Source organism: Nyctereutes procyonoides, unplaced genomic scaffold (genome assembly GCF_905146905.1).
Source record: "Nyctereutes procyonoides isolate TBG_1078 unplaced genomic scaffold, NYPRO_anot_genome, whole genome shotgun sequence".
In the NCBI taxonomy this organism is placed as follows: domain Eukaryota; kingdom Metazoa; phylum Chordata; class Mammalia; order Carnivora; family Canidae; genus Nyctereutes; species Nyctereutes procyonoides.
The window spans coordinates 37516-108715 of record NW_026574992.1 but is presented as its reverse complement, the minus strand read 5'-3'; the positions used below and the strand labels follow the sequence as shown (position 1 = coordinate 108715).

At 54.8% G+C, this 71200-nt stretch overlaps 1 protein-coding gene and 1 pseudogene across 4 annotated transcripts in view; both read left to right on the top strand.

The window, feature by feature from the left end:
* The window catches only part of LOC129512833 (guanine nucleotide-binding protein G(s) subunit alpha-like), a 15387-nt gene extending 4865 nt beyond the window's left edge, over window positions 1-10522 (top strand). For 2 of the 4 annotated variants that reach the window (XM_055330420.1, XM_055330569.1), the window contains 10 exons: window positions 2948-3005; window positions 3092-3211; window positions 5161-5258; window positions 8411-8465; window positions 8597-8670; window positions 8785-8843; window positions 8952-9072; window positions 9248-9378; window positions 9708-9775; window positions 10012-10522. In XM_055330420.1, coding sequence (XP_055186395.1) covers window positions 2948-3005; window positions 3092-3211; window positions 5161-5258; window positions 8411-8465; window positions 8597-8670; window positions 8785-8843; window positions 8952-9072; window positions 9248-9378; window positions 9708-9775; window positions 10012-10158 — 931 coding nt within the window. In that variant the 3' untranslated portion in view covers window positions 10159-10522. The remainder of the gene's footprint in view (window positions 1-2947; window positions 3006-3091; window positions 3212-5160; window positions 5259-8410; window positions 8466-8596; window positions 8671-8784; window positions 8844-8951; window positions 9073-9247; window positions 9379-9707; window positions 9776-10011) is intronic. The other 2 variants (XM_055330494.1, XM_055330651.1) reach the window with 1 other exon arrangement.
* Window positions 10523-19079: 8557 nt separating this feature from the next.
* On the top strand, window positions 19080-39039 carry LOC129512742 (phosphorylated adapter RNA export protein-like; annotated as a pseudogene).
* Window positions 39040-71200: the final 32161 nt, after the last annotated feature.

Genomic DNA, 71200 nt, shown 5'->3' with positions numbered 1-71200 from the left:
TCTGTTCTGCAAGTAAATATAAGAATTAACATACGTGATAAATAAAAATTCTCTGCATGTCTCAGCAATCCCTGTATCCTGCGTCTGTCTGCTGTCTTCTTTTGTCTGTCCTTTCCCACAAAAGCACAATGATAAGGTATTATAGGACGGAAAAGAGACTCTTAGGACGACCTAGCCTCCCCCCTACCCCTTAGGCAGCTGACGAGGGGGAGGGGACGGGCTCTTAAAATTCAAACCCTGACAACAGGCTTTATATACATATGGGGGGAGGGGGGAGCAATGTGCTAAAAGCACTTCAGCCTCAGTCCTGATATTTTAGTCCATCCAGACTTGGTCATGGATACATAATTTGGCTTTGTAAGTAGTTTTAGAGACCTCTGAGGGATTTTTCTCTGATTTTCACAATCAACGTTAAATTCATTAAGTGATAGTAAAAATGATGATAAACCTGCCAGCCCCAGTATAATATCTCCATCTACATAGTAATTGCTTCAATGGAAGAATTTTATGTTTTAGTATTACACACCCGAATTAGATTTTAGATTTCTATTTTAGCTGTTTTATACTTGATATACTCCCACACCTATTCACATACGTAGATGAATACTGAACACGTTCTCAAAATATCCGTATTTAAGACTGGAAGTTTTCCAATTATCATACTACTACTTAGACCAAAATATCAAACTGAATGAAAGAACCTAGTTTCTGGAAGTACTTTCCTCTTGCTGTATGTACATTTGGGTATTTAATACCCGGACATCTCTAATTTTAACTACTCTGGGACGTTGAAAGCGAAGGTTAATGGCTCTCATTACCATGCAAATGGAGCCTGTTTTTAATGAATGGGAATGGATCTGTCCCGTGGGATTTTAGGTAAATTTGAGTCCATAAGTGAACTTTAGGGGCAAACACACATCCTTTAGAAATTTCTCATGTCTAAATAACTGATTTTGACCCTAGTAGCACTGGGTCTGCACAGGGTTCCTAATTTCAGAAATGAGCTTCAGTGGTGCATGTGGAGAGCAGAAAAGCCCCACAGGAGGGTCAGGACAGCGTAGGGAGGTTGCATTAAGAGGAGGGGGCCAGAGCCCAGCCTCCCATCGAGGCATGAATGCCCACACTCCCGGTTTGCAGGACTGTTTGCAGGATGCCTCTCGCTGCCATGTCTGCTCCTCAAGCTCTCCTGACTTCAGCATTTTTAAGTGGGTGTGATGGGGGGGGCGTGTTCCTGGGACCATATTTTACCCCCACCCCACAACATACCCTCCCCCCACTGATGAGAACACTCCTAAACCAGCCTCTTCGATATCAAAAGCAGTTTCTCAGAGGCCAGTTTAAGGGAGAAAGAGGGCTGACTCTGGAGAAGGGGTGAAATGAAATCCGAAATCTGGGCTCACCCCTCAGATCAATATGCAGATCGTTATTTTGATAGGATTGAAACAGGAAATGTTAGCTATTCCTTAGAAGGCCCAAGGCCAGGATGGGGGGGCAGGGCTGTTGGCAGGTGAGCACACGACCCCCTGCACCTCCCCTCTACCCTCCACCCCTTGCACCCTGCTCTACTACTAATCACCCTGCAGCCTGCAGGAGCTGTTAACCAACCCCCCCCTTGTGTTTCCTCTTCTCCTGGGTGGTCACAAGCCTGATTCTCCCCCCTTTCCAGGACTCCTGGTGAATCCACCAAGTGAAAGCTTCACAGATACGAATCTTGAGCTTCTTTTTAAAAGTCCTACACAGCAAGAAAAAGAGGAGGCCCTGTCCCTTCTGCTTCTGTGACTCACTTTTCCTCAGCCTTAGTTCCCTCTGAGGGGTGGCACCCTCCTGCCACGTGACGGTAATATCAAGTCCCGCTGTGCGGCTCTAATGCACTGTAGGTGTGTCCTGCATTCGGGTTCCCTTCCCCCCCACCCAAAACCACAAGGTTGAGGCAATAGGTGTGATAAGATTTATACCCCAAGGCAGAGGTCCTTTTTATTCCTTGAAGACACAGACTCTTGAATCTGCTTGGGTCCTGTCTCAAATGACAGCGCTGAAGACACCTGCTGCACTTTGACACATTCCATCAGGGTCCCTTCCTGACACCCCCCGCCCCCCCCCCCCCCCCCCCGAGCCAAAGGGTGTGGCCTTTACTTACAGCCCCAGTGACTCTGAATAAAGATCATCCCACATGTCCTATATGACTTAAGTTCAAATCGCAATTAAAAAGGCTGCTAAACCTTTAACTTCTCCTAACAGGTACCCCTCCTCTTGCCACCCCCCACCCCCAGCACACAAGTCCCAGGTCATGAAGACTTCTGGGGACAGAATCTTACATTATCCCTATTCATATCAAAGGATCAACCTATATTAATGTCACTGAAAAACATCATTGCTGCTGGCTGGTGACTGACATGGTGACTTAAAAATGTCCCCAAATTCTTAAAATTCATAGTATCCTCATCTGCATTCACTGGTTCCCTGTACTAATCCAGTGATGGAGTAAGCCCCAAGTGGAACCATGAAACCTTTTCTCCTCCCCAATATGTGATTGACCTATCAGCCTCCCCCAGCCCCAATATATATACCACACACACACACACACACAGGGGTGTTGTAAAGGGCCAATAGGAACCTTGTAGGAGTGTTGCTGTGCAGTGGGAGCTTCACAAAATGGAGCCCATCTGAAACGGTCAATGAGCCAGGCCGGACTTCTGGTACAGTAGACTTGATCATTATCTTGATGCCAGTTTGCTAATCTGCCCCAATCGGGCATGTCCTCAGGACACACCTTTGGGAGTGATAATTTGAAACCATCCTTTATTCAGGAACCTCCAATCTGGACAGATTGGAAGCCATGGCTCTTACAAGAACAGAATACTATGCTTTTAGTTGGAATATCTTGTCTAAAGAGGCCCTGCTCATCAATGTGATGCAATATGATCTCTTTCTCTTTTCAATCCCACCGTAGTGAGAAGGCAACCAAAGTTCAGGACATCAAAAACAACCTGAAAGAGGCGATCGAAGTACGTGTCTGGGTCCTTTCTCTTTTCTCTTCGCCTCCCTTTCAGACATTGCTGTCCCCCTGACCTCTTTGCTAAATTGTTTTCAGACCATCGTGGCCGCCATGAGCAACCTGGTGCCCCCCGTGGAGCTGGCCAACCCTGAGAACCAGTTCAGAGTGGACTACATTCTGAGCGTGATGAACGTGCCTGACTTTGACTTCCCTCCTGTAAGCTCAGCTCCTGGATTGTCCCTTTAACCCCCTCCCCGGCACGCTGGGCGGCACGGGTGGTGAGCTCTGTTGGCGAGTCACCTGTATGTGGCACAGGAACATGGGTGACACACAACCCCCAGGCACACCTGTGCCAAAGCCACACACTTCGGGCAAAACTCGTTTCAGCAATCCTGATTCTTAGGAAAAAGTGAATTCCCTTAGGATCCTTAATGTTCAAACAAACAAAACAAAACCCTAATAATCAGATCATTAGAGCTTTTGCTCAAAATAGGTGAGCAGAATTCCATCACCCCTTGTAAATCTTGCCTCGCCCATCCCCACAAGTAAACACACTTTAATCTTCAACCTGATTAGATCGTAAATTTTCATGCGGGAAAGTGTCAGGAGTTGTGTCACAGCCTTAATCATGCCCTTGTACACGACTTGTGACAAGCAAAGCTGTATGTTAAACATGGCACACAAATGCGAATTGTCCAGTTAGAGGAAAGTATCCCAAGATACCAAAGAATGCAGAAGCGAAGTGCCAGCCCTGAGTTTTCTCATTTTAAACAATTTGCTAGTTGACCTTTATTAAGGTTTTTTTGTCTTGTTTTTCCCAAAAATCAGTCCTTGGCATTGGGCAAATGAAACCCTTTCTCATTTTTTTCCCTTTTTTTGCAAAAAAAAGGAAAAGAAAGGACTTTCACCTAAATTATAACTTGGAGATTTTCTTCTGTGCACCCTGGTTGGTGTGCAGGACGCTGTTTACAAAAATCCTCTGTTTCATAAAGGACTATTTTTAGGTAACACAAAACTGCCCAGGCCCAAGCATATACCTTTTGACCCCCCCCACCCTTGTTTGTAGGGGAGGAGTAGTTTATGAGAGGAAAACGGGGAAACAAGATGGAAAGATGCGCAAGTTTATAAGGCCCAGAAGGAAAGGACTTGTCTACAGTTAAAACAATGACTTATTGTTGCCTTTTGTCAGGCTTTCCTGGGAATTTGTGTTTGTGTATTTTAAATGGGCTTGGCTGCAAACTACTACTAGCAGGGAAGCAGTATTAATAAGTAGGGCTAGGTGCTTTTTTTTAAAACAGCATTTGCTTGGAAAAAAAAATTCAAGCAGTCAGCACAATATATATAATGCCTATTTCTAATAGAAGAAGAAATGGCAGCCTGTTGAAAATGCACCAGAACAGTAACCTTTTATTAGTTGTGCTGATAGCTAGACTGTGTCTCTTCCTACTTTTAATCCTTCTCTTGCTGAATTCACATCGAAGAAAAAAACCTCTTTCCTTGTTAAGGGAAGATCGCCCCCAAATCATTAAAAACGTTTCTATGTTCAAATGAAATGGGCATCGTAACCCCCACTGCAGTTCAGAACAACCCAGAGGTCATTTGCTCCCTTTTTTTCTCCCTATCACCACCCTCCCTGAGGGATGGGCACCAAGAAGGCCAGCTTTGCCAGCAATTCCTAACCATCATATTTTTGGGGTAAAATTCAAATTTTCCTGGAAGGGAAATTTCATCCCAGCACATCTTACAAATGAAATATCTTGTTTTCACAACACTGAATCATTCCTTGGCATATTCTCCTACTTCAGATTAATGTATATCTTTCCCGTAAAGGCAATTGTGTGAGGAAACAAAATGATTCAGTAGTTTACTCTGCCCTGTGTTCCCCCTCTCGCCCCCCCAAAAAATAACATAGGAGGAACACTACCCAGGACCAGTTAATTCACAATAAGAGGACAGCAGGAATTAATTACTTTGGCTTTTAATTACGTTTAACAAATTGAATGAAAGTTCTTGTGAGCAGAGAGTCATTAATTTGGCTCGCCACCGGGAACCCCACCCCATGCTGGTCACAGGGCGCCTGGTGGTGCCTGAGTCGGAGGGTTGGAGGGGTCGTGCTCCTGCCCAGGCACATGCTCATCCCTGGCCTTTCTTGTGTTTGCTCTCAGGAGTTCTATGAGCATGCCAAGGCTCTGTGGGAGGATGAAGGAGTGCGTGCCTGCTATGAGCGCTCCAACGAGTACCAGCTGATTGACTGCGCCCAGTAGTGAGTAACCCCTCTTCCACAGCCACACGCGGGATACGCACACGTGGAGAAAGTGCTCAAACTCTCAATTCCCGCTTGTGAAGTTACTGGCAGAGGGCTTCTGTTCATAGACGCCAGCCAGTCAGCTCCACCTGCACGTAGAAAGTTCTAGTCTGATTCATTTGTTTCAGAAAGCCCTTAATTGCACTTTTCAGTGCAGTGACATTATTTTATATAAACAATTAATGCCTGTGAGAGCAAAATGATAATTACTTGCAGTAAAGTGATGTTCGTAATTAATTAGCTTGAAGTAATTCATTGGATTGACCTCCAAGCTTTTGGAAGGAAGACTGGGCAGCTCTCGGGCTTTGAATAATGTAAAAATACTATATTTTATTGCTATAATTTAAAAACCTAACAAATGATGACGACAGAACCATTCCCTGCCCCCTCCTTGGTGGCTGATGATGGCCTTGCTATTTCTGCGATCAGGTAAGGGACTGCAGGACGTGTCCAGCGTTACTGGGTGCTGTTCATGTGGACTGAGGTTTTGTGTTGAATTCCATTGCCTACCCATATTATTCATTCATTCATTTGTTCATTCACACGGGGCTTTAATTCAAGGATGCTTCCCCCTGTGGGGTCCTTGCCCTGTCCCCTCCTGAGCTCTCTTCCAATGGACAGCACCGTACCTACCTGGAATGTTGCCTTTTAAATAGCCTACAGCCTCCCCGATCCTGTACCCGACACAGTAAATACATGACGGTCAGAGCCATAAAGGGGTTTTTGAAGGTAGCGCAAACACGCTACGTGGTCTCGGTGAAAATATTCTGAAGTTGGGGTGTCTTATGACTTGGTGCGGGGAGGGAGGTGACAAATGGTGATGTAGGTAGCTGAAACTCAGAAACGACTTTGCTATAGAAAATAAGGAGTCAGGAGCAAGGTTCCCAGTTGGCTCAGCAACAGCAACAAGTGCATTACTTAGGAGCCCCAAACCTGAGGGATTTATTGTGACTCTATCACCAGTTGAATAAATAGGAGGTAGGAACAGGTAACAGCAAACAAACAGCAAGTCCCCTAGAATCCTGTTATCTACAAATCACAGAAGCTTCTCGTAGGGTCTGTGAAACCTATCAATTCCTCCCTCCCTGGCCCCGCCTTCCCATAGTAAGTGCCCAGTGGATTGTTTCCAGTTGTCACAGACAGAGCTGTGTCGCAGTGGACTAGACATGCCAATCTGTGTGTTTTCTCAAGGAACACAAAAACAGTCCATCTTGGCCAGTCCCTGTGACCCCAACCCCCTACCACTTCTTTAACAAAGTCCCTGATTTTCTCAAAAGTTTGAACTAAAAGCTGGAAGTGCTAATTATAGTAACTCAAAACAAATGGAAATCCTGGAATTGTTTGCGTTTTGTATTTTGGATCCAAGTCAGAAGCACAGGTACAAGATTAGGAGGGTTTAACCCTCGAGGCTTTGAGTGCCCTGGAAGGGGGCAGGGGAGGGTGTAACAAGTTCATTGACCGGAATTTTAGCCAGGTTTCTGGGATTTTTTAAATTATTATTATTATTTTTATTTCCCACCATTTAAAAGTTTTCTCTTAAAGCACCATTTTATCTGAAAATGGCAACGTTTGCACAGTTTATGGAAAGTTTTAAGGAAACTTGGAGGGGAAAAAAAAAACCCAGCTTCAAACTTTTAAAATGTCTTCCCTGGCGGGATGATTGGAACAGCCCCGCATTCACGCTGACCAGCGTGTGTCTGGTTTAACTGCCTTTACGTTAAAGTTGCCATCCTGGTCTCTTGCCCATTTCTTAAGCTGCCTATTTTTATTTGTTGAGCTGGGGTTTGGCTGGCGGGGCTCCAGATGTCTCTCTCACAAGATTTGGTGCTGATGATCTATTTATAGAACTGTGGTTCTGTTGCCATGGCAACATGCTGGAGGCCAGGGCGGCTGGGGAGCTATTTCTGGACCGGTGCTGTAATGTGGGACTGATTGGGCAAGTTAGTGTATCCTCTAAGCCAGACTAACTCTAAACTGGTAAAAAAGAAGGGGAGAAAAAACTTGCAGAATGTCGTTCAGTAGACTTCTTCTCCCTTTGTGATTTTTTTTTTCAGTTTTCAAACAGTTCCATACTCCCTCCCTCCTCCCCTCGGCGTGCCCCCAAAACTCCCCCCTAGTTTTAACATGAACTTTGCATATTAGTTAAATGACCCCCCCCAATCTTTCCAAAGTTATTTTTCCTAATGGTGTGTCTAGTCCAGCAACACCAGCAGGGTCCTCTTTGCTCTGGGAAGGTTATGGCCGGGGCCCCCTCTTCCACATAACTTCCCCTCCAGTGGAAGATCCACTCTCAAGCCCCAAGCCCCTCTTTTGTGCAGGATCTGAGCCAGAGAAGGATCCATAACCTTGGAGGGCTGTGGGATTTTTTTTTAATAACTAAAAGTCTCCTCTCTGGAGTGTTCTATTTCATGGACCAAATTGAACGGAAGGGAACTTTGTGTTCGTTTCCTGTTCGGTGTGGTTAGGCCAGAAAGGGCCTCTTGTGTCAACCTCTTTTGTTCTCTTTTAATAAGTGAGATTCTTAAAAAGTAGGAGGAAGGGATACCCATTCTGAGTAATTCAAACAATCTCATTTTCATGAGTCCCTTGAGGGGAAAATCCTTGCTGCTTTTAAGTGTGCCATTTTACTTTAAAAAAAAATGGTATGGAGCATAAGTATACAGTTTTCAGATTACTTGTCATTTTAGTCCAAGCCAAACAACCCGAGAAATTTTAAATCTTTAGCCAATCATTTTCAAATGGCACAAGATCAGATAGGCCTGGCTTGGGGGCCTCCGCTGGTTGCACAGAACCAGAACCCCACCTTTTGTCCTGTGCTGTACCTGTAGGCCAGGGGTTCCAAGAGTCCATCCTACTTCCTGGTTCCTAGATCTCCTCATCAGCCGAATGCATTTATCTTTAATGCTGCTTGAGCTAACCTTTCTGAGGCATAAGCTTTGAGTCATAAACATACCCAACGCAGGCAAAACTCCCATTGACTTAACGCCACGTAACGATGACACCATCATTTCCATTGAGCTCAGCTTTGTAGCGAGGCAGGAATTGGGGGCCAATCACCATGAGCTTATGAGCTCCTTGAAAACCGCGGTGTGTCTCTCCTTGCCTCCCAGCTTCCTGGACAAGATTGATGTCATCAAGCAGGCTGACTACGTGCCCAGTGATCAGGTATGCAGAAGTTCTTGGTCGGGGGACTCGGAGCCCTCATTCCAAGCTAGTCAAGATTTTGCTTTCCAATTGGCAATTACTAATATTGCAGTTGGTTTTGGGGAGATCTGTTAACCTGGGTTTTGTTTTAGGATCTGCTTCGCTGCCGCGTCCTGATTTCTGGAATCTTTGAGACCAAGTTCCAGGTGGACAAAGTCAACTTCCAGTAAGTGAATGACTCCCATTTTGAAACAGAATTGTTCCCTTACGTTCCCACCAGCAGAGTGGTGGAGTGGTGTTAGCCCTTTGCAGCGACCCGGTGTCCTCTTGTCTTCCGCAGCATGTTTGACGTGGGTGGCCAGCGCGATGAACGCCGCAAATGGATCCAATGCTTCAATGGTATGGAAGCCATGGATTTCTCGGCTCTATAAGCACGTTTTGCTCTTTTGATCATTAAAGGTCATTTTCACCTCTAACGTGCATTGCTTTTGCTTTCTTGTGCTGAAGATGTAACTGCCATCATCTTCATGGTGGCCAGCAGCAGCTACAACATGGTCATTCGGGAGGACAACCAGACCAACCGCCTGCAGGAGGCTCTGAACCTTTTCAAGAGCATCTGGAACAACAGGTTTCTGGAGCATCTTCCCCGGCTTCTCCCACCCTCCCACCCAGGGGTCCTGTTACTGTGATCTCAAGGCCCTGTATTTGCACTATTATAAAAAGATTCATGTAAGAATGTCAAACCCCTCGCAGAAAGAATGATTTCTTTTCCTGGACATTAAACCTGCATCCCTCTTTGTTAGATGGCTGCGCACCATCTCTGTGATTCTGTTCCTCAACAAGCAAGACCTGCTCGCTGAGAAAGTCCTTGCTGGAAAATCGAAGATTGAGGACTACTTTCCAGAATTTGCTCGCTACACTACTCCTGAGGATGGTACGTATGGCCTTCTGCCATTGCACTGGGACATGTCTAAGTTCATCGGTCCTATACATTCATGAAAGTGCTAAAAGTTTCCATTTCTGGAGGTTTTTCATGTAGGTAGAGTTGAAGAATCACCTAAATGAACCACCTCTAAGAATGGAAGTCTCCCTTCACTTGCACCACCAAAGTATAAGGGGGTCTGTGGGGAAGCAAGAAAAATTTATTTCTGCTAATTTGCATATGGAAAAATCCCAGGAGATAAGGGGCTACAAGGATGCCATCATTCAAGCTCTGCTCCTAACCTTTTAATTACCTTACCAAAATATTTCTGTTCTTCACAGCTACTCCCGAGCCCGGAGAGGACCCACGCGTGACCCGGGCCAAGTACTTCATCCGCGACGAATTTCTGGTGAGTAGAGCCCATCTTTAGATCTCTCTTTACTGGTTCTTTTTCTCAGAAGTGCAAATTTACTTGAACATTTGGGGATTAAACTCTTGAATTCTTCCATTTTATGTCACTGATAGCCACTGAGAATTTTAGCTTTAACATAACATCAGTAGCTGGTCAGCTAGTCCTCAGCAGATCCCCAGTTGATGATCGTAGAGTGGTGGCACTGACTCCATGTTCTTGTGTTTGTGCCACAGAGAATCAGCACTGCTAGTGGAGATGGGCACCACTACTGCTACCCCCACTTCACTTGCGCTGTGGACACCGAGAACATTCGCCGTGTGTTCAACGACTGCCATGACATCATTCAGTGCATGCACCTTCGTCAGTATGAGCTGCTCTAAGAAGGGAACACCCAAATTTAATTAAAGCCTTAAGCACAATTAATTAAGAGTGAAACGTAATTGTACACGCAGTTGATCACCCACCATAGGGCATGATTAACAACGCAACCTTTCCTTTTCTCCCCAAGTGATTTTGCGAAACCCCCTTTTCTTCCCTTCCGCTTGCTTAAATATTCCAAATTTAGAAGGCTTAAGGTGGCCTACAGAGAAAAAGAAAAGGAAAAAGGCCACAAAAGTTCCCTCTCTCTTTCAGTAATTAAAATAACAGCAGCAAACAGAGATAATGAAATAAAAGAAATAAATGAAATAAAAGAAATAAAAGAAATAAATGAAATAAATATTGTCTTGTGCAGCATTAAAAAAATCAAAATAAAAATTAAATGTGAGCAAAAGATGTGAGTCCTGTGAATTATTTGCAGTTTTGAGCAAATACCTGTTAACGGTTTTGATGGCTGTAGGAGATGGGAAGCCCCACGTGGAAAAGTCCCCAAGGTTTATAAAATGGGGTAAAATCTTGACACTCTGTTTTTTTGTTGACCTGATTTGGGTATCTGAAAACAATTTGCAGATAACTCATAAAGGTCCACCCCTGTCCTTTGCCCATGCCCCATAGAAAACCATTGGCCCATGTCTAAGAATTCTGCATTGATGGTTGCCACCCTACCCATTCCACCAGCTTCCCTGATATATAGCATCACAGTGTGCCTAGAGTCTCCCCAAAATAGGTTTTCAGTTTGGGGCTCTGTCCAACTTGAGGGTAAGGGCTCACGTATACGGGGGAAATTCAGGAATGCAGTTTCAAAAGGGGAAGTGGGCTTACTCAAATTGTGCATAATGTAGACCTTTATCAAATCCTCACATTGTACACTTCTAATAAGTATCTCAGAATTTTGTCAATTACCCTCAAACCTGGCAGAAAAAAATGAACAAGCTATCAGAAAGAAATGGTTTTTAAACCAATGGATAAATATTTGGGGACAGACTTAAACTGGATCCCTACCTCACTCCATACACAAAGGAATTTTAGGTTGATCAATCACATGTTTAATTTTTTTAATGTACCTTAAAATGGGTATATTTACAATCAGAATATTGGTTTATAGGAGGCCCCTTCTATATGACCTAATAGCCACAAGCCATGGGGGTGGGGTGGGCTATAGGAAGTTAAGATTATATAAAACAAAATATGAATGGGTGGAGACTGGGTAAAAATCTGTAACAGGGTTGATTTTCCCTAATAAGCCATCATAAAAATGCAAAGTTCATAAACCTAGTTTACTTTAAAAAATTACAAATAAAGGGAAAAATGGGGAGTCTTATAATGAAATATACACTATAAACTCGGGTGGTGGGGATCGTCAGCATTCACAGGCCCCACATGAAACTCAGTAAAGCTGTAATGAACTGTGGGTGGCTTGGACCTGAGGTCCACTTGGGCTCCCTAATCTTCATCCCCAGGGTCACACCTTAAGCTTGTGGTCACCCCTGGTGTGGCTTCCTGGGGAAGTGGGAGAGTGAGACCAGCTCCTCTTCAGCATCAACCACTGCACCCTCTGAAAGTGGCCAAATGAAACTTTAAGTTGATTCTGTAATTCAGCCCAAAAATCCACTTCTGGTTCTATTTTCCAGATAAAATTAATCCTAGCCAAATTAATCCTCTAGCATAGCTCACCAGAGGTGAGCAAAATAAGCCCCAAGGAGGGCAGAAAAAGTAGCAAATACTCACCTCCATGAACCCATTGAAAGCTTCCTACACGATATTCAGTCTCAGTCCACACAAAAATTGTGTGCATACTCTGTAGATTTTGTTGCAAAACAACCCTCAAAAGTACCCTCAAATTAACATACAATCCCCCAAATTAACATCAATCCACTTAAGTGCTTATTATGCAAATAAAGCCACAAGACCAGCCCACCAATCCCCATAATCCTCCAAAGTACTCCAAATAAACAGCTAACTAAAATCTGGGTATCAGCTATCAAGGTCAGCCCACCAAGATGGCCAGCTCTTCTAAGATGGCTGCCTGTATGCTTCCCTACATATTCTGGAACCTTCTCTGAAGAATCCACAGGAAATGACCACAGCACTAGCCACAGATCCATCAAAATTAAGAAACAAATTCTCAGGCCATAAAGCAATTACACCCAGAAAATGATACCCCAGAACCCCACCCCCTGGCCACCCCCTGGAACTGGCAGACTTCACAATAACCTCTAGAAGGAGGGTCACATAAGTCACAATTATCCAGCCCCTACTATGTGCCGACCACTGCCCAATGAGACAGTTTTGGCCATCACCACCATTTTACAAATGAGTCAACCAAGGCCTAGAGAGGTCAAAATCATTTGCTACAAAAGACATGGCTGGTTAACCAGGAATCTGGGCTTCAAACTCTGGTAGCCAAAGCCCACTGCTTGAGTACCATACCATACTGTCCTTCTGGAAGGTACCAAAAAAAAGAGAAAATGGCCTCCTGTCGTTGGGTCCAGGATGCCAGTTGTCAGGAGAGGAAATCCTGCAGGACTCTTCTGGGTTCTAAAGCCAGTGGTGATGATGGGGTGGGTGGGGTCAGTGGCTGAGCTGGGAGGGGGTCCTCTTCCCTCTGACAGTGGCATTGGCCATACTCATGCCTCCCCACCAGTTCAGACGTTTGCCATGGGGCCACCCCTAGTCACTCAAATGTGTTTGAGGGTTCCTTCTGTTCCTATGGATTTATTCCTTCTACTTAAAACATTTCCATTTCTATTTTCCATCGGACCTGGTCCCAAACATTCCTTTTATAGGCCTACTTTAAAAATCTAAATTCGGGATCCCTGGGTGGCGCAGCGGTTTGGCGCCTGCCTTTGGCCCAGGGCGCGATCCTGGAGACCCGGGATCGAATCCCACGTTGGGCTCCTGGTGCATGGAGCCTGCTTCTCCCTCTGCCTATGTCTCTGCCTCTCTCTCTCTCTCTGTGACTATCATTAATAAATTTAAAAAAATTAAAAAAAAATCTTTAAAAAAAAATAAAAAAAAAATAAAAATCTAAATTCTAGGACCTTCAGAAGACCAAAAAATTATGAGGAATTTCATCTAAATCTTTGATTACAAGTATCCATTAGTTTTTAAAATTTCAGCTGAATTTTACATCTCTATATGAATGCAAAACAACATTTTTCTAAAGGTAACAATTTGTGGGCAGCGGGGTGGCTCAGCGATTTAGCACCACCTTCGGCCCAGGGTGTGATCCTGGAGTCCTGGGATCGAGTCCCCTGTCAGGCTCCCTGCGTGGAGCCTGCTTCTCCCTCTGCCTGTGTCTCTGCCTCTCTCTGTGTGTCTCTCATGAATAAATAAATAAAACCTTTAAAAAATTTTAAAAAATAAAGGTAACAATTTGTGCCACCCTTTCTAAAGGTGTATAGACCATATAAAACTATTTAGTGACCTTTTAGAGAATAAATAAATATAATAAACCAGCAAGCTCTCCAATAAGGCCAGTATATGGGGAGTATCTAGAATTGAGCAGAATCTTTATCCACTGTCATTTTTACTTAAATGTGGGCAAAATCATATCCAAAAAAATGACCACCTCTGCAAAACCCTTCTACGTCAAATGGCCTTCTATTATAATTGTTCCTCGGATATTACTGGTCATCTTTATGCAATACAAGCATACAGAGTACAGAATCCCTGCCAGCCATTGAGAGTTTTGCTCTCATGGGGTTTACATTCTATCAGGGGAGACACACATTTACCAAATAAATAATCAAAAGAATTACAGATGGCAACAAGGTCTCTGAGCTAATAAAAAGAACGGGGCAATAAGGAATGGGAGGTATTTGGGGAGGGATTCCACTTTAGATAGAACAGCCAGAGAGGGCCTCTCGGGGGAGGTGATTTTCTCATGGGAATGCAAAAGTTGAGAAGGCACTTGCCATCCATAGGAGTAGCTCACATCAATGGGTTTTATTAATCCTGATTATTCAAAGATTATAAATAATATTTATGGAGTACTTTAACATGTGATAGGTGCTGTCCGAGGCCCTTTTTGTGAATTATCTCATTTAATCTCTTTGAAACCCTTTGAGGATGTGTCCTGTCATCTATACAAGATGTACGCAATCTGTACCCCATTGTACAAAATTTCAAAAAGTGGTATCTGAGACATGGTGAATAATTTATGCAAATTATGCTTTTTAACAATGCCTATGCTAAAAAGGCCATTGCAGTAAGCACTTGATTGGAGTAATTGCTACCCAGGTTCCTATTTTAGAGTTAAGGGATTTGGCGTCTCTGTGATAATTTTGGTATGTTTAAACACGCATATACTATGAGCATCTAAAGTTTGCTGGTTTTGTCTAATTTATTCTATCAGTCAGGAACGCGTTACAGCCTTTGACTTGGAGTGCCACAGAGAAAGAGAGGCCTGTAACTCACTTCACAGGAGTCCTGAAGAATTCTGAAAGTGGTTCCTCCTGTTACTTAAGCAGCTCATCAATGGCAGGGCCGGTGCCGCCACAATTCTCCTGGCGTCTCTCTCCTGGTTGCAAGACATGGTATCACATCTTAGCCCAAGGCAGAGAGGAGAGGGAGAGAAAGCCTAGTCAACTCTCTCTTTTATCAGGAATGCAAATGCTTTGTAGCTGCCCTTCCATTTTCTCAACCACGTGAAATACACATAGATACCTAGAGAGCAAGATAGTTAGATGCCTAGATAACTAGCTAGACAGACAGAAAAATGTATGCTTAATAACACTATCACAAAGAGAGGAGGATTTGCAATTTTCTGTTGCACAGACCTTGATGGAGCATCTAGAAAGATCTATCTAGTGCTTGTAGTTTTTAAGGATTAGGGAAGATAATAGGAAAAAACTCTCAAATCATAAGAGAGCAATTTGGATAATTCTATGTATATCAGTTTGAAAGCCTAGATGAAATAGATAGTTGTCCAGAAAAATGCTGTTTATCAAAACTGACTCCAGTGGAGACAAAAACAATCTAAGCAAATCAGTTACTGTAGGAAAACAAACAAACCACAGAGCCTAGTGAGCACCATGATAAGATGGCTCCGGGCTGATGTTGGAGTGGGAAGCTGGCAAGTGGAAGGAGACATGAGGGAGGCTTATGGGATATCTGTTTCTTGACCTAAATGCTGATTAAACAAAGTTATTTAATAAAATTCATTTAGTTATATAGCCATGATTCATGAAGATTTCAGCCTGTACACTATACTTCAAAAACATTTTTTTAAATGAGAGGAAGGCAGAAAGCACTAGACTTGGGTAATTTCACAGAGAATTCTACTAAATCTTTAAAGATCAAATAATTCCAATACTACTTAAATTATTCCAGAGTATAACCAAAGGAAAATTTCAAAATTATTTTTGTAAAGAAATTATAATATTGATTTTCTAAAAAATGTTTTAAAGATTTTATTTATTTATTTGACAGAGAGAGAGAGAGTGAGCATGCACAAGCAGGGGGAGTGGCAGGCTGAGCAGAGAGCCCAACACAGGACTCGATCTCAGGACCCTGGGATGATGACCTGAGCCAAAAGCAGATGCTTCACTGACTGAGCCACCCAGGCACCCCTTACAATGATTTTAAAATATGCCAAAGACTGCATCCAAAAATAGAATTACAGACCAATCTCATTTATGATATTAATGTGAAAATCTTAAAATATAAGCAAATAGAATCCAATATTACATTTAAAAAATAATACATCATGCCTAGATGAGATTTATTCTCTGAATTCAAGGTTGGTTCAATCTTAGCAGAATAGTAATATTTGCAAAATTTAATATCTATTTATATTTTTGGAAATCCAATAAAATGGTAATGGGTGCTTTCTTAATGACCATATGTATACTACATATATATATGTATGTGTGTATATATAATATATAAAATACATTGTGTGTATATGAACATATAGTATCAAAATGTGCTTTCCTATGTTTTATATATGTAAATGTATTAAATATTAGAAAAACATTATACACACATTAGCTATAGATATAAATATATTATAACTGATGATTAAGTAACCAATTAATATAGATATATTAAGTATCTCTACGCATTTTTTCACTCCAAACAAACCAATATTTTACTTAATGAGAAACCTCTAAAAGCTTTCCCATTAATGTCAGAAACAAGAAACAAAAAAGACCAGGATGCCATATCACCATACTATTTATCATTGTATTGGAAATATACACCAATTCAATTAGACAAAAGAAAGCAATTAGAGGCCTGAGAATTTGAAAGAAAGAAGTAAAACTTTTACTTTATCTTGTACTGCAAATTATGTAACTATCATAAGTTCCCCCAAAAAATCTACAGAAAAGTAATTACTAAAAAAAAGAATTTAGTAAAGAAGAAGTTTATAAGATCTACATGAGAAATAAATAGCCTTTTAATAATGGATAGAACATCTGGAGAGAGGATGCTTGCGTGGCTCAGCAGTTGAGTGTCTGTCTTTGGCTCAGGGCAGATCCCGGGGTTCTGGGATCAAGGACCACATCCGGCTCCCTGTGAGGAGCCTGCTTCTCCCTCTGACTATGTCTCTACCTCTCTCTCCATCTCTCGTGAATGAATAAATAAAATCTTAAAAAAAAAAGAAAAGAACATCCAGACATAAAAATCAATAAACAGCTGACTTGAACAATTCTATAGACCAAGTAGACCTAACATATATACAGAACTTTCTTCTCAACAGTAATAGGATAAAGCAATGTTAGGTCACAAAACAAGTTTTAACAGAGTTAAGAAGATCAAAATTATTCCAAGTGTCTTTCTCATCCAAAATAAAATAAAACAAAACTAGAAATCAATTAAAATATGTGTAATTGGGCAGCCAGGGTGGCTCAGTGATTTAGCGCTGCCTTCAGTCCAGGGCGTGATCCTGGAGTCCTGGGATCAAGTCCCACACTGGGCTCCCTGCATGGAGCCTGTTTCTCCCTCTGCCTGTGTCTCTGCCTCTCTCTGTGTGTCTCTCATGAATAAATAAATAAAATCTTTAAAATAAATAAAATATGTGGAATTATGTGGAAACTAAAGAAAACATTCTTTTTTATATATTCTTTTTTTTAATTTTTTTTTTAAATTTATGTATGATAGTCACAGAGAGAGAGAGAGAGAGAGAGAGAGAGAGGCAGAGACACAGGCAGAGGGAGAAGCAGGCTCCATGCACTGGGAGCCCGACGTGGGATTCGATCCCAGGTCTCCAGGATCACGCCCTGGGCCAAAGGCAGGCGCCAAACCGCTGCGCCACCCAGGGATCCCTAAAGAAAACATTCTTAAGTGACTATTGGGTCAAAAAGAAAATTGAAAGGAATTTTTAAAGTATCGTGAGAGAGATAATAGTGAAAATACAAATTACCAAAACCTAAGGGATGCAGCAAAAGCAGTACTAATAGGCAAGTTTATAGTGATAAACACCTACATTAAAGAGAGAGAGAAAAGAAAGAGGAAATATCTTAAATAAACAACCTAACTTTACACCTTAAAGAAACTAGAGAATAACAAACTAAACATAAAGCTAGCAAAAGGAAGGAAATAATAACGATTAGGTAGACATATATCAAATAGAAAAACAATAGAAAAAACATTAGTTTTTTTTTTTTTGAAAAGATAAACAAAATCAAGAAATCCTTAGCTAGGGATGCCTGGGTGGCTCAGCGGTTGAGCATCTGCTTTTGGCTCAGGTCATGATCCTGGAGTCCCAGGATTAAGTCCTGCGTCAGGCTCCCTGAATGGGGCCTGCTTCTCCCTCTGCCTTTCTCTCTGTGTCTCTCATGAATTAAAAAAAAGAAAGAAAAAAAGAAAAAAGAAAGAAAGAAAAGAAAGAAAAGAAAAAAAGAAATCCTTAGCTAGACTAAGGAAAAAAGAGAGAAGACTCAGGGGTGCCTGGCTGGCTCAATCACTGGAGCATGTGATTCTTGATCTTGACAGTTTCAAGTCCCATGTTGGGTGTAGAGATTGCTTAAAAATAAAATCTTTTTTAAAAAGGAGAGAGAAGATTCAGTTTGTTTGTTTGTTTGTTTGTTTATATTTTATTTATTTGACAGAGAGAGTGAGTACATCAGGGGGAGCTGCAGAGGGAGAGGGAGAAGCATGCTCTCCACTGAGCAGGGAGCCTGATATAGGACTTGATCCCAGGAGCTGAAGGCAGATGCTTAATCAACTGACCCACCCAGGTGCCCTGACTCAGATTTTTAAAATCAGAAATGAAAGAGGAGACATTACAACAGGTACTTCAGAAATAAAAAGGGTAAGGGAATATTATGAACAATTAAACACCAACAAACTGGATAATCTAGAAGAAATACATACATTCTTAGGAACATACAACCTACCAATACTGAATCAAGAAGAAATAAAAAGCCTAAACAAACCAATAACAAATAAGGTGATTGTATTTGTAATCAAAACCCTCCCAACAAAGAAAAAGCCCAGGACCAGATGGCTTCATGGGTGAATTCTGTCAAACATTCAACGAAGAATTAATACCAATTCTTCTTAAATGTTTCCACAATAGAAAAAGAGGGAACACTTCCAAACCTGTGTTTTGAGGCCAGTGTCACCCTGACACCAAAGCCAGATAAAGACACCACAAGAAAAGAGAACTATAGGCCAATATCCCTGATGAACATAAATGCAAAAATCTTTGATATAATACTAACAAAATTTAATAGCACATTAAAAGGATCATACACCAAGACCCAGTGGGATTTACCCCTAAGATGTAAAGATGGCTCAATATATGTGAATCGATCAGTGTGATACAATACATTAACAAAATGAACGATAAAAAGTACATGATCATCTCAATTGATGCAGAAAAACATTTGACAAAGTTCAATATCCATTCATGATTAAAACTATCAGCAAAATAGGTATAGAAGGAATTTATATCAACTCCATAAAGGCCAGTATGAAGAAAGTCCACAACTGGTACCATAATCAATGGGAAAAAACTGAAAGCATTTCCTCTAAGATCCAGTACAAGGCAAGGATGCTAACTAACTCTTGGCACTTCTGTTCAACATAAAACTGGAAGTTGTAGCCAGAACAATCAGACAAGAAAAAGAAATAAAAGTCATCCAAATGGGAGAAGAGGAAGTAAAATGATCTCTGTTTGCAGATGACCATGATCATATACACAGAAAACTCTGAAAGCTCAACAACAGCTGTTAGAACTAATAAATGAATTCAGTAAAGCTGCGAAATTAAAAACATACAATAATTAGTCACGTTTCTTTTTTTTAATCTTTTTTTAATTTTTATTTATTTATGATAGTCACAGAGAGAGAGAGAGAGAGAGAGAGAGAGGCAGAGACACAGGTGGAGGGAGAAGCAGGCTCCATGCACTGGGAGCCCGACGTGGGATTCGATCCCGGGTCTCCAGGATCGCGCCCTGGGCCAAAGGCAGGCGCTAAACCGCTGCGCCACCCAGGGATCCCAAATTAGTCACGTTTCTATACACAAACACAAATTATCCAAAAAGGAAGTTGAGAAAACAGTCTAGGCCGTGGGAAGACAGTGCGGGAGGCTGGTGACATGGAGGATGCGCAGCTTTCCCACTTGGATTCCGACACCACCGCTGCTCCCAGTGACAGGCTGCTGCAGGTACTGAAAACACTAGGTGGGGGCAGCACGGGGAGGCCCTCCCTGGGTGCAGCAACACCATATGCACCCGTATCACATTAGCAGACTCTAAAAGTGTGGATCCAGGGGCGCTTGGTTGGCTCAGTCCATTAAGTGGCTGCCTTCAGCTCAGGTCATGACCAAAGAGGTCCTAGGATGGAGTCCCAAGTCAGGCTCCCTGCTCAGTGGGGGGGTGGGGGGGTGGGGGGCTGCCCCTCTCCCTGCTCATGCTCTCTTTTTCTCTCTCTCAAATAATTAAACCAAATCTTAAGGAAAAAAGTATGGATTCAAGCAAAGAGAGTTTTTCTGATACAGATGATAATAGCTCTCTTTGGAAATGCAAGCAACAGAAATGTTTTAAGCCTCCTCCCAAGTCAGAGCAGCCAGAAACCACGTGTGCCCGGACCTAAGAAGGTTGACAACATCCGGGGTGCTGGGCTATGGGAAGAGAATCGAGGCGCAGTGGCCACTCGGTATCTTGGGAGTGGAAGGTGCTGTTGACAGAACCAGACGATGGGGGACCTACAATTATTTGCTTGCTAGGAAACTTAAGAGGAAATCTTGAGAACATACAAAGGAATCAGACAAAGACCTAGATGAATAGAAGCATGGTGGCAAAAAAAAAAAAAATGAGATCAAAGGGAGAGAAAAATGGGCGAGGTCACCTCACCCAGAACTGACCCGTTAAAGACAGGCCTGGGGACAGACTAGAAATGACCTGTACCAGCCGGTATCAGATCACGGAGGACGATCCACATGAGAAAGCGGCTGATAAAATTTCTTTCGGGTTGCAGGCACCAAAGAAAGATCTGATAGCACAAGGAGTGAGGATAATTGGGAACAAAAAGGCAAATGAACTGATAGAAATGCCAAAGTTGAACAAAATGCGGCTGGCCTTTTCATGATGGATGCTACTTGAAGAAGAACACCAGGTGGTGTTTTCCCAGATCTCCTGGGAAACATTCCTAGTGTCGGTGAGGAACAAATTAAGGATGTTTTCTACACAGAAAATCAAAAGGAGTATGAACATGAAAAGGCTGCTAGGAAGAGAACACAAGTGTTGGAGAAAAAAGATGAAACAAGCTATTAAAAATCTAATTTTTTTTTAAGATTTTACTTATTCATGAGAGACACAGAGAGAGAGAGAGGCAGAGACACAGGCAGAGGGAGAAGCAGGCTCCATGCAGGGAGCCCAATGCGGGACTCGATCCCCAGGCCCCGGGATCATGCCCTGAGCCGAAGGCAGAAGCTGAACCAATGAGCCACCCAGGTGTCCCAAAAATGTAAATTTTTAAGAAGATAGAGATGCATTATGAGAAACATTTGCAAGTGGCACGAATGAGGCGCTAGCCTCTCTTGATAACCCTCAGAAGGCCACGGAGAGGCAAAGGTGGACAGACGCAGAGGATGCCATTGACATTCATCATCCTCACCATTTGGACACATTTAGTACATTTTGGAAAAAAAAACTTCCTAAATTAAGACTGTAATAAGCAATCTCCTGAGATTGCTTTGTTTCACTTCGCACTGATAAACATAAAAATCTGGAGAGAAAGAATTATTTTCTTGTTTAAAATAAAATTGAATTTGTGGGAAGATGAATGTTATTGATAGAAACATTCCTCATATCTGACAAAATACTTAAAAGCGTATAGCAAAGGATTTAATTTCTCAATCTGTCGCATGTGTTAATTATTACCAGCTGATAATTACTTTTTTCCAGGACACTGTAACATGCCATTCAAAAATTTGTTTTCTTTTTCTGATTTATCTTTGCAGAGAATTATGATTGATTTCAAAACATTCCATTAAAAGATCCTAATAAGGTCCATAAATTGTTAATCTATTACAAATGTATTCAAAGGTAGTTTTTCTGTGTTCTAAGAACTTCTAGGCAATTTTAGGGATCGAGACTGAAATTAAAATAGGTTTACATTCATGGTTCTTCTCACTTATTTGTCCAGAAGTAAATTAACATGAGAAGCTTTTCAAAGAAGTATTGGTTCTTAACTTTAACTTTGTTTTTGACTTCTTTTCAATTAACTTGATCATACACTAAAGACTGAATATGATCCATATCTGTGTAGTTGCCATGGACATTTAAAAAATTCCCAGGGGTTACCTGTCTAAGACTGTTTTACCTTATGTTTAAAAAGCTGGGTATTAAAAAAAATAAAAAATAAAAATAAAAAGCTGGGTATTGGGGGATCCCTGGGTGGCTCAGCGGTTTAGTGCCTGCCTTTGGCCCAGGGCATGATCCTGGAGTCCCGGGATCGAGTCCCACCATCAGGCTCCAGGCACGGAGCCTGCTTCTCCCTCCTCCTGTCTCTGTCTCTGTCTCTGTCTCTGTCTCTCTCTCTCTCTCTCTCTGTCTGTCAATCAATCAATCTTAAAAAAACGCTGGGTATTTAAAATGTTATACTGGGGATCCCTGGGTGGCGCAGCGGTTTGGCGCCTGCCTTTGGCCCGGGGCGCGATCCTGGAGACCCGGGATCGAATCCCACGTCGGGCTCCCGGTGCATGGAGCCTGCTTCTCCTTCTGCCTGTGTCTCTGCCTCTCTCTCTCTCACTGTGTGCCTATCATAAATAAAGAAAAATTAAAAAAAAATAAAATGTTATACTGGCAAAGAAGGAGAAGAAGGAGAGGGAGAAGGAGAAGAAGAACAACAACAACAACAAAGAGGAGGAGGAGGAGGAGAAAAAGAGAAGAGGAAGAAGGAAGGAAGGAAGGAAGGAAGGAAGGAAGGAAGGAAGGAAGGAAGGAAAGAAAGAAAGAAAGAAAGAAAGAAAGAAAGAGAAAGAAAGAGAGAGAGAGAAAGAAAGAAAGAAAGAAAGAAAGAAAGAAAGAAAGAAAGAACAATCCCATTCACAACAGCAACAAAAAGAATAAGATATTTATGTATAAACTTAACCAAAGAGGTGAAAGACTGGTACGCTGAAATTATAAAATGAAGGACATTAAAGAAGACACAGGTAAATGGAAAGACCTCTCATGTTCATGGATTGGAAAATTAATATTGTTACAATGCCCATACTACCCAGAATTATCTATAAATTCAGTGTAACCTCTATTGGAACCCCAAAGGCATTTTTTACAGAAACAGAAAAAAATCCTAAAATTATCACGGAACAAAATTATTATGGAACAAAACAAATAATCAAAGCCATCTTGAGTAACAAGAACAAGGCTAGAGGCATCACATGGAAATATATTTCAAAATAAATTACAAAGTTACAGTATTCAAACCGACATGGCACTGGCATAAGAATGGACAAATAGATCAATAGAACAGAACGGACAGCCCCAAAATAAATCCACCCATCTATAGTCCATTGATTTTTGATGAAAGTACTAATGAGGGTATGGACAGTCTCTTCATTAAAGGGTGCAGGGAAAACTGGGTATCTGCACGCAGAAGAATGAAATTGGACTCTTGTCTCACACCATATACACAAATCGACTCCAAATGGGTTGAAGAGGTAAAAGTAAGACCTGAAACCATAAAATGAATAGAAGAAAATATAGGGGTGGCTCAATCGGTTGAATGTCCAACTCTTGATTTCACCTCAGGTGGTCTTGATCTCAGGGTCTCCAGACACTGGGCGTGGAGACAAAGAGGAGAGGGGAGGGGAGGGGAGGAGAGGAGAGGAGAGGAGAGGAGAGGAGAGGAGAGGAGAGGAGAGGAGAGGAGAGGAGAGGAGAAAACATAGGGGAAAAGCTTCTGCATTGGTTTGGAGAGTGATTTTTTAGATATGACCAAAAGCACAAGCAACAAAAGCAAAAAAATAGATAAAGGGATTATGTCAGACCAAAAGGCTTCTGCACAGCAATAGAAACAATGAACAGAATGAAAAGGCCGCCTACAGAAGGGAGAATATATGTGCAAGCCACATATCTGAGAAGGCGTTAATACCCAATAAATATATATCCAAAAGCCAACAACAAAAAACCAAGGAACCCAATTATGAAATGGACAAAGAACCTAAATAAGTTTTTCTCAAAAGAAGACATACAAATGACCCAAAGGTGTATAAAAGGTGTTTTGGGGATCCCTGGGGGGCTCAGCGGTTTAGTGCCTGCCTTCAGCCCAGGGTATGACCCCGGGGTCCCGGGATCAAGTCCCACATCGGACTCCCTGCATGGAGCCTGCTTCTCCCTCTGCCTGTGTCTCTGCCTCTCTCTCTGTGTGTTTCATGAATAAATAAATAAAATCTTAAAAAAAAGGTGTTTCGATGGCACTAATCACCAGGGAAATGGAATTCCAAATCGCTATGAGGTATCACCTTGCACCTATTGGAATGGCTGTCATCCAAAAGGCAGAAGAGAAGTGTCGGAGCAACAGAAAACCCTGGCACACTGCTGATGGGGATGTGAATTGGTTCTGCCGCTACAGAAAACAATATAGAGGTTCCTCAAAAATGAAAATAGAACGAACTTGGGATCCAGCAGTCCCACTTCTGGGTATGGAGACAGAAGAAATGCGATCAATATCTTGAAGAGATCTTTGCTCTCCCACGTTCACTGTAGCATGATTCACAGTGGTCAAGACCAGGAAACAACCTAAGTCTGTCTATAGATGAACAAAGAAAACGTTTTATATATATAAATATATATATTATATACATATATAGTATATATATACACACACACATACACACACACTAGAATATTATTCAATCTTTAAAAAGAAGGAAATCCTACCACATATGATAATATAGATGAATCTGGACATTATGCTAAGTGAAATAACCCAGAAACAGAAGGAAAAACACTGCCTGACCTCCCCTACATGTGGAATCTAAAATAGACTCATAGAGGCAGAGAGGATGGTGGTTCCCAGGGGCTGGGGTGAAGGGGGAAAGGGGAAATATTGGCCAGAGGTAACGTTTCAGTCATACAAATAAGTTCTGGAGATCGAAAGCACGGCAATGTGACCACAGTTAATACTGGATTGAGTACTTGAAATTTGCTCAAGAGTAGGTGGTAAGTGTTCTGGCCACAAAGAAGGGAATGGTTACCAGGGAGGTGGTGGGTATGTTCATTAATTTGACTAGGTGATAGTTTCACAATGTACACATATATTAAAACATCAGGCTGTACAACTCAAATCTATATTTTTATTTTTATTTTTTTAAAGATTTTATTTATTTATTTATTTATTCATGAGAGAGAACAGAGAGAGAGAGAGAGAGAGAGAGAGAGAGGCAGGCAGAGACACAGGCAGAGGGAGAAGCAGGCTCCATGCAGGGAGCCCGACGTGGGACTCAATCCCGGGACCCCAGGATCACACCCTGGGCCAAAGGCGGTGCTAAACCACTGAGCCACCTGGGCTGCCCCAGATCTATATTTTTAAATCATCAATTATACCCCAATAAAGATGGGGGGATCAGTAATACGTGAAAGGTGAAATAATAAAGCTTTTAGGAGAAAACACAGGAGACCACTGGCTGCATAGGGCACCATGTTGCATTTGGTTTATATGTCTTGTTTGATTTGTGGCTCCCTCTCCAAACCCCCTTACAGTTTCACTGTTGAAGGAACTGGGTTCAGGGGCACCTGGGTGGCTCAGTGGTTGAGCATCGGCCTTTGGATCAGGTAGTGATTCTGGGGTCCTGGGATCAAGTCCCACATCAGGCTCCCGGCAGGGAGCCTGCCTCTTTCTCTGTGTCTCTCATGAATAAATAAATAACATCTTTGAAAAAATAAAAAAATCAAATAAAAAAAGGAACCAGGCTCTTCGTCCTATACAGCTTTCCATATTTTAGATTTTTCTAAAATACTGCATCCCCATAGTACAGACCTATGTGGAATTCTGGTTTGAATAAACCAACTATTTTTTAAAGTTTTATTTATTTGAGAGAGAAAGAGAAAGAGAGAGAAGAGTGGCAGGGGAGAGGGAGAAGTAGACTTTCCGCTGAGCAGGGGTTCTGACGTGGGGCTCCATCCCAGGACCCTGGGATCATGACCTGAGCAGAAGGCAGACCCTTAACCGACTAAACCACCCGGGGACCCCCAAACCAACTATTTTAAAAAATCACAAAATTATCTGGGAAACTGGAACAGTGATGGACATTTGACAATATTTTTGAAAGTTGTGTGAAAAAAAAGTTGTGGGAACTTTTTTACATGCAATGGGAAATTACAGTTATATTGTTTTAAGGAATTCTCATGTTTTAGGTGTACCCACTGAAACAAAATATGATGTCCCCAAATAAACTAGCTGGGCAGAGGGAGGAGGGGAGCTGGAGGGAGGGTGTGCTGGTAAGGGCCTAACAGCAGGCTCCCTGGCCCAGAGGTGGGGGGAGGGGAGCCCCGATGGGGCGTATTTGCCAAATTCCATGAGGTAAACATGCCCATCACAGTTAAGTTCAAACTCCCAGCAGTTCATCATTTGAGAAGAGAGGAAGACGACCAGCTCTTGGCAGACCCGGGCATCCAGCTCCAGGACATCACCGACAGGGGCAGAGGCAAAACAAGACTGGATGGGAGCTGGTATTTGCTGAAATGGAGTGATGAGTCCATGGGGGTTCCTCATCTCTAAATTTTTTTTTCCTGGTCTCTCTAAAGTTTTTGATTAAGGTATGATTGCCATAACATTGTATTAGTGTCAGGTGCGCAACATAATCATTTGATATACATATCAATTCCAAAATGATCACCAGGGGATCCCTGGGTGGCTCAGAGGTTTGGCGCCTGCCTTCGGCCCAGGGTGTGATCCTGGAGACCCGGGATCGAGTCCCACGTCGGGCTCCCTGCATGGAGCCTGCTTCTCCCTCTGCCTATGTCTCTGTTTATCATGAATAAATAAAAAATCTTAAAAAAAAAGATCACCACAATACATTTAGTCAACATCCATCACCTCTCATAGTTACAAACCTGTTTTTTTCCTCGTGGTGACCACTTTTACGACCTACTCTCTTGGTAACTTTCAAAGTTCTTTTTTACTTATTTATTTTTATTTATTTATGATAGTCACAGAGAGAGAGAGAGAGAGAGAGAGGCAGAGACACAGGCAGAGGGAGAAGCAGGCTCCATGCACCGGGAGCCCGACGTGGGATTCGATCCCGGTCTCCAGGATCGCGCCCTGGGCCAAAGGCAGGCGCCAAACCGCTGCGCCACCCAGGGAACCCTCTTGGTAACTTTCAAATATACGATACAGTTCTATGAACTATCCTCACCGAGCTGTACGTTATAGCTCCATCTCATTCTGTATATGCTTGATATTTCTTTATTTTTTCTTTATTTATTTAGCTTGGCATTTCTTTAAAGATTTTATTTATTTGAGAGCGAGAGAGAGCGCGAGCATATGACTGGGGAGAGGGGTAGTGAGAGAGGGAGAAGCAGACTCCTCGCTGAGCATGGAGCCCGAGGTGGGGCTTGAACCCAAGACCCTGGGTGTATGACTTGAGCCAAAGGCAGATGCTTAACGAACTGAGCCACCCAGGTGCCCCTATGCTTGACATTTTAATTACAAATTTTAAAAAGGAAAACCCTAAATTGCAAGATTAAATTTTTTAAGCCTTTTAATGTTACGGTTTATCATTGCAGATAATTATGAATAGAAATCACATGGCCAAAAATAAAAAAATAAAATAAAGAAATCACATGGCCACCTCAGTGGTTCATGATGACAGTAAGAGCCACCATGTTACTGAGTGCCTATGACCTGCTTGACCCTGGTTTAGGAGCTTTCTGAGGAACAATGTGGGGCTTTTATCATCCTTGTTTTTTTTTAATTTATTTATTTTATGATAGTCAGAGAGAGAGAGAGAGAGAGAGAGAGAGAGAGAGAGGCAGAGACACAGGCAGAGGGAGAAGCAGGCTCCATGCACCGGGAGCCCGATGTGGGATTCGATCCTGGGTCTCCAGGATCGCGCCCTGGGTCAAAGGCAGGCGCCAAACCGCTGTGCCACCCAGGGATCCCCTATCATCCTTGTTTTACAGATGAAGAGATTGAGGAGCAGAAAGCCAAACCATTTCCTAGGGTTATGCTCACACAGCCAAAAGTGGCCGAGTTGGGATTCAGATCCAGGTAGTCCGAGTCCAGAGCCTGGTATTTTAAACTCTGACCCAAGACACTTAATTTTACTTTATTTTGGTTTTTATTTATAGTTTATTTAAGTAATCTCTAAGACCCCGAGGCCAAGAATTACATGTTCTGCTGACTGGGCCAGCCAAGCACCCCACTTAATTTTTTGAAAAAAAAAAAAAAACCCAAATTGCTAGAATGGAAATAAACCCATGATGCAGCCCACCAACAACGCACTGTTTAGGAGAACTGTTTTCTAATACAAATCTGGTGAGTGCCTCCTTTAGACCAGAACTAAACCAGATGATGGTGACCCAGGCAGATCTGGCTCCTGTCCTCATGCAGCACACCTCTGCTGGGAAGCCAAGCACATTTCCACAATGGGATTTCATTTTGGGGGGGCTCAGTGGAGCAAGATCGCAAGGATTATTGATATATAAAGTTTGGGGTTAGTCTTTTATCAACACGGTGTTCTTTCTGGTAGTTTCTCAGCATAAATCTGTTAAGAGTAATTTTTCTATATTTTGAAAACACAAGAAACGAGTATGGGTGAGGATATGGGAAAAGGGGAACCCTCTTGCATTGTTGGTAAGGCTACAAGCTGGTGCAGCCGCTCTGGAGAACAGTATGGAGGGTCCTCAGAAAATTAAAAATAGGGGTACTCTACAACCCAGCAATTGAATGATTAGGTATTTACCCAAAGGACACAAAACACTAATTCATGCGATTGAGCCCCGGACTGGGGTCTGTGCTTAGCACAGAGTCTGCTTGAAATTCTCTCTCCCTCTCCCTCTGTGTGCTTGCTCGTGCTCTCTAAAATAAAATTTTAAAACACACACACACACACACACACACACACACACACTAATTCAAAAGGATACATGCACCCTTATGTTTATTGCAGCAGTACTTATAATCACCAAAGTATGGAAGCAGCAAAAATGTCTATTGATAGGTGACAGGATAAAGAAGATGTGGTGTGTGTTGTGTGTGTATGTGTATATATATATATATATATATATATATATTACATATGCAATATATACATATTATAAATAATAATCATATATATATATGAATATAACTTGGCCATAAAAAAGAATGAAATCTTGCCATTTGCACTGACATGGATGGGTCTAGAGAGTATCGTGCTAAGTAAAATAAGTCAGAGAAAGACACACATCATATGATTTTGCTCATATGTGGAATTTAAGAAACAAATGAGCAAAGGAGAAAAAAGAGAGAGGTGAACTCAGAAACAGAGGACGTACTGCTGGTCACCAGATGGGAGGTGAGGGGGGGGGCTGGGGGAGAGGTGATGGATGAAGGAGGGCACCTGTCGTGATGAGTGCCGGGTGATGTGTGCAAGGGCTGAATCTCTATGCTGTACACCTGCAACTAATGTTAGACTGTATGTTATCTGGAAGTTAAATGAAAACTTAAAAACATAAAACAATGGGATCCCTGGGTGGCGCAGCGGTTTAGCGCCTGCCTTTGGCTCAGGGCGCGATCCTGGAGACGCGGGATCGAATCCCACGTCGGGCTCCCGGTGCATGGAGCCTGCTTCTCCCTCTGCCTATGTCTCTGCCTCTCTCTCTCTCTGTGTGTGCCTATCATAAATTAAATAAAATAAAAAAAATTATTAAAAAAAAAAAAAACATAAAACAAATGTTTTCACTTTTTGTCATAGCATGGACTATTTTGCTCACTCAGCAAACAGTTACTGGGTACTTCCTCCCCACTACGCGTGGTGCTAGGCACCAAAGGGACAGTGGCGAACAGGGCAGGAAAGCCCTCTCGTTCTAGGAGCTCCATCACCAAGGTAACTAGGAGAGTCACGAGGTCCATCTACAGCAAGGTCATGTGGTGGCGGTGGCATCACTTCAGAAGCGTGATCAGGGAAGGCCTGCCTGAGGAGGTGATACTGGCCTGAGACCAGAAATGTGAGGCGAGGCAGGAGCTGGGGCAGTGGAAGGTCCCGGGTGTGCTCCACATCACTGAAGCACACATTTTGAGACACAAATGTGTGCTTATAATTTAAGGATTTTCATGACACCACCCATGGCTCTCCGGCGGGGCCTCTCAGGCTCTATAGAAACACAAGCCAAAAGCGGAGAGTTTGGCTGGGCCAGGTGGACATGGGGGCGGGGTAAGGAAGAGGGCAGGTGATGGGAAGACTCACCTGTTGGAAGCAGAGTTGTAGAATGAACCCATGGGGAAACAGGAGGGCATTTCAATCAACTTCCTGGTGAAATGAGTGAGCTCATCAAAGTGGCTCTCTCGATTCTGGGGAGGTGAGTCTAGGACTCCCCTGACCCCCCAACGGCCTGGACTGTTCTACACACCCACTGCTTCAGAGGTGGAGGTCAAGTCTGAGTATATTTGAGGTCAGCTGCTGGAAATAAGGATCCATGAGCTGGAGGGAATAATCAGTTTCTCATTTTTTTTTTCCGAAAAGAAACAATCAAAGAAAAAAATTTCTATGACCCTGTTTCCCAAGGTTGGGGATCCTCAAAGGAAAGAGAGAGTCTCCATTAAACTGGGTTTCAGTGAACAGGGACTTTAAGCAATGGATAATTATACACAGGGCTGGGATTACCAAACAGCCCTTCAGACAAAGGCTAAGAATGCTTTTGTGTTTTCTCATCTTTTACTCCCTGATTGTCTGGTATTGCTTTAAAATTTCATAGATCACTAGCAAAGTGGGGATCCTTGGACATTGTAATAACTGGCCAGTGAGGACATTCTAAACTATGTTCTTTAGGGTTTTATAATTTAATAGTGCTGAGCAAACATCTGAAGACCCATTAAAAATCACACTGCAAAAAAAAATTAAAAATCACACTGTATTTGGTAAATCTGCAATTATTCAATATTTCTCCCTCTGTTTTGTCTTTCTCAATTATTAAGTAGCCTTTGTTGGCAGTGTCCACAATGACAACATTTTTCCGATGCCTTTCAAGTGTGAAATGTCTTAGGCTCCTAGAGTTTGAGGAACCCTCCAATGTAGTTCCGTTTGGGTAATTTGCTGCTACAATTTCTTTCCTTAGCTTCAAACTGAAAACTTTAAAAAAAAAGATTTTATTTATTTATTCACGAGAGAGAGAGAGAGAGAGAGAGAGAGAGAGAGAGACAGAGGGGGGGCAGAGACACAGGCAGAGGGAGAAGCAGGCTCCACGCAGGGAACCCGACGTGGGACTCGATCCCGGGTCTCCAGGATCGCGCCCTGGGCTGAAGGCGGCACTAAACCGCTGAGCCACCTGGGCTGCCCACTACTGGATTTAAAACCCTGAGAGAGTAGAAGGTAAAGTTGATCACGTAGCCCCTGCAGGTACTGTAACTCAACTGCACACTTGCTGAGCGCCCGCACTGTCTCGTGTGCTACTGCTCACCTATGTGTGAATCCAACGATAAAAACAGAAATGATGGAGTATCCCCAGGACTGTTTGATACTTTGCCACTCGTATACATACAACGTTAACACTAAAATTCACACCTCTTGGGTGTTTATGATGCACTAGGACCTGTCAAATACTTTTAAATACTCTGATCAATTGTAAGAGACTTTAGATACTATTTGTGCCACGTTGCAGGATGGTATAAATTATTCATAACACATCATACTACAACAAATATTCTATGACATAGTTTCGTCTATAATCACACATACAAAAAAATACAAAAAAAAATCACATACAAAAAAAAATCACATACAAGTGAAATACGTATTGAATTATATATAATCAATATACTAAACACTATAATTTGTATTATAGATTAATATTGTGCTATATTTTAATATTATTGCATATATTCATTTCATATATACATGTAAAAGCTGATGTACTACATACTAAATTATATGTAACGTATTATACCATATTACATTATATTTATGATATAAATATAAGCTCCCTAAGGGATACATAGCAAACAGGTATGATTAGATGCTTCCAGGGAGGGGATTCAAAGGGGGAATCTTTCTCCTGGGCCTCAGGGGCAATTTTTAATTGATGTAAATGGTATTATGATAGAGACCTTCATTCAGTTTTTCCCCCCACCCACAACCATTTTTTAAAGATTTTATTTATGTATTCATGAGAGACACAGAGAGAAGCAGAGACACAGGCAGAGGGAGAAGCAGGCTCCCCGTGGGGAGCCCGATGCGGGACTGGATCCCAGGACCTCAGGATCAGGCCCTGAGCCAAAGGCAGAAGCTCAACCACTGAGCCAGCCAGGGGCCCCTAGAACCATTTTTAAGATCTACCCACATTGCTGTGTGTGTGCCTAGCACACTGCTTCCAATGTCCACACGTGGCCGCTGTATCAGTCAGAGTGTATTGCCCTACAGTAACAAAGATACCCCAAATTGAAATAGTTTAAAGCCACAAGGGCTGACTTCTCATTCATGCTTCCTGTTCACTCTAGATTGGGAGGAGGGCTTTGCTCCCTGCAACCACCCAGGGACCCGTGCCCCATCTCTGTTGCTGCCAGGTGCTATGCCAGAGGTAAAAGAATGTCGTGCACTGACTTGATTCTCACCTGAATGTGAGACACATACCTTCTGGCTGTATTTGATGGTCAGAGAATGTCACATGGTTCCACCTAACTTTTAATGGCAGGGAAGTCCAGTCCTACCATGCGACTATAGAAAGAGAGAGGGTCAGAATAGTCACAGACAGTCCCGGGGAGTAGTGTCACACGCCCTCATGTTGCATCTCCCTGTCCCCCCCAGACGATGGTATGATGAACAATCCCGCATGTGTCCCCCGCGGGCCCACTGGACCATTGCTGTGGACTATAACCAGGAGTGGGATTTCTGGACAGGTGGGCAGCTGCTTAATTTCACTAAGGGCACCAGATCCTTCTCCGGGATGGCTGCTCTAGGGCACGCTATAAGCAGACACAAAGGTGCATTTATCCCCATATCTTGCCAATGCTTGACAATAACCAGTTTTTTTAAATTTTGCCAGTCAAATGGGTGTAAAATGATAGCTGTAATTGCTCTAAATTGTAGCTCTATGATCTCTAATGAGTTTAAGTATCTCTTCATATGCTTATTGATTTTAGATTTCTTTTGTAAATTGCTTGCTCATTTTTTTTTCTATTAGGGTTTCTATATTTTTCTTATTGATTTTCAAGAGTTACTTGTAGAGATCTTTGCTGTATATTCTTTAGGATCTTTTGGATGTAGCCTAATATGAATATGGATATACTCCTGTTCCGCATCTCATCTCCCAACTCTTCGGAGAAAAAAAAATCTCAAGAAAGGAAGATAGATCAGGCTTGAATAAGGAGACATGCCTGAGCCAATCAAAGGTGACTCAGATGGAGGCCCCTCAGAAAGTTAAAGATGGAGCTACTCTAATACCCAGCAATTGCACTACTTGGTATTTATCCAAAGGATACAAACATAGTGATTCAAAGGGCACCTGCACCCCCATGTTCATAGCAGCAATGTCCACAAGAGCCAAACTGGATAGAGTCCAGATGTCCATCCATAGATGAATGGATAAAGAAGGTGTGGTCTATATATGTATATATACAATAGATACTACTCAGCCATCAGAAAGAATGAAATCTTACCATCTGCAACAATGTGGATGGAACAAGAGGGTATTAAGTAAGTGAAATAAGTCAGAGGAAAACAAACACCATATGATTTCACTCATATGTGGAATTTAAGAAACAAAACATGAACATAGGGGAAAGGAAGGAAAACCAAGAGTGAGGGAGACAAACCATAAGAGACTCTTAACTTTAGGAAACAAACTGAGGGTCACTGGAGGGGAGGAGGGTGGAGGGATGGGGTCCATGGGTGATGGACATTAAGGAGGGCATGTGATGTGATGGGCACTGGGTGTTATATGCAACTGATGAGTCACTAAACTCTACCTATGAAACTAATAACACACTCTATGTTTTTTTATTTTTTTTAAATTTTTTTTTAATTTTTATTTATTTATGATAGTCACACAGAAGGAGAGAGAGAGAGAGAGAGAGAGAGAGAGAGAGAGAGAGAGAAAGAGAGAGAGAGAGAGGCAGAAGCAGGCTCCATGCACCGGGAGCTCGACGTGGGATTCGATCCCGGGTCTCCAGGATCGCGCCCTGGGCCAAAGGCAGGCGCCAAACCGCTGCGCCACCCAGGGATCCCAACACACTCTATGTTAATTAAATTGAATTTTATTTTAAAAAAAAGATTTATTTATTTGAAAGAGAGAGAGAGAAAGCAAGAGACAGAGCACAAATGGAGGGGGAGAGGCAGAGGGAGAAGCAAACTCCCCGCTGAGCCGGGAGCCCCACGCCAGGCTCAATCCCAGGACCCCAGGACCATGATGAGCTGAGCCGAAGGCAGATGCTTCACCAACTGACCCCCTCGCAGGGGCCCCTAAATTGAATTTAAGTTTAAAAAAAAAAGGAGATTGGGAAGGTGGCTCTATAAAATGACAGCTTCTATTTAAACCACAGGGCAGGAACAGAAAACTTTCCCAGAACAAGTGGGGGGTGTGGGGAGGTGAGAGGAAGGGAGGGATGTTCTTACAGGCAGACAAAGAGATAGATGATCATAGCTCAGTGTTTGGTGTAGGAAGTAAGGTCACACATCCAGGATGCCTCTGATTACAAGTCATTTTTTTTAAAGGAACATATTGGCTCCAGTAACTCAAAAGTCACTGTGGGTAGTGGGTCCGTTGGATCTTGGTGCTCAAATAATGTCATCAGATCTCCATCTTTCTTTCCCTGTCTCTGAGAAGCTCTCCCCAACATGTGCGTGGTAGCCTCTATCACCAAACACACAGAGTACCTTAACAAGCGTAGCGTAAGGAAAGTGGTTCTTTCCTAATCATTGGGGTAGAAAAAACTATTTCAGGGAGAAATTCTGATTGGCCCAACCTATATCACATGCCCTTCCCTGGACCAATCCCTGTGGCCAGAGAGATGGAGATGTCTGGTCACACCTGGATGAGGTCACCCCATGTCAGACCACCATGAGGTTGCACCATCGGGGCAAGAGAAAGAGCAAATATAATGGACAGGGACAACCCAGAAATGCCCCTTTTCTGCCTCATTCGTGATGTCAATGTGTGCTTTATAAGGACAAAGATTTAAGGGGGGCAAGCCCAGTCAAGAGCTAGCAAAACATATGGCGACTGAAGGAATTAGAGCCTTCACAAATGCCTAACCAGGACGCTAAAATTAAATGTAATAAATAAAAACCCAGCACATACTAAACTTCCATAGTACAAAAACAAACCAAACCACCAGAATCTCTATAAGCGAGACCAAGAGACTAAGGACACATGGGAGTGGGGGGATTTGTAACCTACATGTCAGGAAAAGCATTGGTACCCCATTTATGCCACAGAGTTCTCAGAGATCAATGCAGGATGGCCACGCCGATGGAAGTCTGAGAAAAAAAAATGACATGAACGATTCTAAGAAAGCAGGACGATGAAGTGTACTTGAAGTGTACTACATGTCTGAACCATGTGATAATAAACATTTTCAAAGCCTGCAAATTCGCGGGAGGAAAATCAGCATGCTCGGGTGTGGTTGGTTGGAGCATAAACTGGCCCAAGTTTTTGAGAAGATGGGTTGGTTTCATGTACCAAAGAGTGAGATGCATTGGTTCATTCAGCCAATATAACTTGCGCGCCACGCTAGACACTACTCCAAGCCCCCGAGCTACCGTGTGAACAAGCAGGCACAGCCCCCACTAGGAGTCTGCATCCTCTGGGGAAGGGGAAGGTTACAAACCAATGGACAAGAGAGGCCTAACCATCTTCAGTAATACAGGAAAGGGGGAGGGGATGGGCCTTGAGAGTAGGTAGCAGGAGACCCTAATGAGCCTAAATCTGGACGTGATAATGAACCTAAGACATTTCACCCACATAATAATTTATTACAATAAATATTTGTTGAATGAAGAAATGAATGTCAAGTTTTGATACAGAGCCGACCTGCTCACGTTGGGCCAATTTGCAGTTCTGCTCACTGGGCACAGGTGAGCTGATTTTCTGATGAGAAATTGGCAACTGTTTTAAACTGTTATGATTCAGGGGATCCCTGGGTGGCTCAGCACCTGCCTTTGGCCCAGGGCGCGATCTTGGAGTCCCGGGATCGAGTCCTACTTCAGACTCCCTCCATGGAGCCTGCTTCTCCCTCCTCCTGTGTCTCTGCCTCTCTCTCTCTCTCTATCACAAATAAAAATAAATCTTTAAAAAAATATATTTAAACTGTTATGATTCAGACCTGTACCTATTTATCGAGGGGCTAAGGAATGTGCTGGCCAAGTGATGAGCAGGAGAGAGTGTCCCAAAGTGAGGGATCTGCATGTGCAAGGGCCCCAAGAGGAGAAGGGACAGAGCTTGTCTGGGGAAGTAGAGGTCATGGTGACTGGGGCACAGAGGGTGTGAGGGAGAGGCCCGTGTGGGCTCTGCTGACAGACCAGGACCCATGTCAACGAGCGCGGCGCTGCCCATGGGGCCGGGCAGCTGGGGCCCCCACTGAAGGTCCTTAGAGCCCTCCGCTTTGCTGGCCTCTGTCCCTCGCTCCAGGACGAGGAATCTGCGGTGCCTGTCTGGAGCCTGTGTTGTCCTAGACAATGCTTCCAACCCCCTACAGCCTGGAGTCCCCTCCCCAAACAGCTCCCACCTACTTCCGGAGTCTTCTCTCCCAGGCCACCTTTCCAAGGACAGATGGAGCGTGTGCACTCTGGCCCGAGGGGTGACCAAGGGGTGAGCAAGAGGCAAGTTTCTGTGGTTGAGGGTGTGGACAGAGTTTGGATACGTGGCCTAGGGTGTCTACACACGTGCATGGAAGTCCCTCGCAGTGGGGGGAGGCCAAGTCAGGGAAGGCTCCCATAGTCCCGGGAACCTCAACCCACTGTGCTCTTACTTTGGGGCCCTTGTATGCCACAGGGGGAATAATCCAAAGCTTCTGAGAGGGCCCTTGTCCTAAGAGCAATGGGCGGCCTACTGAAGGATTCTGGGTAAAGGCACCGACAAGAATGACCATGGGTTTGAGATCCTTCTGGCTGTGGTATGGTGAGGGGCCCAGGGGTGCGTTAAACGGAAGAAGGGCCATCAGTTTGTGGGTGTTGCTGGAATTCAGAACAGACATGACGGCAGTCCATATTAGCAGCAAAACATGGCAAAGAGGAGAAAAACCAAACATGGGTGATGGACTGGACAGGAGTGGTGAGTGGGCGGGAGGTCCCTGGGGGTGCTGTCACCCGGGGCAGGGGGACAGGACCCGGATCCACTCTGTGGGATGGCGGGCAGATGACAGACACGGTGGCTTCTTTGCCCTCGAGACATCAAACAGAAGTGCCAGAGAGCCAGTGGGAGGGGACCACGTGCAGCCACGATGCCCCTGGTCCGGGGCGCGCCCTGCTTCCCCCCCACCACCGAGGAAGACACAAGGCGCCACCTGCCAGGAACTGGCCAGGTCTGATTGCAGAGAAATTAAAATGAAAACAATAAATGTGTCTTAGAATTGATGAAACAGCGTAGTTAGGATCTAAGTTTGGCTTCTCGGGTTAGGCCGAAGGAACAGGAGCACAGTGGGTTCACGGTGCCCCCCGGAGGAGCCCGAGAAGGTACAGGTGTGGTGGCCCCACCCCAGGAGGTGGCCCAGGGCCCGGGATGCTTTCATCCCCAGGGGCCTGGTGGCCCATCACGAGGACAGCATCCAAGCACCGGGAGGGGCAGAGAGAAGGAGACCACACAAAGTTCACACGCGTCACTTCCCTTCACCTCCCAATGCCCACAGCTTTGTCACATGGCGCTCCCTCGCTGCAGGGGAGGCTGGGAATGGTGGCCTTTCCCTGGGCGCCTGACGGCCGGCTACCAGTCAGCGCTCCTAAGGAGGAGGAATGGATGGGTGTTGGCATCTGGTGGTCTCCGCCCCAGGAGCCACTTGCACGTGGGTGGTGACTGACACCGAGGGCATGGCTGTGACAGGTGGCCGAGAAGGCGGCCCAGGCAAGCACTGAGGTCCTCCGAGGCAGAGTGCTTTCAGAGAGGCGATGATAAAGAAATGGACTGAGAAAGAAAGGCCTAGAAGGACAGGGCACTGGAGGATATCTGTGCCCTGGAAGCCAAAGGAAGCCAGTGTCTCAAGGCAGAGGGAGAGGCCACCTCTGTCCAGTGCTGCTGGGGGGGGGGTCAAGAGAGATGAGCTTGGGAGGCCTGGGGGCTCCGCAGTGGAGCGTCTGCCTTCAGCTCAGGTTGTGATCCCGGGGTCCCGGGATCGAGTCCCATCGGGGTCCCCGCAGGGAGCCTGCTTCTCCCTCTGCTCGTGTCACTGTCTCTCTCTCTCTGTGTCTCTCACGAATAAATAAATAAAATCTTTTAAAGAGAGAGAGATGAGCTTGTCTACAAAGTCTCTGAATGGGGGTGGCAGGAATCAAAGCAACGGGGTTTGCAGATACTGGTACTTGGGAAGTTGGGTGATGCTGGGGGGCTCTTTATGCTATTCGCTCCCCTTTTGAAGATGCTGGAACGTTTCTATACATCACAACAAAAGAAAATAAAGACAACCCAGCTGATTTATCCACATGGAAATCATCTGTGACGTTCCCGTGAGCAGCTACACAGCAAAAACCAGCCTGGAGGGAAGAGGGATTTGTGGGAGCTGAGGGCCCGGCGTGTGTGGCAGCCTGTGTTTGCACAAACACCACAGCACTGTCTTCCGTTCCGCACGTTCTTCTTCCAGAACCTTCCTCTCCTCATCGGGAGGGGGAGTCCGTCCCCACAGCCCTGGATCTGGGCGCACCTGTGACTTCTCTGACCAGCGGAGGACGGAGGAGGTGGTGCTGTGGGCTTTGTGAGGCTGGGCCATAAAAACGACGCAGCTTCTCTCGTGTCCTCTCTCTCAAGGAAAATAAACATATAAAACTTACCCTTCTGACCGCGTTCCAATGTACACTTCGTTAGTGTAAAGTAAAGCACATTCACACCGTCATGCAACCCATCTCCAGAACTCGTCAACCCACAAAAGGGAAGCTGCGACCCCCGTGAAACACGAGCCCCCCTTCCCTCTCTGCCCAGCCCTTGGCACCCCCATCTACTTTCTGACTCCAGGACCTTGACTGACCCTGGTTCTCTTTCGTAGTGTTTGCCTCCTTGGAATCCAGCTGCCACGCCACGGAGGAGCCCCAAGTGGTGCGTGCAGAGGCCCCGAGGTCCCCGGCAGAGAGCCCCCAGCCACCTCCGAGTGAGTGAGCAAGCCTGCAGGGAAGGCCAGCCCAAGTCTGGGGACAACAGCTGAAGCTCAGAGGCTATAGAGCAGAAGTTAGTCATCCCCCCTGGGCTCTGCTTCCTGACCCAAAGAAACCACTAGAATAATAAATGCCACTCAGGTTAGAGGAGTAACTGGGACAACGCGGTCTGTCAAGCAGAGAAGAAAAATGGGGTGCTGACCAAAGGAGGTGAGGTCAAGGAAAGATGGTCTTTGTTTTGCTTTGCTTTTTAGGATGGAAGCTACCTGAATAGGTTTACATGTTGAAGGGAAAAAATATATATATTATTTTGGAAAGGAAACACTGAATCTGGGGACAGAGGAGGACAGATCCATAGCATGAAGCTTCCAAGAGGCAGGGTGGGGAGGGTCGTGAGCACCGGTGGGGACGAGGATCTGCCTTCACTGGCGGGGCACCGAGGCGATGGCCTCCGTGATGATCTCTCTGTAGCAGAGGCCTCCTGGCTGGAGCCTGGTGATGTCAGAGGTTCGGGGAGGGAAACAGAAAGTCTGAAACATCTTTGCAGAGAGAGGGAGAAGGTGTTGACCAGAAGGGAGAAGCAGGATGTAAAGATAAACCATTTGGTTGATGTTGGTGATTAGGAATTTCCAGGAAACAGGTTGCCCTGTTGTGTGCTTTTGTTTCTCTGTAAGCCTTAGCCACCCGGCTGTAGGCATGACACACGGAGTGTCTCCCAGGCTTGGGGGTGTATGTGGTAAAAGGATGACGGGCCGTGAATTAGGGCCTCGGTAAGGAGATGGTTCCATGCTGGACTCCGAAGGCTAAGCTGGGGAAGGAGGGAGGTCTTCGTGGGTCACACGAGTGTTGAGTCAGCCTATCCACTTCTAGGAATTTATCTGCAAAAGAGCATTGTGGGGCCCACTTCCAGTTTCCCGGTCCATACGTGAGGAGCGTGGAGGTTGCTGCTCCATCCTAAGACCCAGTAAAAAGCTGAACAGAGTGAAAAGTCAAGAGCGCTTCTTGACATAGGATCCATGAGAGAGAGGACACAGGGCAAAGCGCTGCCTCTAGGCTGGAAAGCGAATGCAGGGACCTGCTGCTACATACAGGGCAGGTGGGCCCAGGGAGGACCACCCCAGGGGGAGCCAAACTGACAACGCCCCCCAGGTAAAGACCCCTCCTGGAGAGGTCCCCCCAATGCTGTGAGATTTAACAGTGGGAGCTCAACAGATCCCACAATAAGTATCTGAGAAAAATCCCCTCATTTCTAAATACCCCAGTGTGACCTGTCCTTGGCCAGGCCTGCCCACCGGAGCCAACTGGCCCGGGAAGGTGAACACCCCAGGCAGCCCGCTACAGCCTTTCTGCCCCACCTCCGTGTGAGAAACATGGGTGAGTCAAGTCCAGAGCCATAAGCTCCTGAAAAGACCCATCACGGGCAACAACAGGCTGCAGGATGCTCCCCCACCAGCTCTGACCCTCACCACCACATTACCAGGGCCTATTTACAGCAGTTCCTTTACCCAGTACATCATGTTTCGCTCTCAAGAGAAATAAACTGAAGCAAAACAATTGGAGGAGACAGAGAGCATCAGCGCCAGATGTGGCAGGGATGTTGGAATTATCAGACTGGAAATTTAAAACACTATGAAAACACACAGACATACTTCATTTTATTGCACTTTGCAGATACCGCCTTTTTCTTTTTTTTTTTTTACACAAATGGAAGGTTTAAGGCGACCCTACAGCCAGCAAGTCTGTCAGCACCATTTTTCCAACAGTATTTGCTCACTTCATGTCTCTGTGTCACATGTTGGTAACTCTTGCAATATTTTGAGCTTTTTCATTATTATTATACTTGTTGCGGTCATCTACGATCAGTGGTCACAACTCTCTGGAAGCTCAAATTACGGTTAGCATTTTTCAGCATGAAGTATTTTATTTTATTTTGTTTTTTATTTTTTTAAAGATTTATTTATTCATGAGAGACACAGAGAGAGAGGCAGAGACACAGGCAGAGGGAGAAGCAGGCTCCATGCAGGGAGCCCGATGTGGGACTTGATCTCAGGACCCCGGGATCACGCCCCGAGCTGAAGGTGTCCCAGCATGAAGTCTTTTAAATTAAGGTATGTACATTGTTTTTAGACATAATGCTATTGCACACTTAATAGAATACAACACAGGATGAACATAACTTTTGTACGTGCTGGGAAACCCAAACATTCATTTCACTCGCGTTTCTGCAATATTGGCCTTGTCGAGGTGGCCTGGGACCAGACCCACAGTGCTTCCAACATCCGCCCATGCCATGGGCACTAATGGATGAGGCAGGCAGCGTGCAAGAACAGAGGCGCAGGGCGACAGAGATGGAAATCCTAAGGAAGAACCAAAAGAGATGCCAGAGATCAAACAAACACGGGAACAGAAACGAAGAATGCCTTTGATGGGCTTACTTGTTGACCCGCGCTGTGACTGAGTCTCTGAGCCAGAGGACATCTCAACAGAATCCTCAAAAATGGAAAAGCAAAGAGAACTGAAAGTGTAACATATGTGTGATGGGAATTCCAGACGGAGAAAGAGAGAAAGAATCAGAAAAAAATACTTGAAACAATAATGACTGCGGAGTTTGCCAAATTAATGTCAGGCAGCAAACCACACATTTGGGAAGCTCAGAGAACACCACGCAGGATAAATGTCAAACAAACAAAACAAAACAAAACTACACTTAGGCATATCATTTTCAAACTACAGAAAATCAAAGATGAATAGAGAAAAAAATCCTTACAAGAGCTAGAGGGGGAAAAATAACCCACCTGACCTATAGACTATAAAGGTAAGGATTATTTTTGACTTCTCAGAAACCATGCAAGCAAGAAGACACTAAAATGAAATTTTAGGGGCACCCGGGTGGCTCAGTGGTTGAGCATCTGCCTTTGGCTCAGGTCATGATCCCAGAGTCCTGGGATCGAGTCCCACGTCCGGCTCCCCGCAGGGAGCCTGCTTCTCCCTCTGCCTGTGTCTCTGCCTCTCTCTGTGTCTTTCTTTCTTTTTTTTTAAATTTTTATTTATTTATGATAGTCAGAGAGAGACAGAGGCAGAGACACAGGCAGAGGGAGAAGCAGGCTCCATGCACCGGGAGCCCGACGTGGGATTCGATCCCGGGTCTCCAGGATCGCGCCCTGGGCCAAAGGCAGGCGCTAAACCGCTGTGCCACCCAGGGATCCCTCTCTGTGTCTTTCATGAATAAATAAATAAAATACTTTTTAAAAAAGAATGTTTACAAAGTGTCGAGAGGAAAAAGTCCCCACCAGTCTACAATTCTGTACCTCTTGAAGGAGAAATAAAGATCTTCTCAGACAAATGAATATTGAGGGAATTTGTTGCCAGTAGACCTGCCTTGCAAGAAATGTTAAAAGCTCTTTACAGAAAAGAAAAGTAATGTAGTCAAAAACTCAGATCTGCCTAAAGGAAGGTAAAGCATCAGAGTAGGAATGGTGAAGATAAAATAAAAACTTTAATTTTTTCATATTCTTAATAGATCTCACTGGTAATACTTTTTTTAAAAATATTTTTATTTATTTATTCATGAGAGACACAGAGAGAGAGGCAGAGGGAGAAGCAGGCTCTATGCAGGGAGCCTGATGTGGGACTCGATCCCAGGACTCCAGGATCACACCCTGGGCCAAAGGCAGGTGCTAAACCACTGAGCCACCCAGGGATCCCCTAACCAGTAATACTTTGTCCAAAATAGTAACAGCAGTATTCAATTTTGTGTGCCAATGTACCTGCAAGTACTTATGTAGGATTATGTATAGGTGAAAGGAATGGCACCAGCAATACTAATATGGGAGGAAAAAAATAAGGAATCATTTCTTATTATAAGGTTCTTACACCACCTGTGACATGGTATAATGATATAGTGTTATTTGAAAGAAGTTTGGGATTAATTGTAACTGCATGCTGCAAACTCTAGGTCAACTATTAAAAATAGCATATGAATCCAACGATGTATTAAAAGAATTATATGCTATGACCCTGGGGGATTTATCCCAGGGGTGCAAGAAGGTTGGCTCATCATTGGAAAATCTATTAATGTGTGATGCATCACATCAATAGGCTAAAAAAGAAAAACCACATGATTATATTAATAGATGAAGAAGAGGCATTTGTCAAAACCCAACACCTATTCATGATAAACACTCTTAGTGAGCTAGAAATGGAGAACATTTTCAACTTTATAAAGAATATCTGCAAAAAAAATAAAAATAAAAAAAATAAAGAATATCCGCAGCACCCCCTCCTCCCATGGCTGACCTCACACTGAATGGCAAGAAACTCAAAGCTTTTCCACTAAAATCAGGTACAAGGGAGGATGTCCCCTCTCACCACTGCTTTTCGACGCTGTACTGGGATTTCTAGTTAGTGCAATAAGAGATGAGAAAAGGAAATAAAAGGTATATGGATTGGGAAGGAAGATCTACAATTGTCTTTGCAGATGCCACGGACCGTACCTTCCCACCTCAAACTGTCCCGTCCCTCCAGCAACGTCCCGTCCCGCCACGTCCCGTCCCATTCCCGCCACGTCCCGTCGCCACGTCCCGTCCCGCCTGTCCCGTCCATTCCCGCCCACGTCCCGTCCCGTCCCTTCCCAGCCCGTCCCTTCCCGCCACGTCCCGTCCCGCCACGTCCCGTCCATTCCGCCACGTCCCGTCCCGCCCGTCCCCATCCCGCCCCGCCACGTCCCGTCCCGCCACGTCCCGTCATGTCCCGTCCCTTCCCGCCACGTCCCGTACCCGCACGTCACGTCCCGCCACGTCCCGTCCATTCCCGCCACGTCCGTCCCGTCCCTCCCCATCCCGCCCCGTCCCGCCACGTCCCGTCCCGCCACGTCCCGTCCCGTCCCATCCCTCCCGCCCGTCCCGCCACGTCCCGTCCCGCCATCGTCCCGTCCCGCCACGTCCCGTCCCGTCCCTCGCCCCGTCCAGTCCCGCCACGTCCCGTCCCGCCACGTCCCGTCATGTCCCGTCCTTCCCGCCACGTCCCGTCATCCGCCACGTCCCGTCATCCCGTCCCATCCCGTCCCGTCCCGTCCCGTCCGCCACGTCCCGTCCCGCAACGTCCCGTCCCGCCACGTCCCGTCCAGTCCCGTCCCGCCACGTCCCGTCCCGCCACGTCCCGTCCCTTCCCGCCACGTCCCGTCCCGCCACGTCCCGTCATGTCCCGTCCTTCCCGCCACGTCCCGTACCGCCACGTCCCGCCACGTCCCGTCCTTCCCGCCACGTCCCGTCCCGCCACGTCCCGTCATGTCCCGTCCCTTCCCGCCACGTCCCGTCCCGCCACGTCCCGTCATGTCCCGTCCTTCCGCCACGTCCCGTCCCGCACTCACGTCCCGCCAGTCCCGTCCCTTCCCGCCACGTCCCGTCCCGCCACGTCCCGTCCCGCCACGTCCCGTCCATTCCCGCCACGTCCCGTCCCGCCCGTCTCCACGCCCGTCCCATCCCGCACGTCCCGTCCCGCCACGTCCCGTCCATTCCCGCCACGTCCCGTCCCGTCCCGTCCCATCCCGCCCCGTCCCGTCCCGCCCGTCCCGCACGTCCCGTCCCTTCCCGCCACGTCCCGTCCCGCCACGTCCCGTCCCGCACGTCCCGTCCATTCCCGCCACGTCCCGTCCCGTCCCTCCCCATCCCGCCCCGTCCCGCCACGTCCCGTCCCGCCACGTCCCGTCCCATGTCCCGTCCCTTCCCGCCCATCCCGTCCCGTCCCGCCACGTCCCGTCCCGCCACGTCCCGTCCCGCCACGTCCCGTCCATGTCCCGTCCCGTCCCCGCCCGTCCCGCCACGTCCCGTCCCGCCACGCCGTCCATCGCCGTCCCGTCCCGCCACGTCCCGTCCATTCCGCCACGTCCCGTCCACGTCCCGTCCCGCCCGTCCCGTCCCGCCCGTCCGCCACGTCCCGTCCTCCACGTCCCGTCCTCGCCACGTCCCGTCCATTCCCGCCACGTCCCGTCCCGCACGTCCGTCCCATCCCGCCACGCCCGTCCCGCCACGTCCCGTCCCGCCACGTCCCTTCCATTCCTGCCACGTCCCGTCCAGCCACGTCCCGTCCCGCCACGTCCCTTCCCGCCCCGTCCCTTCCTGCCACGTCCCGTCCCGCCACGTCTAGTCATGTCCCGTGCCTTTCCGCCACGTCCCGTAACGCCACGTCACGTCCCACCAAGTCCTGTCCATTCCCGCCACGTCCCGTCCCGTCCCACCGCATCCCGCCCCGTCCCGCCATGTCCCGTCCCGCCACGTCCTATCCATTCCCGCGACGTCCCGTCCCGTCCCTTCCCGTCCCGCCCCGCCCCGCCACGTCCCGTCCCGCAACGTCCCATCCCGTCCCGCCTCATCCCGTCCCGTCCCTCCCCATCCCGCCCCGTTCGCCGCGTCCCGTCCCGCCACGTCCCGTTCCGCCCCGTCCTTTCCAGCCACGTCCCGTCCCGCCACGTCCCGTCCCGCCACGTCCTGTCCATTCCGCCACGTCCCGTCCCGTCCGTCCCCATCACGCCCTGTCCCGTCCCTCCCCGTCCCGCCCCTTCCCGTCCTGCAAACTCCCGTCCCGCCACGTTCCGTTCATCCCCGCCACGTCCCGTTCTTTCCCGCCACGTCCCGTCCCACAACATCCCGTCACCCCCCGTCCCTTCATGCCACCTCCAGTCCCGCCATGTCCCGTAATGTCCCGTCCCTTCCCGCCACATCCCATACCGCCACGTCACGTCCCGCCACGTCCCGTCCATTCCCGCCACGTCCCGACCCGTCCTCCCCATCCCACCCCGTCCCGCCATGTCCCGTCCTGACACGTCCCGACATGTCCCGTCCATTCCCGCCACGTCCCGTCCCGCCACGTCACGTCCCGCCACGTCCCGTCCATTCCCGCCACGTCCCGTCCCGTCCCTCCCCATCCCGCCTCGTCCCGCCACGTCCCGTTTCGCCACGTCCCGTCCCGCCCCGTCCCTTCCTGCCACGTCCCGTCCCGCCACGTCCGTCATGTCCCGTCCCTTCCCGCCACGTCCCGTACCGCGATGTCATGTCTCGCCACGTCCCGTCCATTCCCGCCCCGTCCGGGCAGCCCCGGCCCGCCACGTCCCGGCCTGCAACGTCCCGTCCCGCCACGTCCCGTCCATTCCCGCCACGTCCCGTACCTCCACGTCACGTCTCGCCACATCCCGTCCATTCCCGCCACGTCCTGTCCCATCCCTCCCCATCTCGCCCCATCCCGCCCCGTCCCGTCATGTCCCGTCCCTTACCGCCACGTCCCGTACCGCCACATCACGTCCCGCCAAGTCCAGTCCATTCCCGCCACGTCCCGTCGCGTCCCTCCCCATCCCGCCCCGTCGTGCCATGTCCCGTCCCGCCACGTCCCGTCATGTCCCGTCCCTTCCCGCCGCGTCCCGTCCCGCCACGTCGCGTCCATTCCCGCCACGTCCCGTCCCGTCCCTCCCCATCCCGCCCCGCCACGTCACATCAGTCCTCGTCCCGTCCTGTCACGTCTCGTCCTTTCCCTCCACGTTCCTTCGCGCCACGTCCCATCCCGCCACGTCCCATCCCACCACGTCCCGTCATGTCCCGTCCCTTACCGCAACGTCCCGTCCCGCCAAGTCCCGTCCTGCCACGTCCCATCCATTACCGCCACGTCCCGTCCCGTCCCTCCCCATCCTGCCCCGTCCCGTCCCGCCCGGTCCCGCCACTTCCCGTCCCGCAAAGACCCGTCCCGCCACGTCCCGTCCATTCCCGCCACGTCGCGTCTGGCCACGTCCTGTCCCGCCACGTCCCGTCCAACCCCGTCCCTTCCTGCCAGTCCCGTCCCGCCACGTCCCATCATGTTCCGTCCCTTACCGCCACGTCCAGTCCCGACAGGTGCGCCACGGCCCATCCCGCCCCGTCCCTTCCCGCCACGTCCCGTCCCACCACGTCCCGTCCATTCCCGCCACGTCCCGTCCCGCAACGTCCCGTCCCGCCACGTCCCGAACCGCCCCGTCCCTTCCTGCCACGTCCCGTCCCGCCACATCCCGTCATGTCCCGTCTCTTCACGCCACGTCCCGACACGTCCCGTCCCTTCCCGCCACGTCCCGTCATGCAAGGTCCCGTCACATCCCGTCCCTTCCGGACTCATCCCGTCCCTCCCCATCCCGCCATGTCCCGTCCCGCCACGTCCCGTCATGTCCCGTCCCTTCCTGCCACATCCCGTCCCGTCCGTCCCCATCCCGCCCTGTCCCGTCCCGCCCCGTCTCGCCACGTCCCGTCCCGCAATGTCCCGTCCCGTCCCTCCCCATCCCGCCCCGTCCCGCCATGTCCCGTCCCGCCACGTCCCGTCCATTCCCGCCACGTCCGTACTGCTACGTCACGTCCCGCCACGTCCCGTCCCTTCCCGCCACGTCCCGTCCCGCCACTTCCCGCCCCGTCCCTTCCCGCCACGTCCCGTCTGCCACGTCCTGTCCATTCCCGCCACATCCCGTCCCTCCCCATCTCGTCCCTTCCCGCCACGTCCCGTCCCGCCACGTCCCGTCCATTCCCGCCACGTCCCGTCCCGCCACGTCCCTCCCCATCCCGCCCGTCCCGCCATGTCTCGTCCCGCCACGTCCTGTCATGTCCCGTAACTTCCCACCACGTCCCGTACCGCCACGTCACGTCCCGTCATGTCCCGTCCCTTCCCGCCACTTCCCGTACCACCACGTCCCGTCCCACCACGTCCCGTCCCGTCCCTCCCCATCCCGCCCCATCCCGCCACGTCCCATCCCGCCCCGTCCTGCCACGCCCCGTCCCGCCACGTCCCGTCCCGTCCCTTCCCGCCACGTCCCGACCCGCCACGTCCCGTCATGTCCCGTCCCGCCACATCCCGTCATGTCCCGTCCCATCCCGCCACGTCCCGTACCGACACGTCACGTCCCGCCACTTCCCGTCCCTTCCCGCCACGTCCCGTCCCGCCACGTCCCGTCATGTCCCGTCCCTTCCCGCCACGTCCCGTCCCGCCTCATCCCGTCCATTGCTGCCTCATCCGGTCCCGTGCCTTCCCGCCCCAACCCTTCCCGCAACGTCCCGTCCCACCACGTCCCGTCCATTCCCGCCACATCCCGTTCCATCCGTCCCCATCCCGCCACGTCCCGTCCCGCCACGTCCCGTCATGTCCCGTCCTTTTCCGCCACGTCCCGTCCCGCCACGTCCCGTCATTTCCCGTCCTTTCCCACCACGTCCCGTCCCGCCACGTCCCTTCATGTCCCGTCCCTTCCCGCCACGTCCCATACCGCCACGACACGTCCCGCAAAGTCCCGTCCATTCCCGCCACGTCCCGACCCGTCCTCCCCATCCCGCCCCGTCCCGCCATGTCCCGTCCTGACACGTCCCGACATGTCCCGTCCATTCCCGCCACGTCCCGTCCCGCCACGTCCCGTCCCGCCACGTCCCGTCATTTCCCGTCCTTTCCCACCACGTCCCGTCCCGCCATGTCCCGTAATGTCCCGTCCCTTCCCGCCACATCCCATACCGCCACGTCACGTCCCGCCACGTCCCGTCCATTCCCGCCACGTCCCGACCCGTCCTCCCCATCCCGCCCCGTCCCGCCATGTCCCGTCCTGACACGTCCCGACATGTCCCGTCCATTCCCGCCACGTCCCGTCCCGCCACGTCCCGTCCCGCCACGTCCCGTCCATTCCCGCCACGGTCCGTCCCGCCCCGTCCCGTCCCGCCACGTCTTTTCCCGCCCCGTCCCTTCCTGCCACGTCCCGTCCCGCCACGTCCCGTCATGTCCCGTGCCTTTCCGCCACGTCCCGTAATGCCACGTCACGTCCAGCCAAGTCCCGTCCATTCCCGCCACGTCCCGTCCATCCCCGTCCCGCCCCGTCCCGCCATGTCCCGTCCCGCCACGTCCCGTCATGTCTCGTCCCTTCCCGCCACGTCCCGTCCCGCCACGTCCCGTCCATTCCCGCCACGCCCCGTCCCGTCCGTCCCCATCCCGCCCCGTCCCTTCATGTCCCGTCCCTTACCGCCACGTCCCGTACCGCCACATCACGTCCCGCCAAGTCCCGTCCATTCCCGCCATGTCCTGTCCCGTCCCTCCCCGTCTCGTCCCGTACCGCCACGTACCATCACGTCCCGTCCCGCCCCGTCCCTTCCCGCCACGTCCCATCCCGCCACGTCCCGTCCCTTCCCGCCTCATCCCGTCCCGTCCCGCCCCGTCCCGTCCCGCCACGTCCCGTCCCGCCACGTCCCGTCCATTCCCGCCACGTCCTGTCCCGTCCCTCCCCATCCCGCGCCTTCCCGCCACGTCCCGTCCTGCCATGTCCCGTCCCGATCCGCCCCGTCCCGCCACGTCCCGTCCCGCAACGTCCCTTCCCTTCGCGCCTCATCCCGTCCCGTCCGTCCCCCTCCCGCCGCGTCCCGGCCCGCCCCGTCCCGCCACGTCCCGTCCCGCAACGTCCCGTCCCGCCATGTCCCGTCCAGTCCGGCCACGTCCCGTCCCGCCACGTCCTGTCCTTTCCCGCCACGTCCCGTCCCGCCACGTCCCGTCCTTTCCCGCCACGTCCCGTCCCACCCGTCCCGCCCCGTCCCGCCACGTCCCGTTACGCCACGTCCCGTCCCGTCCCTTCCTGCCACGTCCCGTCCCGCCACGCCCGTCATGGCCCGTCCCATCCCGCCACATCCCGTACCGCGATGTCATATCTCGCCACATCCCGTCCTTTCCCGCCACGTCCCGTCCCGTCCCTCCCCATCCCGCGCCGTCCCGCCACGTCCCATCCCGCCATGTCCCGTCCCGTCCCGCCCCGTCCCGCCACGTCCCGTCCCGCAACGTCCCTTCACTTCGCGCCTCATCCCGTCCCGTCCGTCCCCATCCCGCCGCGTCCCGGCCCGCCCCGTCTCGCCACGTCCCGTCCCTCAACGTCCGTCCCTCCATGTCCCGTCCAGTCCGCCACGTCCCGTCCCGCCCCGTCCGCCATCCGCCAGTCCAGTCCGCCACGTCCCGTCCCGCCACGTCCCGCCACATCCCGTCCCGCACGTCCGTCTCGCCACGTCCCGTCCATTCCCGCCACGTCCTGTCCATTCCCACCACGTCACGTCCCGCCACGTCGCGTCATATCCCGTCCCTTCCCGCCTCATCCCGCCCCATTCCTTCCCGCCACGTCCCGTCCCGCCACGTCACGTCACGTCCCTCCCCATCCCGTCCCGTCACGTCCCGCCACGTCCCATCAAGGCCCGTCCCTTCCCGCCACATCCCGTACCTCCACGTCACGTCCAGCCACATCCCGTCCATTCCCGCCACGTCCTGTCCCGTCCCTCCCCATCCCGCCCCGTCCAGCCACGCGCGTCTCGCCACGTCCCGTCATGTCCCGTCCCTTCCCGCCACGTCCATACCGCCACGTCCCGTCCCGCCACGTCCGTCCATCCGCCACGTCCCGTCCCGCCACGTCCCATCCCGCCACGTCCCGTCCCGCCACGTCCCGTCCCTTCCCGCCACGTCCCGTCCCGCCACGTCCCGTCACGTCCCGTCCCGCCACGTCCCGTCCCGCCACGTCCCGTCCATTCCCGCCACGTCCCGTCCCGCCACGTCCCGTCCCGCCACGTCCCGTCCCGCCACGTCCCGTCCATTCCCGCCACGTCCCGTCCCGTCCCTCCCATCCACGCCCCGTCCCGCCACGTCCCGTCCCGCCACGTCCCGTCACGTCCCGTCCCTTCCCGCCACGTCCCGTCCCGCCACGTCCCGTCCCGCCACGTCCCGTCCACGTCCCGTCCCGCCACGTCCCGTCCCGCCACGTCCCGTCCCGCCACGTCCCGTCCCGCCACGTCCCGTCCCGCCACGTCCCGTCCATTCCCGCCACGTCCCGTCCCGTCCCGTCCCCATCCCGCCCCGTCCCGTCCACGTCCCGTCCCGCCACGTCCCGTCCCGCCCCGTCCCGCCACGTCCCGTCCCGCCACGTCCCGTCCATGTCCCGTCCTCGCCACGTCCCGTCCCGCCACGTCCCGTCATGTCCCGTCCCTTCCCGCCACGTCCCGCCACGTCCCGTCCCGTCCCGCCACGTCCCGTCCCGCCACGTCCCGTCCATTCCCGCCACGTCCCGTCCCGCCACGTCCCGTCCCCGTCCCGTCCCGCCACGTCCCGCCACGTCCCGTCCCTTCCCGCCACGTCCCTTCCCGCCACGTCCCGTCCCGCCACGTCCCGTCCCGCCACGTCCCGTCCTCCCGCCACGTCCCGTCCCGCCTCGTCCCGTCCATTCCCGCCACGTCCCGTCCCGTCCCTTCCCGCCACGTCCCATCCCGCCACGTCCCGTCCCGCCACGTCGCCCGTCCCGTCCCGCCACGTCCCGTCCCGCCACGTCCCGTCCATTCCCGCCACGTCCCGTCCCGCACGCCGTCCGCCACGTCCCGTCCCGCACGTCCCGTCCCGCCACGTCCCGTCCTCGCCACGTCCCGTCCCGCCACGTCCCGATCCCGCCCCGTCCCGCCATGTCCCGTCCCGCCACGTCCCGTCATGTCCCGTCCCTTCCGCCACGTCCCGTCCCGCCACGTCCCGATTCCCGCCACGTCCCGTCCCGTCCCGTCCCCATCCCGCCCCGTCCCGTCCCGCCCCATCCCGCACGTCCCGTCACACGTCCCGTCCCGTCCCGTCCCGCCACGTCCCGTCCCGCAACGTCCCGTCCCCCATGTCCCGTCCCGTCCCGCCACGTCCCGTCCCGCCCGTCCCGCAATGTCCCGTCCCGCACGTCCCGTCCCATGTCCCGTCCAGTCCGCCACGTCCCGTCCCGCCACGTCCCGTCCATGTCCCGTCCCTTCCCGCCACGTCCCGTCCCGCCACGTCACGTCCCAGTCCCGTCCATTCCCGCCACGTCCCGTCCCGCCACGTCCCGTCCACGTCCCGTCCTTCCGCCACGTCCCGTCCCGCCACGTCCCGTCATGTCCCGTCCTTTCCCGCCACGTCCCGTCCCGCCACGTCCCGTCCAGTCCGGTCCATTCCCGCCACGTCCCGTCCCGCCACGTCCCGTCATGTCCCGTCCCTTCCCGCCACGTCCCTACCGCCACGTCACGTCCCGCCACGTCCCGTCCATTCCCGCCACATCCCGTCCCGCCCCGTCCCTCCAGCAACGTCCCATACCGCCACGTCCCGTCCATTCCCGCCACGTCCCGTCCCGTCCCTCCCCATCCCGCACCGTCCCGCCACGTCCTGTCCCGCCCCGTCCCGCCACGTCCCGTCCCGCTACGTCCCTTCCCTTCGCGCCTCATCCCGTCCCGTCCGTCCCCATCCCGCCGCGTCCCGGCCCGCCCCGACCCGCCACGTCCCGTCCCGCAACGTCCCGTCCCGCCATGTCCCATCCAGTCCGGCCACGACCCGTCCCGCCACGTCCCGTCATGTCCCGTCCTTTCCCGCCACGTCCCGTCCCGTCATGTCCCGTCCCGTCCCGCCCCGTCCCTCCAGCAACGTCCCATCCCGCCACGTCCCGTCCATATCCGCCACGTGCCGTCCAGTCCTCCCCATCCCGCCCTATTCCGTCCCGCCCCGTCTCGCCACGTCCCGTCCCTCAACGTTCCGTCCCGCCACGTCCCGTCCATTCCCGTCACGTCCCGTTCCGCCACGTCCTGTCCCTTCTCGCCACGTCAAGTACCGCCACGTCCAGTCCCGTGACGTCCCGTCCCATCCCGCCACGTCCCATCCCGCCACGTCCCGTCCATTCCCGCCGCGTCCCGTCCTTTCCCTCCCCATCCCGCCCGTGCCGCCACGTCCCGTCCCGCCAAGGCCCGTCATGTCCCGTCCCTTCCTGCCACGTCCCGTAACACCACGTCCCGTCCCGCCACGTCCCGTCACGTCCCTCCCCATCCATTCCCGTCACATCCCGCCACGTCCCATCAAGTCCCGTCCCTTCCCGCCACGTCCCGTCCCTCCTCGTCCCGCCACGTCCCGTCTTGCCACGTCCCGTCCATTCCCGCCACGTCGCGTCCCGTCCCGCCCCGTCCCTTCTTGTCACGTCCCGTCCCGCCACGTCCCGTCATGTCCTGTCCCTTCCCGCCTCATCCCGTCCCGTCCCGCCCCGTCCCTCCAGCAACGTCCCGTCCCGCCACGTCCCGTCCATTCCCGCCACGTCCTGTCCCTCCCCATCCCGCCACGTCCCGTCATGTCCCGTCCCTTCCTGCCACGTCCCATACCGCCACGTCACGTCCCTCCACGTCCCGTCCATTCCCGCAACGTCTCGTCTCGTCCCTCCCCATCCCGCCCCGTCACGTCCCGCCCCGTCCCGCCACGTCCCGTCCTGCCACGTCCCGTCCCTCCCCGTCCATTCCCGCCACGTCCCGTCCTGTCCCTACTCATCCCGCCCTGTCCCGTACCGCCCCGCCCCGTCCCGCCACGTCCCGTCCATTCCCGCCACGTCCCGTCCCGCCACGTTCCGTCCATTCCCGCCACGTCCCTTCCCGTCCCTCCCCATCCCGCCCCGTCCCGCAATGTCCCGTCCCGCCACGTCCCGTCATGTCCCGTCCCTTCCGCCACGTCCCGTAATGCTACGTCACGTCCCCCCCGTCCCGTCCCTTCCCGCCACGTCCCGCCACGTCCCGTCCCTTCCCGCCACGTCCCATTCTACCACCTCACGTCCCGCCACGTCCCGTACCACCACGTCACATCCCACTACGTCCCTTCCGCAACGTCCCATCCCGCCACGTCCTGTCCATTCCCGCGACGTCCCGTCCCGTCCCTTCCCGTCCCGCCCCGTCCCGCCACGTCCCGTCCCCCAACGTCCCAGCCCTTCCCGCCTCATCCCGTCCCGTCCCTCCCCATCCCGCCCCGTTCGCCACATCCCATCCCGCCACGTCCCGTTCCGCCCCGTCCCTTCCAGCCACGTCCCGTCCCGCCACGTCCCGTCACGTCCCATCCCTTCCCGCCACATCCCGTCCCTTCCCATCCCGCCCCGTCCCGCCACATCCCGTCCCGCCACGTCCCGTCATGTCCCGTCCCTTCCCGCCACGTCCCATACCGCCACGTCACGTCCCGCCACGTCCCGTCCCGACCCTCCCCATCCCGCCCCGTCCTGCCATGTCCCGTCCCGCCACGTCCCGTCATGTCCCGTCCCTTCGCCCACGTCCTGTCCCGCAACGTCCCGTCCCGCCACGTGCCGTCCATTCCCGCCACGTCACGTCCCGTCCCTCCCGATCCCGCCCCGTGCCGCCACGTCCCATCCCGCCATGTCCCGTCATGTCCCGTCCCTTCCTGTCACGTCCCGTACCACCACGACCCGTCCCGCCACGTCCCGTCCATTCCCGCCACGTCCCTTCCCGTCCCTCCCCATCCCGCCCCGTCCCGCAATGTCCCGTTCCGCCACGTCCCGTCATGTCCCGTCCCTTCCGCCACGTCCCGTAATGCTACGTCACGTCCCCCCCGTCCCGTCCCTTCCCGCCACGTCCCGCCACGTCCCGTCCCTTCCCGCCACGTCCCATTCTACCACCTCACGTCCCGCCACGTCCCGTACCACCACGTCACGTCCCACTACGTCCCTTCCGCAACGTCCCATCCCGCCACGTCCTGTCCATTCCCGCGACGTCCCGTCCCGTCCCGCCCCGTCCCGCCACGTCCCGTCCCCCAACGTCCCAGGCCTTCCCGCCTCATCCCGTCCCGTCCCTCCCCATCCCGCCCCGTTCGCCACATCCCATCCCGCCACGTCCCGTTCCGCCCCGTCCCTTCCAGCCACGTCCCGTCCCGCCACGTCCCGTCACGTCCCATCCCTTCCCGCCACATCCCGTCCCTTCCCATCCCGCCCCGTCCCGCCACATCCCGTCCCGCCACGTCCGGTCATGTCCCGTCCCTTCCCGCCACGTCCCATACCGCCACGTCACGTCCCGCCACGTCCCGTCCCGACCCTCCCCATCCCGCCCCGTCCTGCCATGTCCCGTCCCGCCATGACCCGTCATGTCCCGTCCCTTCGCCCACGTCCTGTCCCGCAACGTCCCGTCCCGCCACGTGCCGTCCATTCCCGCCACGTCCCATACCGCCACGTCACGTCCCGCCACGTCCCGTCCCGACCCTCCCCATCCCGCCCCGTCCTGCCATGTCCCGTCCCGCCACATCCCGTCATGTCCCGTCCCTTCCTGCCACGTCCCGTACCACCACGACCCGTCCCGCCACGTCCCGTCCATTCCCGCCACGTCCTTTCCTGTCCCTCCCCATCCCGCCCCGTCCCGCAATGTCCCGTCCCGCCACGTCCCGTCATGTCCCGTCCCTTCCGCCACGTCCCGTAATGCTGCGTCACGTCCCGCCACGTCCCGTCCCTTCCCGCCACGTCCCGCCACGTCCCGTCCCTTCCCGCCACGTCCCATTCTACCACCTCACGTTCCGCCACGTCCCGTACCGCTACGTCACGTCCCACTACGTCCCGTCTTGTCCCGCCCCGTCCCTTCCTGCCACGTTCCTTCCCGCCACGTCCCGTCATGTCCGGTCCCTTCCAGCCACGTCCGCCCCGCCACGTCCCGTCCCGCCTCGTCCCTTCCATTCCCGCCTCATCCCGTCCCGTCCCTTCCCGCCCCGTCCCCATCCCGCCCTGTCCCGTCCCGCCCCGTCACGCCACGTCCCGTCCCGCAACGTCCCGTCCGTTCCAGCCACGTCCCATCCGTTCCAGCCACGTCCCGTCCCGCACGGGCCGTCCTGCCACGTCCCGTCCATTCCAGCCACGTCCCGTCCCGCCACGTCCCGTCCCGCCATGTCCCGTCATGTCCCGTCCCTTCCCGCCACGTCCCGTCCCGCCACGTCCCGTCCCGCCACGTCCCGTCATGTCTCGTCACGTCCCGCCACGTCCCGTCCCGCCTCGTCCCGTCCATTCCCGCCACGTCCCTTCCCGTCCCTCCCCATCCCGCCCCGTCCCGCAATGTCCCGTCCCGCCACGTCCCGTCATGTCCCGTCCCTTACGCCACGTCCCGTAATGCTACGTCACGTCCCGCCACGTCCCGTCCCTTCCCGCCATGTCCCATTCTACCACGTGACGTCCCGCCTCGTCCCGTCCATTCCCGCCTCATCCCTTCCCGTCCCTTCCCGCCCCGTCCCCATCCCGCCCTGTCCCGTCCCGCCCCGTCTCGCCACGTCCCGTCCCGCAACGTCCCGTCATTTCCCGTCCTTTCCCGCCACGTCCCGTCCATTCCAGCCAAGTCCCGTCCCGCACGGGCCGTCCTGCCACGTCCCGTCCATTCCAGCCACGTCCCTACCCGCCACGTCCCGTCCCGCCACGGCCCGTCCCGACCCTCCCCATCCCACCCCGTCCCGCCATGTCCCGTCCCACCACGTCCCGTCATGTCCCATCCCTTCGCCCACGTCCTGTCCCGCCACGTCCCGTCCCGCCACGTCCCGTCCATTCCCGCCACGTCCCGTCCCGCCACGTCAAATCCCGCCACGTCCCGTCCCCTCACGCCACGTCCCGTCCCGCCACGTCCCGTCATGTCCCGTCCCTCCCGCCACGTCCCGTAATGCTACGTCACGTCCCGCCACGTCCCATTCTACCAGGTCACGTCACACCACGTCCCGCCACGTCCCGTCATGTCTCGTCACGTCCCGACATGTCCCGTCCCGCCACGTCCCGTCCATTCCCGCCACGTCCCGTCCCGTCCGTCCCCATCCCGCCCCGTCCCCTCCCGCCCCGTCCCGCCACGTCCTGCCACGTCCCGTCCATTCCCGCCACGTCCCTTCCCGTCCCTCCCCATCCCGCCCCGTGCCGCCAAGTCCCGTCCCACCATGTCCCGTCATGTCCCGTCCCTTCCCGCCACGTCCCGTACCACCACGTCCCGTCACGCCACGTCCCGCCACGTCCCGTCCCGCAACATCCCATCCCGCCATGTCCCGTCCCGTTCCTCCCCATCCCGCCCAGTCCCGCCATGTCCCGTCACGCCACGTCCCGTCATGTCCCGTCCCTTCCCGCCCCATCCCTTCCAGCCACGTCCCGTCCTGCCACGTACCGTCCCTTCTCGCCTCATCCTGTCCCGTCCCGTCCCGCCCCGTCCCTCCAGCAACGTCCCGTCCCGCCACGTCCCGTCCCTTCCCGCCCCGTCCCTTCCGGCAACGTCCCGTCCCGCCACGTCCCGTCCATTCCCGCCACGTCCCTTCCCGTCCGTCCCTATCCCGCCCCGTCCCGACCCACCCCGTCCCGCCGAGTCCCATCCCGCCACGTCCCATCCCGCCACGTCCCGTCCCTTCACGTCCCGTCCCGTCCCGCCCCGTCCCTTCCTGCCACGTCCCGTTCCGCCACGTCCCGTCATGTTCCGTCCTTTCCCGCCACGTCCGTCCCGCCACGTCCCGTCATGTCCCGTCCTTTCCCGCCACGTCCCGTCCCGCCATGTCCCTTCATGTCCCGTCCCTTCCCGCCACGTCCCATACCGCCACGACACGTCCCGCAAAGTCCCGTCCATTCCCGCCACGTCCCGTCCCGCCACGTTCCATTCATTCCCGCCACGTCACGTCCCTCCAAGTCCGGTCCATTCCCGCCACGTCCTGTCCCGTCCCTCCCCTTCCGCCCCGTCCCGCCATGTCCCATCCCGCCACGTCGTGTACCGCCACGTCACGTCCCGCCACGTCCCGTCCCTTCCCGCCACATCCCGTCCCGCCACGTCCCGTCATGTCCCGTCCCGTCCCGCCCCGTCCCTCCAGCAACGTCCCATCCTGCCACGTCCGGTCCATATCAGCCACGTCCCGTCCAGTCTGTCCCCATCCCGCCCTGTCCCGTCCCGCCCCGTCTCGCCACGTCCCGTCCCTCAACGTCCCGTCCCGCCACGTCCCGTCCATTCCCGCCACGTCCCGTCCCGCCACGTCCTGTCCTTTCCCGCCACGTCACGTACCGCCACGTCAAGTCCCGTGACGTCCCGTCCCTTCCCGCCACGTCCTGTCTCGCCACGTCCCGTCCATTCCCGCCACGTCCCCTCCCGTCCGTCCCCATCACGCCCCGTCCCGTCCCGCCCCGTTCCGCCTCGTCCCGTCCCGCAAAGTCCCGTCCCGCCACGTCCCGTTCATTCCCGCCACGTCCCGTTCTTTCCCGCCACGTCCAGTCCCGCAACGTCCGGTCACCCCCCGTCCCTCCTGCCACGTCCAGTCCCGCCATGTCCTGTCATGTCCCGTCCCTTCCCGCCACGTCCCTTACCGCCACGTCCCGTCCCTCCCCAACCCTCCCCTTCCCGGCCCTCCCCATTCCCACCCCTTCCCGCCACGTCCTGTCCAGTCCCGCCACATCCCACCCGGCCCCGTCCCTTCCCGCCACGTCCCGTCCCGCCACGTCCCGTAACGTCCCGTCCCTTCCCGCCTCATCCCGTCCCGTCCCGTCCCGCCACGTCCCTCCAGCAACTTCCCGTCCCGCCACGTCCCGTCCCGTCCCACCCCATGCCGCCCCGTCCCGTCTCGCCCCGTCCCGTACCACCATGTCACTTCCCGACACGTCCCGTCCCTTCCCTCCATGTCCCGTCCCGCCACGTCCCGTCCCGTCCCGTTCCGCCCCGTCCCTTCCCGCCACGTCCCGTCCCATCCGTCCCCATCCCGCCCCGTCCCCATCCCGCCCCGTCCCGTCCCGCCCCGTCCCGCCACGTTCCGTCCGGCAACGTCCCGTCCCGCCATGTCCCGTCCCTGCCCATCCCTTCCCGTCACATCCCGCCACGTCCCATCAAGTCCCGTCCCTTCCCGCCACGTCCCGTACCTCCACGACACGTCCCGTCCCGCCACGTCCCGTCACGTCCCATCCCTTCCCGCCACGTCCCATACCGCCACGTCACGTCCCGCCACGTCCCGTCCATTCCCGCCACGTCCCGTCCCGACCCTCCCCATCCCGCCCCGTCCCGCCATGTCCCATCCCACCACGTCCCGTCATGTCCCGTACCTTCGCCCACGTCCTGTCCCGCCACGTCCCTTCATGTCCCGTCCCTTCCCGCCTCATCCCGTCCCGTCCGTCCCCAACTCGCCCTGTCCCATCGCACCCCGTCTCGCCACGTCCCGTCCCTCAACGTCCCGTCCCGCCACGTCCCGTCCATTCCCGCCACGTCCCTTCCCGCCACATCCCGTACCGCGATGTCATGTCCCGCCCCGTCCCGCCACGTCCTGTTCCGTCCCTCCCCATCCCGACCCGTGCCGCCAAGTCCCGTCCGCAATGTCCCGTCATGTCCCGTCCCTTCCCGCCACGTCACGTACCACCACGTCCCGTCCCGCCACGTCCCGTCACGTCCCGTCCATATCCGCCACGTCCCGTCCAGTCCGTCCCCATCCCGCCCTGTCCCGTCCTGCCCCGTCTCGCCACGTCCCGTCCCTCAAAGTCCCGTCCCGCCACGACCCGTCCCTTCCCGCCACGTCATATACCACCACGTCAAGTCCCGCGACGTCCCGTACATTCCCGCCACGTCCCGTCCCGTCCCTCCCCATCCCGCCCCGTCCCGTCCCTTCCCACCACATCCCGTCCCGCCACGTCCCGTCCCGCCTCGTCCCGTCCATTCCCGCCTCATCCCGTCCCGTCCCTTCCCGCCCCGTCCCTTCCGGCAGCGTCCCGCCCTGCCACGTCCCGTCCATATCCGCCATGTCCCGTCCAGTCCGTCCCCATCCCGCCCTGTCCCGTCCCACCCCGTCCCGCCACGTCCCGTCCCTCAACGTCCCGTCCCTCCACGTCCCGTCCATTCGCGCCACGTCCCGTCCCGCCACGTCCCGTCCCTTCCCGCCACGTCCCGTACGGCCACGTCATGCCATGTCCCGTCCCGCCACGTCCTGCCATGTACCGTCCCTTCCCGCCTCATCGTGTCCCGTCCCGTCCCGCCCCGTCCCTCCAGCAACGTCCCATCCCGCCACGTCCCGTCCATATCCGCCACGTCCCATCCAGTCCGTCCCCATCCCGCCCTGTCCCGTCCCGTCCCTTCCCGCCCCGTCCCTTCCGGCAACGTCCAGTCCCGCCACGTCCCGTCATGTCCCGTCCCTTCCGCCACGTCCCGTAATGCTACGTCACGTCCCGCCACGTCCCATCCCTTCCCGCCACGTCCCGCCACGTCCCGTCCCTTCCCACCACGTCCCATTCTACCACGTCACGTCCCACCACGTCCCGTCCCGCCACGTCCCGTCATGTCCCGTCCCTTCCCGCCACGTCCCGTACCACCACGTCACGTCCCACCACGTCCCGTCCCTTCCCGTACGTCCCGTCCCGCCACGTCCCGCCACGTCCCGTCCATTCCCGCCATGTCCCGTCCCGTCCTTCCCCATCCCGCCCCGTCCCGTCCCGCCCCGTCCCGCCACGTCCCGTCCAGCATCGTCCCTTCCCTTCCCGCCTCATCCCGTCCCGTCCGTCCCCATCCCGCCCAGTCCCGTCCGTCCCCATCCGGCCCCTCCCGGCCCGCCCCGGTCCGCCACGTCCCGGCCCGCAACGTCCCTTCCCGCCACGTCCCGTCCATTCCCGCCACGTCCCGTCCCGCCCCGTCCCGTCCCGCCACGTCCTTTCCCGCCCCGTCCCTTCCTGCCACGTTCCGTCCCACCACGTCCCGTCATGTCCCGTGCCTTTCCGCCACGTCCCCTACCGCCACGTCACGTCCCGCCATGTCCCGTCCCACCACGTCCCGTCATGTCCCGTCCCTTCGCCCACGTCCTGTCCCGACACGTCCCGTCCCGCCACGTCCCGTCCATTCCAGCCACGTCCCGTTCCGTCCGTCCCCATCAAACCCCGTCCCGCCACGTCCCGTAGCGCCCCGTCCCTTCATGCCACGTCCCGTCCTGCCACGTCACGTCATGTCCCGTCCCTTCCCGCCACGTCCCGTACCGTGATGTCATGTCCCGCCACTTCCCGTCCATATCCGCCACGTCCCGTCCAGTCCGTCCCCATCCCGCGCTGTCCCATCCCGCCCCGTCTTGCCACATCCCGTCCCTCAACGTCCCGTCCCGCCACGTCCCATCCATTCCCGCCACGTCCCGTCCCGCCACGTCCCGTCCATTCCCGCCACGTGCCTTCCCGTCCGTCCCCATCCCGCCCCGTCACGTCCGGCCCCGTCCCGCCACGTCCCGTCCATTCCCGCCACGTCCCTTCCCGTCCCTCCCCATCCCGCCCCGTCCCGCAATGTCCCGTCCCGCCACGTCCCGTCATGTCCCATCCCTTCCGCCACGTCCCGTAATGCTACGTCACGTCCCGCCACGTCCCGTCCCTTCCCGCCATGTCCCATTCTACCACGTGACGTCCCACCACATCCCGTCCCGCCAAGTCCCGTCATGTCTCGCCACGTCCCGACACGTCCCGTCCCGCCTCGTCCCGTCCATTCCCGCCTCATCCCGTCCCGTCCCTTCCCGCCCCGTCCCTTCCGGCAACGTCCCGTCCCGTCATGTCCCATCCATTCCCGCCACGTCCCGTCCCGTCCGTCCCCATCCCGCCCCGTCCCGTCCCGCCCCATCCCGCCACGTCCCGTCCGTCAACGTCCCGTCCCGCCACGTCCCGTCCATTCCCGCCACGTCCCTTCCCGTCCCTCCCCATCCCGCCCCGTCCCGCAATGTCCCATCCCGCCACGTCCCGTCATGTCCCGTCCATTCCCGCCACGTCCCTTCCCGTCCCTCCCCATCCCGCCCCGTCCCGTAATGTATCATCCCGCCACGTCCTGCCACGTCCCATCCCTTCCTGCCACGTCCCGCCACGTCCCGTCCCTTCCCGCCACGTCCCGTCCCGCCACGTCCCGTCATGTCCCGTCCTTTCCCGCCACGTCCCGTCCCGCGACGTCCCGTCATGTCCCGTCCTTTCCCGACACGTCCCGTCCCGCCACGTCCCTTCATGTCCCGTCCCTTCCCGCCACGTCCCATACCGCCACAACACGTCCCGCAATGTCCCGTCCATTCCCGCCACGTCCCGTCCCGCCACGTTCCATTCATTCCCGCCACGTCCAGTCCCGTCCCTCCCCATCCCGCCCCGTCCCGTCCCGCCACGTCCCGTCCCGCCACGTCCCTTCCCGCCCCGTCCCTTCCTGCCACGTCCCGTCCGGCCACATCCCGTCATCTCCCGTCCTTTCCCGCTAACTCCCATACCACCGCGTCACGTCCCGCCATGTCCCGTCCCTTCCCGCCTTGTCCGTCCCGCCACGTCCCGTCACGTCACGTCCCGCCTCGTCCCGTCCCGCCATGTCCCGTCCCTTCCTGCCACGTACCGTCCCGCCACGACCCGTCCCGCCACGTCCCTTCTTGCCACGCCCGTCCCGCCACGTCCCGTCATGTCCCGTCCATTCCCGCCAAGTCCCGTCCCGCCACATCCCGTCATGTCCCGTCCCTTCCCGCCTCATCCCGTCCCTCCCGATCCCGCCCCGTCCCGCCAAGTCCCGTCCCGCCCCGTCCCGCCGAGTCCCGTCCCGCCACATCCCGTCCATTCCCGCCACGTCCCGTCCATCCCCATCCCGCCCCGTCCCGCCATGTCCCGTCCCGCCACGTCCCGTCATGTCCCGTCCATTCCCGCCACGTCCCTTCCCGTCCCTCCCCATCCCGCCCCGTCCCGCAATGTCCCATCCCGCCACGTCCCGCCACGTTCATCCCTTCCCGCCACGTCCCGCCACGTCCCGTCCCTTCCCGCCACGTCCCGTCCCTCCGCCACGTCCCGTCATGTCCCATCCTTTCCCGCCACGTCCCGTCCCGCCACGTCCCGTCATGTCCCGTCCTTTCCCGCCACGTCCCGTCCCGCCACGTCCCGTCATGTCCCGTCCTTTTCCGCCACGTCCCGTCCCGCCACGTCCCTTCATGTCCCGTCCCTTCCCGCCACGTCCCGTACCGCGATGTCATATCTCGCCACGTCCCCTCCATTCCCGCCACGTCCCGTTCCGTCCCTCCCCATCCCGCGCCGTCCCGCCACATCCCGCCACGTCCCGTCCCGCCATGTCCCGTCCCGTCCCACCCCGTCCCGCCACGTCCCGTCCCGCCACGTCCCGTCATGTCCCGTCCTTTCCCGCCACGTCCCGTCCCGCCACGTCCCGTCATGTCCCGTCCTTTCCCGCCACGTCCCGTCCCGCCACGTCCCGCCACGTCCCGTCCGTTCCCGCCACGTTCCGTCCCACCACGTCCCGTCATGTCCCGTCCTTTCCCGCCACGTCCCGTCCCGCCACGTCCCGTCATGTCCCGTCCTTTCCCGCCACGTCCCGTCCCGCCACGTCCCTTCATGTCCCGTCCCTTCCCGCCACGTCCCATACCGCCACGACACGTCCCGCAAAGTCCCGTCCCTTCCCACCACGTCCCGTACCGCGATGTCATGTCTCGCCACGTCCAGTCCATTCCCGCCCCGTCCGGGCAGCCCCGGCCCACCACGTCCTGGCCTGCAACGTCCCGTCCCGCCACGTCCCATCCAGTCCCCCCACGTCCCGTCCCGCCCCGTCCCGTCCCGCCACGTCCTTTCCCGCCCCGTCCCTTCCTGCCAGGTCCCGTCCCGCCACGTCCCGTCCCGCCACGTCCCGTCCATTCCCGCCACGGTCCATCCCGCCCGGTCCCATCCCGCCACGTCTTTTCCCGCCCCGTCCCTTCCTGCCACGTCCCGTCCCGCCACGTCCTGTCATGTCCCATCCCTTCCCGCCACGTCCCGTCCCGCCACGTCCCGTCCCGCCACGTCCCGTCCATTCCCGCCACGTCCCGTCCCGTCCCGTCCGTCCCCATCCCGCCCCGTCCCTTCATGTCCCGTCCCTTACCGCCACATCCCGTACCGCCACATCACGTCCCGCCAAGTCCATTCCGCCACGTCCCGTCGCGTCCCTCCCCATCCCGCCGAGTCCTGCAATTTCCCGTCCCGCCACGTCCCGTCATGTCCCGTCCATTCCCGCCACGTCCCGTCCCGTCCCTCCCCGTCTCGTCCCGTACCGCCACGTACCATCACGTCCCGTCCTGCCCCATCCCTTCCCGCCACGTCCCGTCCCGCCACGTCCCGTCCCTTCCCGCCTCATCCCGTCCCGTCCCGCCCCGTCCCTCCAGCAACGTCCCGTCCCTCCACGTCCCGTTCATTTCCGCCACATGCCGTCCCGTCCGTTTCCATCCCGCCCTGTCCCGTCCCGCCCAGTCTCGCCACGTCCCGTCCCTCACGTCCGGTCCCGCCACGTCCCGTCCATTCCCGCCACGTCCTTCCCGCCACGTCCCGTACAGCGATGTCAAGTCCCGCCCCGTCCCGCCACGTCCCTTCCCGTCCCTCCCCATCCCGCCCTGTCACGCCACGTCCCGTCACGTCCCGTCCCTTCCAGCCTCATCCCGTACCGTCCCGTACCGCCCCGTCCCTTCCCGCAACGTCCCATCCCGCCACGTCCCGTCCATTCCCGCCACGTCCCGTCCCGTCCTTCCCCATCCCGCCCCGTCCTGTCCCGCCCCGTCCCGCCACGTCCCGTTACGCCACTTCCCATCCCGCAACGTCCCGTCCCGCCACGTCCCGTCCATTCCCGCCACGTCCCGTCCCGTCCGTCCCATCCCGCCCCGTCCCTTCATGTCCCGTCCCTTACCGCCACGTCCCGTACCGCCACATCACGTCCCGCCAAGTCCATTCCGCCACGTCCCGTCGCGTACCTCCCCATCCCGCCGAGTCCTGCAATTTCCCGTCCCGCCACGTCCCGTCATGTCCCGTCCATTCCCGCCACGTCCCGTCCCGTCCCTTCCCGCCACGTCCCGTCCCGCCACGTCCCGTCCCTTCCCGCCTCATCCCGTCCCGTCGCGCCCCTTCCCTCCAGCAACGTCCCGTCCCGCCACGTCCCGTCCATTCCCGCCACGTCCCGTCCGGTCCGTCCCCATCCCGCCCCGTCCCTTCATGTCCCGTCCCTTACCGCCACGTCCCGTACCGCCACATCACGTCCCGCCAAGTCCATTCCGCCACGTCCCGTCGCGTCCCTCCCCATCCCGCCGAGTCCTGCAATTTCCCGTCCCGCCACGTCCCATCATGTCCCGTCCATTCCCGCCACGTCCTGTCCCGTCCCTCCCCGTCTCGTCCCGTATCGCCACGTACCATCACGTCCCGTCCTGCCCCGTCCCTTCCCGCCACGTCCCGTCCCGCCACGTCCCGTCCCTTCCCGCCTCATCCCGTCCCGTCGCGCCCCGTCCCTCCAGCAATGTCCCGTCCCGCCACGTCCCGTTCATTTCCGCCACATGCCGTCCCGTCCGTTTCCATCCCGCCCTGTCCCGTCCCGCCCCGTCTCGCCACGTCCCGTCCCTCAGGTCCGGTCCCGCCACGTCCCGTCCATTCCCGCTACGTCCCTTCCCGCCACGTCCCGTACAGCGATGTCAGTCCCGCCACGTCCCGCCACGTCCCGTCCCGTCCCTCCCCATCCCGCCCCGTCCCACGTCCCGTCACGTCCCGTCCCTTCCAGCCTCATCCCGTACCGTCCCGTACCGCCACGTCCCTTCTCCGCAACGTCCCGTCCCGCCACGTCCCGTCCATCCCGCCACGTCCCGTCCCGTCCTTCCCATCCCGCCCCGTCCAGTCCCGCCCCGTCCCACCACGTTCCGTTACGCCACTTCCCATCCCGCAACGTCCCGTCCCGCCACGTCCCGTCCATCCCGCCACGTCCCGTCCCGTCCGTCCCCACCCGCCCAGTCCTGCCACGTCCCGTCCCGCCACGTCCCGTCATGTCCCGTCCATTCCCGCCACGTCCCGTCCCTGCCACGTCCCGTCCTCCCTTCCCGTCCACGCCCGTCCCTCAGCACTCCCGTCCCGCCACGTCCCGTCCATTCCTCCACGTCCCGTCAAGTCCCGTCCCTTCCCGCCACGTCCCGTCCCCGTCACGTCCGCCATCCCGTCTTCCGCCACGTCCTGTCCCATCCCTCACCATCTCGCCCGTCCCGCCACGTCCCGTCCCGCCACGTCCCGTCCATTCCCGCCACGTCCCGTCCCGCCACGTCCCGTCCCGCCACGTCCTTTCCCGCCCCGTCCCTTCCTGCCACGTCCCGTCCCGCCACGTCCAGTCATGTCCCGTGCCTTTCCGCCACGTCCCGTAACGCCACGTCACGTCCAGCCAAGTCCGTCCATTCCCGCCACGTCCCGTCCCGTCCACCCCATCCCGCCCCGTCCCGCCATGTCCCGTCCCGCCACGTCCTCTCCATTCCCGCGACGTCCCGTCCTGTCCCTTCCCGTCCCGCCCCGTCCCGCCACGTCCCGTCCCGCCACGTCCCATCCCGTCCCGCCTCATCCCGTCCAGTCCGCCCCGTCCCTCCAGCAACGTCCCATCCCGCCACGTCCCGTCCATATCCGCCACGTCCCGTCCAGTCCGTCCCCATCCCGCCCTGTCTCGTCCCGCCCCGTCTCGCCACGTCCCGTCCCTCAACGTCCCGACCCGCCACGTCCCGTCCATTCCCGCCACGTCCCGTCCCGCCACGTCTTGTCCCTTCCCGCCACGTCACGTCCCGCCACGTCCCGTACCTCCACGTCACGTCCCGCCACAGTCCCGTCCATTGCCGCCACGTCCCGTCCCGTTCCTCCCCATCCCGTCCCGTCCTGCCACGTCCCGTCCCGCCACGTCCCGTCACGTCCCGTCCCTTCCCGCCAGATCCCGTCCCTCCACGTCCCGTCCATTCCTGCCACGTCCCGTCCCGTCCCTCCCCATCCCGCCCTGTGCCGCCACGTTCTGTCCAGCGAAGTCCCCTCATGTCCCGTCCCTTCCTGCCACGTCCCGTACCACCACGTCCCGTCCCGCCAAGTCCCGTCCATTCCCGCCACGTCCCGTACCGCCACGTCAAGTCCCTCCACGTCCCGTCCCTTCACGCCATGTCCCGTTCCGCCACGTCCCGTCATGTCCCGTCACTTCCCGCCACGTCCCGTCCCGCCACGTCCCATCCCACGTCGTCCTGTCCATTCCCGTCTCATCCCGTCCCGTCCCTTCCGGCAACGTCACGTCCCGCCACGTCCTGTCCATTCCTGCCACGTCCCGTCCCGTCCGTCCCCATCCCGCCCCGTCCCGTCCGGCCCCGTCCCGCCACGTCCCGTCCCTTCCCGCACGTCCCATTCTACCACGTCACGTGCCACCAGCGTCCCGTCCCGCCACGTCCCGTCATGTCTCGTCACGTCCAGACACGTCCCGTCCCACCTCGTCCCGTCCATTCCCACCTCATCCCATCCGGTCCCTTCCCGCCCCGTCCCTTCCGGCAACGTGCCGTCCCGCCACGTCCCGTCCCGTCCCTCCCCATCCCGCCCTGTCCCGCCATGTCCCGTCCTGCCACGTCCTGTACCGCCACGTCACGTCCCGCCACGTCCCGTCCCTTCCCGCCACATCCCGTCCCGCCACGTCCCGTCATGTCCCGTCCCGCCCCGTCCCTCCAGCAACGTCCCATCCCGCCATGTCCAGTCCATATCCGCCACGTCCCGTCCAGTCCGTCCCCATCCCGCCCTGTCCCGTCCCGCCCCGTCTCGCCACGTCCCGTCCCTCAACGTCCCGTCCCGCCACGTCCCGTCCATTCCCGCCACGTCCCGTCCCGCCACGTCCTGTCCCTTCCCGCCACGTCCCGTCCCGCAACGTCCCATCCCGTCCCGCCTCATCCCGTCCCGTTCCTCCCCATCCCGCCCCGTTCGCCGCGTCCCGTCCCGCCACGTCCCGTTCCGCCCCGTCCTTTCCAGCCACGTCCCGTCCCGCCACGTCCCGTCCCGCCACGTCCTGTCCATTCCGCCACATCCCGTCCCGTCCGTCCCCATCACGCCCTGTCCCGTCCCTCCCCGTCCCGCCCCTTCCCGTCCTGCAAACTCCCGTCCCGCCACGTTCCGTTCATCCCCGCCACGTCCCGTTCTTTCCCGCCACGTCCCGTCCCGCAACATCCCGTCACCCCCCGTCCCTTCATGCCACCTCCAGTCCCGCCATGTCCCGTAATGTCCCGTCCCCTCCCGCCACATCCCATACCGCCACGTCACGTCCCGCCACGTCCCGTCCATTCCCGCCATGTCCCGTCCCGTCCTTCCCCATCCCGCCCCGTCCCGTCCCGCCCCGTCCCGCCACGTCCCGTCCAGCATCGTCCCTTCCCTTCCCGCCTCATCCCGTCCCGTCCGTCCCCATCCCGCCCCGTCCCGTCCGTCCCCATCCTGCCCCGGCCCGGCCCGCCCTGGTCCGCCACGTCCCGGCCCGCAAAGTCCCGTCCCGCCACGTCCCGTCCATTCCCGCCACGTCCCGTCCCGCCCCGTCCCGTCCCGCCACGTCCTTTCCCGCCCCGTCCCTTCCTGCCACGTTCCGTCCCGCCACGTCCCGTCATGTCCCGTCCCACCACGTCCCGTCATGTCCCGTCCCTTCGCCCACGTCCTGTCCCGACACGTCCCGTCCCGCCACGTCCCGTCCATTCCAGCCACGTCCCGTTCCGTCCGTCCCCATCAAACCCCGTCCCGCCACGTCCCGTAGCGCCCCGTCCCTTCATACCACGTCCCGTCCTGCCACGTCACGTCATGTCCCGTCCCTTCCCGCCACGTCCCGTACCGTGATGTCACGTCCCGCCACTTCCCGTCCATATCCGCCACGTCCCGTCCAGTCCGTCCCCATCCCGCCCTGTCCCATCCCGCCCCGTCTTGCCACATCCCGTCCCTCAACGTCCCGTCCCGCCACGTCCCGTCCATTCCCGCCACGTCCCGTCCCATCCGTCCCCATCCCGCCCCGTCCCGTCCCGCCCCGTCCCGCCACGTTCCGTACGGCAACGTCCCGTCCCGCCATGTCCCGTCCCTTCCGCCACGTCCCGTAATGCTACGTCATGTCCCGCCACGTCCCGTCCCTTCCCGCCACGTCCCTTCACATCCCGCCACGTCCCGTTCCTTCCCGCCACGTCCCATTCTACCACCTCACGTCCCGGCACGTCCCGTACCACCACGTCACGTCCCACTACGTCCCGTCACGTCCCGCCCCGTCCCTTCCTGCCACGTTCCTTCCCGCCACGTCCCGTCATGTCCCGTCCCTTCCAGCCACGTCCGCCCCGCCACGTCCCGTCCCGCCTCGTCCCGTCCATTCCCGCCTCATCCCGTCCCGTCCCTTCCCGCCCCGTCCCCATCCCGCCCTGTCCCGTCCCGCTCTGTCTCGCCAAGTCCCGTCCCGCAACGTCCTGTCCCGCCACATCCCGTCCATTCCCACCACGTCCCGTCCCGCACGGGCCGTCCTGCCACGTTCCGTCCATTCCAGCCACGTCCCGTCCCGCCACGGCCCGTCCCGCCACGGCCCGTCCCGACCCTCCCCATCCCGCCCCGTCCCGCCATGTCCCGTCCCGTCCCACCCCGTCCCGCCACGTCCCGTCCCGCAACATCCCTTCCCTTCGCGCCTCATCCCGTCCCGTCCGTCCCCATCCCGCCGCGTCCCGGCCCGCCCGGTCCCGCCGCGTCCCGTCCCGCAACGTCCCGTCCCGCCATGTCCCGTCCAGTCCGGCCACGTCCTGTCCCTCCACGTCCCATCATGTCCCTTCCTTTCCCGCCACGTCCCGTCCCGCCACGTCCCTTCATGTCCCGTCCCTTCCCGCCACGTCCCATACCGCCACGACACGTCCCGCAAAATCCCGTCCATTCCCGCCACGTCCCGTCCCGCCACGTCCTTTCCCGCCCCGTCCCTTCCTGCCACGTCCCGTCCCGCCACGTCCAGTCATGTCCCGTGCCTTTCCGCCACGTCCCGTAACGCCACGTCACGTCCCACCAAGTCCGGTCCATTCCCGCCACGTCCCGTCCCGTCCCTCCCCATCCCGCCCCGTCCCGCCATGTCCTGTCCCGCCACGTCCTGTCCCGCCACGTCACGTCCCGCCACGTCCCGTCCCTTCCCGCCACATCCCGTCCCGCCACGTCCCGTCATGTCCCGTCCCTTCCCGCCACGTCCCATACCGCCACGACACGTCCCGCAAAATCCCGTCCATTCCCGCCACGTCCCGTCCCGCCACGTCCTTTCCCGCCCCGTCCCTTCCTGCCACGTCCCGTCCCGCCACGTCCAGTCATGTCCCGTGCCTTTCCGCCACGTCCCGTAACGCCACGTCACGTCCCACCAAGTCCGGTCCATTCCCGCCACGTCCCGTCCCGTCCCTCCCCATCCCGCCCCGTCCCGCCATGTCCTGTCCCGCCACGTCCTGTCCCGCCACGTCACGTCCCGCCTCGTCCCGTCCCTTCCCGCCACATCCCGTCCCGCCACGTCCCGTCATGTCCCGTCCCGTCCCGCCCCGTCCCTCCAGCAACGTCCCATCCCGCCACGTCCCGTCCATATCCGCCACGTCCCGTCCAGTCCGTCCCCATCCCGCCCTGTCCCGTCCTGCCCCGTCTCGCCACGTCCCGTCCCTCAACTTCCCGTCCCGCCTCATCCCGTCCCTTCCCGCCTCATCCCGTCCCGTCCCTTCCCGCCTCGTCCCTTCCGGCAACGTCCAGTCCCGCCACGTCCCGTCATGTCCCGTCCCTTCCGCCACGTCCCGTAATGATACGTCACGTCCCGCCACGTCCCATCCCTTCCCGCCACGTCCCGCCACGTCCCGTCCCTTCCCACCACGTCCCATTCTACCACGTCACGTCCCACCACGTCCCGTCCCGCCACGTCCCGTCATGTCCCGTCCCTTCCCGCCACGTCCCGTCCCGCCACGTCCCGTCCTGTCCGTCCCCATCAAACCCCGACCTGCCACGTCCCGTCCCGCCCCGTCCCTTCCTGCCACGTCCCTTCCTGCCACGTCCTGTCATATCCCGTCCCTTCCCGCCATGTCCCGTACCACCACGTCACATCCCGCGACGTCCCGTCCCTTCCCGCCATGTCCCGTCCCGCCACGTCCCGTCACGTCCCGTCCCGCCCCGTCCCTTCATGCCATGTCCCGTCCCGCCACGTCCCGTCCCTTCCCGCCTCATCCCGTCCTGTCCCTCCCGCCCCGTCCCTCCAGGAATGTCCCATCCCGCCACGTCCCATCATGTCCCGTCCCTTCCCGCCACGTCCCATCCCGCAACGTCCCGTCCCGCCCAGTCCCTTCCCGCCACGTCCCATCCCGCCACGTCCCGTCATGTCCCGTCCCTTCCTGCCATGTCCCGTCCCGCCACGTACTGTCATGTCCCATTCCTTCGTCCTGTACCGCCACGTCCCGTCATGTCCCGTCCCTTCCCACCTCATCCCGCCCCGTCCTTTCCCGCCGCGTCCAGTCCCGCCACGTCCCGTCATGTCCCGTCCCTTCCCGCCACTTCCAATACCGCCACTTCCCGTCCCGCCACGTTCCGTTCATTCCCGCCACGTCCCGTCCCGTCCCTCCCCATCCCGCCCCGTCCCGTCCCGCCACGTCCCGTCCCGCCACGTCCCG